Genomic DNA, 72,089 nt, shown 5'->3' on the forward strand with positions numbered 1-72,089 from the left:
GCAGGAAAGGCTGAAACCTGAAACAGTGCTGAAACCTGAGCACGCTTTTAGTTTTACTGAAAACAGACATTTCAAATTTTTTTTAAAATGCGCGTGCAATAAGATGCATTTAAATCTAGCAAAAATTCACTTTAGCTGACGTGTTTGCCTTTAAAAAACGCTACAAATTCCTTTTGCTACCAAAGGCACAATTATTTTTGAGGCCCTTCATATTCCTAGTGAATGTGAATTTTAACTTATCTATTTTAAGCATTTAACAGTTTGCACATATGCATTTTTGCTTAGTCTGTAAATTAAATAGCAACACATAGCGATTTTAGCATGTGACATAGTAAATTGCTGGAGTGTTATTTAATTTCTACTTAATATTAATTAATCTGACATTTTACTTAACAGACTGAAGACATCAAGAAACCCACAAACACACATTGAGAGCTCATTGCAGACATAAAGAGAAAGTATTCAAACACTCAGGACACACAATACAGCGCTGTAGCTATTACTGAAGTTACACTAATGAGAAAAACCACATAGACATTGAAACACACATTGAACCCACAAATCGACACTCAGGACGAAAACAAAGCCATTTGTAAATACTAGCTGTAAGTCATATTTACAAGAAGCACGTCGCAATAGGGTTCCAAAAGACTGCAAAAAACATAGCCCAACAGACTGCTGTATGTGCACGAAGCCACAATACGCTTGATTCACTAGCTTTGGCTGGCAGAACACCAAAAATCGTTCTGCATATCTCCATTCATAAAATTGCGCAGAACAAAGGATCCTTGTTTTGTATTATGTCATATTTAAATTCCCTGGGGATACAAAATCACCAAGAAGGAAATATGTTTTTTAAATCTAAACCTATTTAGATATCCCCTTTAGGGGAAGCCGGCTAATCCAAACGTATACAAAGTTGGCCAACACAAATCTCCAAATTCGCTAAGATCAGGCATCTTATAGCTCACTAATATAGCTTCAAACTTCAAGGGGGCTATCTCTATCGATACACTCGTAAATATACAAGACCCTCGGTTTTTGAAAATTGCAATATTCAAATAAAACTAAGGACCAATCAAAATCAAAGAATCAAAGAACAAAGGACTGGGAGCGACCCACTTATACTTAACACTTACTTTTACTAATCAAAATATTATCTAGATTCTAACTGTCAAGTTCTACATGACCTAATGGTCTTTTTAAGAATACTCACGCCAAAAAAAGGTTATCAGTCAGGAGTGACATCATGTGGAGGATCAAAAATCAGGAAGATCAGAAATATACTGGGCTGCAGAATCAAAGAATCTCCAGAATCCCCGTGCACAGAGTACCTTCTTAGTAGAATCTTGCTCTGTCCTCCTCAGTTCATTTCAGTCTCCTGGCACAATCACTCCCACAGAAAGTCACTTCTCTGATGAGCCCCACGTTGGGCGCCAACTGAGGAATAGAGACATTTTCGTTCTCAGAGAATAATTACTAATATGACAAAGAACTTCGCACAGAAGCTGTAATATGAAAAGACATCTTTATTAAATTTAACATAGTGAGGCCACGTCACCCAGAAGCCGTAGCTCCTGAATGAGGTAGTCTGAGGAATGAAGAGGACAGAGGCCTTTTATATGTTTTTAGCGTTACATGACTCAGTATAAAAAAGAAAGGGGCAGTTCTAGCTTTTGCAAACATGCAAAAAACCAACATTCCTTCTTACACAAGCTGCAGAAACCCATAATAAAAACCCGGCACATCCCCATCGTAAACAGGCCATAAAGAAGGGAGCAGAGACAGGTGTGAGTAAGATAAGACAGGGTGTGTGTGCGATGAAAAGGTTTATGGCATGTTGTGCCTTGATGCTATCTCACTCGGCCACTGGGAAAGGAACTGGCCGGGCAGGTTCGGCCTGGGGCAATGGTTTCAGCTTGCCCAGGTCACAGAGAAGTCAATTAAGGTGTACGTGTCCTTTGGAATCAAATTTGGCTGTAGTTATAAGCCTATGTAGGGGCAACTCACAAAATGGCTGCTGTACACAAAATGGAAGCCAAGGGTTCAGGACGAAAATGACGATTTCGAGGTGAAATCGTTACTGGAGTATGACGAAAATGCTTGTACATAGTGTACTAGCCATTCTCGGTCTTTTGATATAAAAATCGTCATGCTACGACAAAGTTTATTACACGAGTCCAGAATTTTCAGTACCACAGTGGATCTTGATGAAACATGTGAGAAAGTCGGGTCTGGAACCTAGGTGGCATGGCTCTTACCAGGTAATACTGGTGATGACGACAGCACTGAAGTGTGGTGTCTTGCCGAATTGGATTCATGCAAGTCATACAAGAAGAGTCCTAAGTCCACTTTAAAGACAAGATGAAGAACAGCAACTGGTGGGTGGAGAGACGTGAAGAGCAAGAAGCTGTGGAACGTGAAGGCACAGAGTCTGAAGGTACAGATTCTGGTGGTGTTGAACACGTGATTGAACAGGAAAATAAATCAAATAAAGTCGCCGCCAGCTACTGGGTCTCATAAGACTGATGTTGAAGGAGACAATGGAGAAGTGTTGAGTGAAAATCAAGAGCAAATGCAACAGAGAAAAGGACTGAATAAGAGAACTTGTGAACTTGACACTGATGCAGAATAAACAGTTCAAGTAAGGAAAGCAAGAAAAGGTGATTTGTGGCCAAAGGGAGTGAAAAGACTGAAATACATTCTGAAACAAAAATTACCATACACAATAATTGAAGTTCCAGATCAGACTGAGCAAATGTAGACTGGACATATATAGCGTTGGAAGAAGTTGAAAACACAGATCACAGCAAAGAAAACGCCGGCACAGAGCAGAGTAAAGGACACGGTTTGGAACCACTTTATAGAACTGTGTAAACAAAGGTGCAAGAAATTTGAGAATTAATGACAAGAATTGCAGAAAATCAGAGCAGGGATCTGAAAAAGAAGAAGATATAAAAAAAAGAGGGGTAAAGAAGAAAGGCATAATGTGTGAGGATACACTACTTTAGAGAGATTTTTATAGATTTCTTTTAGATGTTTTTAGTTTTTTCTTAATTTTGTATGTATTTTGTTGAATTTTTGAATTTTTGCTCTAGAAAAAGGCAAATACAGTAGATACAGGACATCAAAATCGTAGTTTTAACCGTAGATGTATTAATGCTTGCTTATTTAGTATCTTACTATTAATGTTGGTGTGGTTAACACTAATTGTTGTTGTACCTGTCTTAATGGTAACTAATCACAAAAATAATACTAGGGGTGTAATGAGTGAAAAAGTAGATACTAAAACTTTTAAAGAAGACTCACATACTAATTTAGAGAAGTTGAAAGATGACATCATCTTTCATCATGATAAGTCGATTAATGACTTTTCGTTAAATGTCTTCACAAAGTTATTGTATGAATATGTTGATACAATGGATGCGAGAGATTGTTACGTGTGCATGCAATTACCATTGTCTGTCTCAGAGGGGGTGACTTACCATCACCTACCTTTAACGTATGGTGTGTCTTGCAGTGTACTAACCAGACTGTTTTACCAGAAGGGAAGAATGCAATACTTTTATTCTAACTTGGATTTAGTATTTTCAGGAATTCCTATTAGTAAGAAAATGAATAGAATATATAGTGCTAGAAATGCAGAATATATGGGAGAGTTTTTTCATACTACACAGACAATAGATACAGTATATGCACATAGAGACAACCTCACTTGTGGTTTAGGGTTCGAAGAAATAGAATTCATCAACATGGTGGAAGAAAGAAGACAAGATTTTCAGAGACAAGCTGCTGAGCAATAGTTTCATGAAGCTCCATGGGCTTTTAGAGAAGGAGATTATAGGAAAGGCAAGATTTACGCTGCCATGGCTCTATACTAGTATCATAGAGGGAAGCGTTGTCTTTTTAGACAAAAGACTATATATAGCAATTATTTAATTGGTTCTAGTGAGTGTGATCATACCTTTCTAATAACAGGAGGATGGGGACTAAAAGGAGGAACTGATCCTCTTTTTCCATGAATATATTATGTGTGTGGTAGGAATGCCTATTTCTTTTATTTTTTATTTGCAGTGTAGAAAAGAAAGATACAGAGATATGACATTTCAACCTCCCACCCCACCCCCCACCCACCATGTTGTAGAATTACGAAGTAAGTAAGTAAGTAAATGGCACATAAAGAGGAGTAAACATAAGTAACTGGCACTGTAGTATCAAGATTTAAAGAGAGAATAATAATGAGGGAAAAGAAGAACAGGAATATGACAAAGGAAATAGAAAGCAAGGAAAAACAAGCGAGGGAGAAAAAAAACAGGCCGGATTATCCCTGCTGCTCCAACCAAGGTGTTAGCATTTCCCACATCTCAAGGACCTTCTTCTGACTTTTGCGGCCTTTCCTGGCATAAACAGCTTTCTCTAGATGGTAAATTGTGATTAGCCTGTCCAGCCACTGGGAGAATGATGGAGGATCAGCGTCCAACCAAGCGGAGACAACACAGATCCTACACACTGCCATTGCAATGAAGATTAAACCCCCACTTATAATCCTAATAGTTCCAGACTGGGTCCCCAGCATGATGACTGTGGCGTTTAGTGCAATAAACTGAGTGGTGACTTCCCCTTCCTGAAAATATACTGTGTTGGGATTCAAGTTTGGTATGCCATTTGCCCGCTATTGTCTGTAGATCGTCCGGGTTTGTCTATTTAGTATGTTATACAAAAGGCCTATCCGAGGGGCCGTGGTGTTGCGCAGTGTATCAAGAAGTTCCACTTCCGAGAACCCTGCGGTACCCCCAACCTTTCTGGAGAGAAAATCACATATGGAGAGATACTTAAAATCCTCTTGGCTTTTCAAGCCGCATTTGGAGTGTATGCTTGCGAATGATTTGACTCCCTCGCTAGTGATAAGATCCCCTAGCTTCATGATGCCTGCCTTGTGCCAGTCTGAGAAGTAGGATTTTCCAAGGATGGCGGGAAGATTGCAATTGGTAGTAATAGGGGAGTAGTAGTTAAATCTTCCCAGCCCAAAGATTCGGCGGATATTACGAAAGAAGAAGAAATATAGAAAGAGGGGGTCTGAGGGAATTTTTACCGACCTAATGCTGCTATCGTCCCTTAAAACTATGAATACCAACAATAAGGATAGCAATAGGTCAAAAATAAACTATCTAAAAAATGGAATGTGTGTGCTCGGAATACCTCCGCCGGATCCACTGAAGGCACAACCTGGTGAAATAATATTCGCATCAGTTTACCAACCTGTACCGCCCTCCATCATTTGGGATCCTTCGCCATGAAGGGACGTGGTTTTACCCACAGTGGACTAGGCAGATTGTAGCCCAATCCTATATAGTGTATCAAAACGGTACATAGATGGCATCAAGAGGTAAACTGAGTAACAGTGCAAAGTGTAAAAACTGTGTGAAAATGTTAAAATCGGGTAATAGGAATGGAAAGACAATTTTATTAGTTCCTACCCACTCCCGGAGATTAAAAGACAGTACATAGTAGTGTTAACAAATAACTACTAGAGTTGGTGTATGGTCGACATGTTTCTGCATTTAGTGTGGAGCCAGTAGGTCTCCTAATGCTTCATCAGGACCGTGATTGTTGCTACTGTACAAAGTGAATGTGATGAAAATAATATGGTAAACAATATCACCTGAAATTCGCCTGTTGTGATGATTCAGTATCACCCAATGTCGATGGACGAATAAACAAGAGAAAACACATATAAATTATTCAGATAGTGCACATACATCTGTCACATATGTATCTTTTAACTTATGCCAACAGTTTCTTGGTCAGAGAATTCTCGCAGAGTAATTCTATGTATGCCATATTTTCTTATTATGGCGCAAACTAATAATTTGTAGTCACCACTCACCTAATTGTCAGGTAATGTACTCTCCACCTCACCTGGCTACAGCTCAGGTATAAATGGGACACCGCTCTAATGAAAGGAAAAATAGGGGAGTAAAATTGAGGAAGGACTAGACGCTGCCAGGTATTTTTAAGAAAACAAACTTTTTTATAACTAGAAGAATTTCGTGTTCTCTAAATGTTCTATCGGTACATTTCATTTCATAGACTGCTCAAATACCGCATCAATACGATTAGGTTAAACTACGGGCAGCCTTTTGTACCGATTCGTTGTTAGACACTCAGTTTGAATGCCAGATAATCCGGCATGACAGTAAGACGCTGCGGTATGGTCGTCAGTCAGCCCACTAATTACGCGCCTCACACGTAAGTTAGACCTCCAGCGAGGAGTAGGCGTCAATCAGCCCCTCAGATTACACGCCTCACTAGTGAAGTTATGCCTCTAGCGTGGCCGTTTCAGTATTACGCACTCGAGCCTCTATTTGTTGACAAAAGGGGATCTTGTTCGCACGCCTCGACTTGTGGACACATTTTGAATCCTATTCAGATTACAATCTCACTATTAAGTGCAGAGGTGCAGCGGCAAAGCCTACCTGTCCGTCGGTACCCCGGACATCCGTCTAGGCTGTCTGTGGGAGGTACCTGACTGGACAGGAAGCTGCCATTAATGTGCAATTGCACGTGCGTCATCTTGCACGTGATCTTGCGTACCTGCACGGGGGATACCTAGGAATTGTAGTGTGCTCAAACTACACCGTGCCGATTACGCGTGCGTTCACTAGCAAATGATCTTGCGTATAAACATGGGGTATGCCTGGGAATTGTAGTGTGGTTAAACTTACACCATGCCAAAACAGTTATTAGTTGCATTCTTTTTATATCCGGTCTTTACCCTCCGTTCTTCACTCCAGCACAGGAGTAATAAAGGATGGTGACAATTAATAATTCTATTTGAAGGAGGAATTTGGAGAAGATCTTCAAAATGATGATACACATTACAAATTGCGCTGCGGAAAGACAGTCATTCCTTCTTTTATTCATGGTGGAAGTTGGCAAAAGAAAATGGTGTTCTCTTGGAGTAAACACGCTTAGGATGGTCCTCCATTTCAGCAGGACGATTCTTTTCTTGTGAGAAGACATACATTATCCCATATCTCATTCATAAGGACTGCTATTCATCTACAGTAACATATGTCTCTGTCCCATGTTGGTCAAAAACAGAGCATTCATGCCTATCAGATTGAGCGACTCAACAGAGCCTAGGGGAAGTCCAAAACAAGATCATTGCAACTATGATGGCCAAAACAAGATCATTATCTCTATGATGGCATATTTACAATATGACTAGAGACGGACGTCACAACAACATCACAGCGACATCCACGGGATGTCTTCGTTGAGTCCCGTTTTATCTGTCTGTAATTTGTGGACCCATCTCTGTTCACGTGTAAAGAGAAATCTACTGATATCTTGGATGTGAGGTGAGATCAATGGCTGTTCAAGCACCGTCCAGTGTAAGTCAGTTGGTAGGTGACGTGCTTGGATGAAGTGGTTGGTAAGTCTAGTTGCTTGCCTACAGCAACGTATCGAGCTCTTATGTTCTGATATCCGTACCTTGATTTTGCGAGTGATCATCCCCACATACTTTTTATTGCACGGACACTGAATCATGTAGATCAAATTCATGCTATTGCAGTTTGTAAATCTGCGTTGTTGCCATGGCCGGTCGGTACCGATGTCAATGGTCACAGACTTAGATGTTTGGGGGCAAGCAGCACAATAGCCACAGGGATGATGTCCAGTTACCGCGGGCATGTCCCACAAGGTGCCTACTGCCCGGGGTATGTCATTCTTCGGTCTGGTGTGTACTAATTTGTCCTTTAGATTCTGTCCCCTTTTAAACGCAAAGAGTGGTGGTTGTAACATGTCTTCCCCGGTGTTTAAAATACTCCAGTGTTTATTTACAATTTTTTTGATTTGGTTGGACTGTACACTGAAGGTACTGACACAGGTAATACGATTTGTTTTAGCTTTCGGAGGCAAAACTTCCAAAAGACTTTCTCTGTTGTTATTAAAAGCTCTCTTTTTTGAAAGGTGGATAAGCCTCTTTGGGTATTCCTTAGCAATTAGGTCAAGTCAAGTCAAATGATCTTTATTCGGAATTAAAACATCCATAAAAGTACACATAGGTTAAAATACGTTAAAAACTAATAAAAACATGCATTTAAAAAACTATTATAATAAAAACAATCTTTCCCAAAATAGTTAAAGCAGCATGTATATCAAAAAGTGCAAAATCCTAATATACAAATATATTAATTACAAATTACAGTTTATATTTTCCGTAATAGTAATCATTGCATCCAGCCATACATGTAGAAAAGACTATGTGCAAATGATATCATAATAGCAAAGTGCAGATGTGCATCAAGTAACAGAGTACTAAAGTTCGTCAGGCATATTCCATACTCGCCCTGGATCTCACACTGGCTCTAAGAAAACAGCTCACAATACATATCGCCTCATCTGTAGGCAACATTTGCAAAGTTCTCATTGCCTGAATAAAGTCCCGTTGATCATATTTGCGGAAGTACGGCATTAAGTATTGGCGAGTATATAATTTATAATAGCCACAAAAGAAAAAATAATGTAGCAAACTTTGTTTCCCACCCTCAGAACAGGGGCAGTCCAACTGTTCTATATTTTTATTATAGCCGAGGGAGAAGCTTAGTAAATTTACAATGCTTCCATCTCGGAATCGGAACAAAAGGCTCCGATTCCATCTTCCTATTGTTAGTGACAAATATCTACGAGGTGTATTTAGATTATCATTGCCAGATTCAGCATAGGACAAGTATTTAGTAACTGCAGATTTAGGGAATTCAGATCTTATCCGTTCCTCCTTATATAAGTCAAGCAATGCCCGTTTGACAATGTTCTTGTGAGCATGAACAACAGTGTTAGGGGAGCTAAACAAAGAACCCTGGCCCACGCTCAACAGACTATTCTCAACGGCTTTTAACCAGGGTACAAGGTGAGATCTTTCACTTTGTAAGCAGTCAGATATTATGCTGCGGGTTAAAGATGCCGCTGGGTTTAGCCATATTTTTAACCAAAAGAGAGCGGGCCTAGATCGAATAAAATCCTCAATATACAGTAGCTTAAGCTCATTATGACAGATAAATGTTGGGGCGCAGGGGGCACCCCCCAAAACCTTCCTACAGAATCTGTTTTCCTCTAATTGAACAGGCGTACTATTAGAGTAGCCCCACACTTCTGCTCCATAAGTCCCCGTTGGTTGGCATTGAGTACGATAGATGTTTAGCAGAGGGGTAGTGACATCAGCCTGTTTAGGTTGCCGGAGAGATACGATTGAGTTGATGGATTTACCAATCTTATTTCTCGCATAGGCCACATGTGGCTGCCACGAACCTGTATTAGAAAATAACAGCCCTAAGTAGGGAAAAGTGCTAGTGCATTTTAAGATGTTTTCATTTGACTTAATTGAGGTGATGTTATTTTTTTGGGTCCGCAGTTCATAATGAATGATTTTTTAAAGTTAGTGTTTAGAACCAGATCAGACATAAAAACAACAAACCCAGAAATTAAAATTCGCAAAGCGTTAGGTGTACGCCCCATTAATACTGCGTCATCCGCATAAAGCAGGGCAGTAATGGGGGAGCCATTTATAATTGGTACATCCTTAGTGATCTTACTCAGGCTGCTGCTCAACCCATTAATATATAAGATAAAAAGCAGTGGGGCGAGTACGCAGCCCTGTCTAACTCCCCTGCTAATTAAAATATCATTTGAGACTTCGCCCTCATTATTAATACGTACTCTGGCCTTTAGATCCCTGTGTAAATAGGAAAGAAAATACACCAAAGAATCATCCAAACCATAATCAAGCAAAAGTGACCACAAACTAGAACGATTAACAAAATCAAACGCAGAACTTAAATCCATGAATCCTAGGTACAGCGGTGATTTTTTTATAGTAATGTACTTGGCCATGATCAGATTCAAATTAAGACATTGTTCAATGGTGCCCACATGACTTCTAAAACCTAGTTGACTGCAGTGTAAAACATTATTATCCTCTGCCCAGTTCCTGATCCTATTAAAAATTACCCTTCCAAGGACCTTGAGTGTTTTGTCAATCAGTGAAATCGGGCGATAACAGGCAGGGTCCATCTTATCGCCTTTTTTAAATATAGGTACGATAACACTATTTGACCATGATTCGGGAAGTGAACTATCAGATAAATTGTTAAATAAGTTGCATAGTAAAGGGGCCCAACAATTAATTTCGGATTTAATTTGATCTATCGAGAGACAATCCGGGCCGGGTGCTTTATTACTAGCGCTTTCAACTATGGCATCCTCGACCTCGGATAGTAAGATGTTCAGTGGTCCGGCAGTCTTGGATAGGGGGACAATATCTGGAAGAGGCCCAGATGTAGCATAGATTTTAGAGAAATGCTCCACCCACGCCTCTCCAGTTATATTACAGTTAATTGGTTTGATGTTTGAACCAAAAGATCTAAGAGACTTGACCTCTCTCCAAAAACCCGTTGTATCTTTTAATGTGGCGGTACGAGCAATAGATTCCCAATGATCTATCACTAGAGCCTCAGATCGAATACGTAACGTAGTTTTATACTTTGATCTTAGGTCTCTTACAAGTAGGGGATCCCTTGGATTAGTTTTTAGAGCCTCCCTCAGTTCTCTGTTAGCCCTAGAGCATGAAGAATCAAACCAGCGGGGGCCATGATCTTTATTAGGCCGTGCTGGTTTCGAAGATTCTCTTTTGATAGCCAAACAGAGATTACTAAAGGAAACAACCACGTCATGGCCTGATCTATCGTGGGACAGACAAATCTCTGTTAGCATTGGATGTTTATTGATGACTCTTGCTAAAATATCTTTATTGTCAACCCCTTTCCATATCAGTCTTAGTCTATCAGTAGATATTGCCAGATTTTGTACCACAGTTACTAATCTCGACGTATCCTTAATGTTCTGCAAATTGTTTAAGTATATTCTAATTGGATGGTGATCACTATATGCAGAACAGATGACCTCTGCTTTTAAAATTATGTCACTTAGTGAGGGAGAGATGAACATATAGTCTATTGTAGAAGCACAACCCTGGCCAATATATGTGGGTGTCAGCATATCATTTTCTCATGTGCTCGCTATTTCCATGGCATTCATTAAATCATGGGAGGCTAAGTAGTCTCTCAATTCCTCACCATTTCTACATGGTGGGTTGTTGCGGTACATATGGGCATTAAAATCTCCTCCAATACAAATGCCATCAAAGGTCCCATGCTTCTGCCCCTCTATAATTTCATCAATAAAATTTAATAAAATCAAAAAATTATTATTAGGACGGGTGACAAAATCATTATTATAAAAATTAATTAAACATAGTTTCATCCTATTAGTGTATTTTATGGCCATAAAACATTTACCCTGAGTAGGGATCAGTTTAGTTTGTACCCCCGTTTTTATTTTCGCCCAAATAGATAGGCCGCCACTAGGGCGACCCATAGATGAAGAGGATGCCTTTAAATTGTAGCAACTAAAGCCCTCCAATGTGGGCATGGTCGTGCACCAAGTCTCTTGTAACATCAGTATATCACAATTTACAGTGACCCAATCTGTCCACTCTATGGTTTTCAATTTTGAGTTGAGACCCGCTATGTTCCAGCTTACAAGAGATAGTTCAGAGTCCTGGACAATAGTTCTTAGGTTTGAAGATTTTTGGCTGACAACAGTTTGTGGGGAAAGTGGTGCAACATCAGATAGATCAAGATTGGGTACCAAAGAGGGTTCGTCTAGGTTGATTACTGATGGTCAGTCTAGCATGTCCAAATCCGATAAGGGTGCAAATCTGTTAAACATCTTGAATGGAAAGGGAGCTGGCTGAAGTTGCATTGGAGGTGGTCTGTAGAAAAAACTTAGGGGTAGCAAAGTTACAACGGTGGAAATACCGGAGCAGTTCTTATTTCTGTTAAGTAGGAATCTTACAGTACCCGGATTTTTAAAGTTAAGAACTATACAATCACCTTCTTTATCTTTGAATAATGGCCCAACCCAGGACACCCTGCGAGCCGATAAGATCTCTCCAGAGATATCATGTCCGACCCCTTTGTGCTTGGTTAGCCAATCGATACATTTATTGCGTAGTTGGACCCACGATTCCCCCTGTTCCTCCCTCAATGATGGTACTCCTGCAAGGACCAGGACATAGGGGCAGGCATCAGGTGGCAAATGCAGGGCAGGCCCTTGATGTTTAAATGGCCTGCCATTCCCAGATTGCCCCGTGCCTTTGTTATCAATAGAGGTAAGCCTCTCTGCTGTGGTTGGCTGGATAGAACCTTTGTTCTGATTGATGATTTTTGAGTTAACAGTGGCAGGAGGAGCTGCTTTTGCGGGTACGGGCGGGGATACGGATTTGGAAGGTAGAGTGGATTTCGCCAAATTCTTCCCGCCATCTGTGTCTCTGGGTTGGGAGGTGGATGGTACAATAAGTGGTAGTGATCCAGGATTACTAGGGCCCCCACCCACTAAGGGGGAGGCTTCCGGCTTTCCAAGCAATAGAGTGTTACTGATAGACTCGAGTTCTTTTAACAGGCGATCTGCCCTAATTTGATCCAGAGTAACAGTCCCCTTTCTTTTTACCTCTTCATTTTTTACCAGGTTTTCTAATCTATCAAGTCTTTTAAAAACATTATTAAACTGTTTGATCATTTGCTTCTCTAACCGATTAAAAATAGTTTCAACTATAGTTTCCATAAGATTACCATTTTGTTTAGATATGGTATAATTATCTCCCATTAGTGTGGTTTGTGTCCATATCGTATTAGAGTTCCCCCTTGAATTACTAGTAGTTGCGGTGGGAATTTCATCCGCATTCGCTACATCTTTATCGTCGATATAAATAGTTTGTGCCCTAGAGGTTTTTTGTTTGTTCCACAGGCTCTGTGGCGTGGGCTGACTCTTGTTATTTGACGGTTGTTTTCTTTTGTTAGCACTTGGCTTGGCAGTACCTCTTTTATGCTTTTCCCCTCCCGGTTTGTTATTTGCTTCCAAAGTTCCAGTAACATTTACATCTTCCTGAGAAGCAATTGTTATGGTGGAGGCTGCCTCTGCCAATAGAGGCTGGGGGGATGAGGGTGGCAATACCGGTTTTTTAATTACAACAGCTGGTGATAAAGGAAATCTTGGACTAGTTGGCAAAGATATTGGCTGTGTAATGATGTTGGTACAGCTCAGGGACATTCTTTTTTCTGTATCGGCGATTTCGTTAGTGACCAGATTAAGGGCATTTTCAAGTAGGGACTCAAATGTAGGCGGGGGATATGGAAAATCATCCTGGGCAACAACTGTATTTACGGAATCCATGATGCCGGGTATTGAACTCACCACAGTCGCGATGTTGTTGTTAAGGGGTGGCCCGCCCGACCACTATAGACCACTGACGGCCACAGACGGCCCGCCCTCTGCCCGGGCTCAGCCCGGCGCTGCCCGCGCGCGTCCCGCGGGGCGGGAGGAGCTCTGCGTTGTTATAGCGCCAGCCGGCGCTGCAGGAGCGTCACAGGAGCGCCGTGGGTCCGGGGCTGCTGGGGGATGTGGTCCCTGGCCTCCGGCGGTGATGTTAAGCTGGCCGTTTTCCTCACAGCGGAATGCCTCGACACGCTGGCCATTTCCCTCACGGCTGACAGGCAGAGTGAGCAGTTGTGAACCCCACCGCCCTGCTGGAGCTCCGCGTTGTTATAGCGCCAGCCGGCGCTGCAGGAGCGTCACAGGAGCGCCGTGGGTCCAGGGCTGCTGGGGGATGTGGTCCCTGGCCTCCGGCGGTGATGTTAAGCTGGCCGTTTCCCTCACGGCGGAATGCCTCGACACGCTGGCCGTTTCCCTCACGGCTGACAGGCAGAGTGAGCAGTTGTGATGCAATTAGGTCATGTGCAAGATTATTCGCATGGATATCAAAGGCTGATCTTGTCGAGCAGTTTCTTTGTATCCGCAAAAATTGTCCGTAGGGTAAATTGTCACGCAGTGACTTGGGGTGACAACTATTGTAGTTAAGCAGGGAGTTGCGTGCCATGGGTTTCCGGTATAGTTCGGAGGCTAAGCCAGTGGGTGTACTAGTGATTAACAAGTCCAGAAAGGGCAGGCTATGGACATCATATTCCATCGTGAATTTCAGGAATTGATTCCTCTGGTTGAGCCAAACGTGAAAATCTTTCAGCTGGTTCTCTGTGCCCCGCCACACGACTAGGATGCCGTCTATGTAGCGTTTCCATGTCCGCAGACACCTTGGATGACGCACGTGCAATTGCAAATTAATGGCATCTTCCTGTCCAGTCAGGTACCTCCCACAGACAGCCTAGATGGATGTCCGGGGTACCGACGGACAGGTAAGCTTTGCCGCTGCACCTCTGCACTTAATAGTGAGATTGTAATCTGACTAGGATTCAAAATGTGTCCACAAGTCGAGGCGTGCGAGCAAGATCCCCTTTTGTCAACAAATAGAGGCTCGAGTGCGCAATACTGAAACGGCCACGCTAGAGGCATAACTTCACTAGTGAGGCGTGTAATCTGTGGGCTGATTGACGCCTACTCCTCGCTGGAGGTCTAACTTACGTGTGAGGCACGTAATTAGTGGGCTGACTGACGACCATACCGCAGCGTCTTACTGTCATGCCGGATTATCTGGCATTCAAACTGAGTATCTAACAACGAATCGGTACAAAAGGCTGCCCGTAGTTTAACCTAATCGTATTGATGCGGTATTTGAGCAGTCTATGAAATGAAATGTACCGATAGAACATTTAGAGAACACGAAATTCTTCTAGTTATAAAAAAGTTTGTTTTCTTAAAAATACCTGGCAGCGTCTAGTCCTTCCTTAATTTTACTCCCCTATTTTTCCTTTCATTAGAGCGGTGCCCCATTTATACCTGAGCTGTAGCCAGGTGAGGTGGAGAGTACATTACCTGACAATTAGGTGAGTGGTGACTACAAATTATTAGTTTGCGCCATAATAAGAAAATATGGCATACATAGAATTACTCTGCGAGAATTCTCTGACCAAGAAACTGTTGGCATAAGTTAAAAGATACATATGTGACAGATGTATGTGCACTATCTGAATAATTTATATGTGTTTTCTCTTGTTTATTCGTCCATCGACATTGGGTGATACTGAATCATCACAACAGGCGAATTTCAGGTGATATTGTTTACCATATTATTTTCATCACATTCACTTTGTACAGTAGCAACAATCACGGTCCTGATGAAGCATTAGGAGACCTACTGGCTCCACACTAAATGCAGAAACATGTCGACCATAAACCAACTCTAGTAGTTATTTGTTAACACTACTATGTACTGTCTTTTAATCTCGGGGAGTGGGTAGGAACTAATAAAATTGTCTTTCCATTCCTATTACCCGATTTTAACATTTTCACACAGTTTTTACACTTTGCACTGTTACTCAGTTTACCTCTTGATGCCATCTATGTACCGTTTTGATACACTATATAGGATTGGGCTACAATCTGCCTAGTCCACTGTGGGTAAAACCACGTCCCTTCATGGCGAAGGATCCCAAATGATGGAGGGCGGTACAGGTTGGTAAACTGATGGGAATATTATTTCACCAGGTTGTGCCTTCAGTGGATCCGGCGGAGGTATTCCGAGCACACACATTCCATTTTTTAGATAGTTTATTTTTGACCTATTGCTATCCTTATTGTTGATATTACGAAAGACCTTGTATGAGTTCATTAAGGTCTTAAATCTCACACGTTTGTAGTATCCGAATGAGGTCTCTCGGAGAAGGCAGCCCCGGTACTGTTCACCCAGTAGGAGTTGAAAAGGCGAGGCAAGCCCAGATACAGAGGAGAGCTCAGAGCTGTATTGCATAACTGAGGCCGAGTAGTATAGCATAATGTTGGGGAAGGACCACCCGCCCGCTCTCTTGGAAGAGATAGTTGCCTTAATGCCTGCCTTGGTTGTGAGTAGGCCCAGATGAACTGCGTGAATATTTGCTGGAATTTCTGCAGATTGGTTTTGCTAAATTCCAGGGGTATAGTGCGAAAAAAGTAAAGGAGTTTAGGAAAGTAAGTCATTTAAATTACGTTGCATCTTCCAACAAGGGTCAGGTGTAGGTTATCAATTTGTTTAAGGGCATTCTTGGTATCAGCAGCGAGGGGAACTAGGTTATCTGTAACAATGTCGTCAATGTTAGCTGATATGAGAACCACCAGATATTTAGCCTTAGGCACTACCCTGACATCAGTCCAGGTGATTTCTTTGTTTATGATTATTTGTGTTTTACTTTTATTCAGGGCCAGTATGGTATTCACGGGATCAGGGGAAGTAATGGCCAGATCGTCCGCGTAAGCCATGATTTTAGTGTTGATACCCTGGAAGCTAATTGCTAAGATGGCGGGATTCCTTTCAATTTGTTTGATGAAAGGGTCTAGGTAGAGGGCGAAAAGCAGAGGGGTGCAGGGGCAGCCCTGCCTGGTGCCCCGAGAGATGTTGAATTGTTCAGTAAGATGCCCATTGATGGATACACAGGCCATTGGTTTGAGATATAGAGCCTGTACCGCCTGTGTGAGTCTTGGCCGAAAGCCCATCCTGCCCATGACTGCCCACAAGAACCGCCAGGGGACCCGGTCAAATGCTTTTTCAGCATCTAGCAGTGTTAGTGACATCTGGTCTCCAGCCGCTTGCGCTGCATCAAACAGGGTGATGGCCCGCCTGACATGTTCCGTGGTGCCTTTTTGTTGGAATGAAGCCATGCTGCCATTCGGATACTAAGGATTCAACTACAGAGAATATTCTAGATGCCAGTATTTTGGAGAAGACTTTGGAGTCGCAGTTAATGAGAGTAATGGGCCTGTATGAGCTCATCTCCAATGGAGATTTACCCTTTTTGGGAAATATAGATATTCCCACATTAAACCAGGACGCAGGGGGGGGAAGCCCCATTGAAGATAGAGGTTACCACGTCTGTGAAGATACATTTAATTTGTGGGGCAAAGGTCTTATAAAATTCCACAGGAATGCCATCCATTCCTGCAGCTTTCCCGTCTGGCAAGCTTGATAGAGATGCCATAATTTCGTCCCAAGTTGGTGTAAGTTCTAGCAGTTCCGAGTACGAAAAATATCTTGTGCGCAGAAAAGCTTTGCCATTTTCTATCTTTTACTCTAATTTCTAGCAGTTCACTATTGTCGGAGTTACGCTGTCCAAGGTCAATCTCATTTAGGTAGCTAGCTATCTCACTCTTGAGTGTACCAGTCGCACTGCAGTTCTCCTCCGTATATAACTCGGTATAGAATTCCTGAAATCCCTTCTGCATAGCATTAGAATCATTGGTCTCATTCCCTGTAGCTAAGTTTATTGCGTGTATTTCAGTACTTGTGTACTGTTGTCTGGTCTTGACGGCCAGATGGTGCCCAATGCAATCCCTGCACTCATAGTTTTTTACTCGTAAAGTTGCCCACTTAGCTGCGTTTTTTTCTGCGAAGATTGCTCCTATTTCTGCTTTAGCAAGAACTACTTCTTTTTGGACAGTTTTAATATCTTGTCCCGCTTTGATCATTTGGACCAGGTTTGTTTCAGCTCTCCTTAGTTTCCCCTGCAGATCGCTGATTAGCAGCTTCTCCTTCCTGTTTTTCCTAACAGAGAACCTCAGTGTTCGCCCCTGACCCCCGCCTTTAGTGTATCCCAGACAGTCATTGTTGAGGCTGTACCGATGTTTATTTCCAGGAATTCCTGGATCCAACCTTGCATATGTGCCTGATAGCCTGCGTCCTGTAAGAGGGCTTTCTCAAAACTCCATCTTGGTACCACCTTCCAATTCCCTAATCCCTTAATGTTTAAAATGAGAGGATTGTGATCTGACATAAAGCGGGGTGCCGTGTCAATGATGCAGTTGCTGAGAAGTGAGGGTGAAACAAAGAAGTAATCTAATCTAACTAAAGTGTGATGCTGGGCAGAAAAGAAGGTGTAGCAGGGCTGCGAAGGATTTAAACTGGCCCAAATGTCACTAAGACCGTGGACCTGAGCGAGGTTAACTAAAGCTTGAAACACTTGGGGCTTTCTGCCTTTGTACTTCCATTTGTTATCAACTTTCCAGTTACTGGGTAGATGTATATTGAGGCCGCTACACAAGATGATAGGAGTGGTCCAATGAGCTAATTCCCCTGAGACCAAGTTGATGATCCCTGGATCGTCGAGGTTACTACCATACAGTGAGCAGAGGGTAAAAGGAGGGTTAGATGGAAGGTGGCACTTGGTTATTACCCATATGCCCAGTGGGTCTGATTTAACCCGGGGATTGTTGAGAGAGAGTCTTCTGTCTACCATGATTCCTACCCCTTTTGTTTTGGCACCCTGTGTGGTAGCCCCCAAGACTTTAAACCCAGGTGTGTCTAGTAGATGTTTCTGTGAGCCCTCTATGTGGGTCACCTGGAGGCAGATGATGTTACCCCCTTGGGACCGTAGGCCTTGGGCCACATTTTGCCTTTTTGAGGAGTCATTCAATCTGCAAATGTTAGCAGAGACAATCCTAAGTGAGACAGGAGTGCGAGCATGAAGAAAATAACGAGGGCAGAGGGCAAAGGATGAACATTTCATCTAATACTCTTCCTGGATTTTAGCTCATCCAAGTATTCGCCAGCTTTTATTTCGGACAGGAAGATCTTGGTGCCCCTATTGAAAATAACTTTGAGTCTGACAGAGTTCATTAGATATACTTCAGCCCCTAGCTGCTGGAATGGGGAGATCAGTTGTCTCAGGCGCCATTTCCTTTCTACTGTCTGATGGCAGAAGTCGGGTTTGGCAAAGAATGTTATACCATTGGCCCCTTTCTTGGAGTTAGGGAAAGCCTGATCATAAATTAACTGCCTGTGAAGAAAGTTTCCAAAGTACACAAGGAATACCCTTGGCTGTCCCCCAGTAGCATTTCCGCCATTGTGCTGCCGTCTCTGGTTGAAGGGGAAGCGGTGCCCCCTCTGTACCTCACGCTCCCAGTCCCAACCACGTTGATCGGAAATTTCCAAATGAGGTCGCACACTGCTTGTCCCATCAGCGTGTGACTTTCTTTTATATTCAAACTCTCTTGAGCTGGTGGGGCTGACGAGCCCAGGTTACGCACCTGCGTGCCACGAGCGGTACCGGACCTGTGAATATTTTTTGGCAGCATACGCAGCACCCCTACAGATATGCCTATTCCCTGCTGACGAGAGGTAACAACCTCGAAACACGTGTCCAGGGATGGCCAACGCGACAGTGATTTTTGCTCAAAACTCTGGCAGAGGCGCACCCGCTGATGCCAACTTCATGGACCACAATGCTTTGGGGCAACACGCTGGTAGGACAAGCAGTGTGCGAGCAATTGGACTTTCTTTTATATTCAAGCTCTCTTGAGCTGATGGGGCTGACGAGCCCAGGTTACGCACCTGCGTGCCACGAGCGGTACCGGACCTGTGAATATTTTTTGGCAGCCTACGCAGCACCCCTACAGATATGCCTATTCCCTGCTGACGAGAAGTAACAACCTCGAAACACGTGTCCAGGGATGGCCAACGCAACAGTGATTTTTGCTCAAGACTCTGGCAGAGGTGCACCCGCTGATGCTTACTTCATGGACCACAATGCGTTGGGGCAACACGCTGGTAGGACAAGCAGTGTGCGACCAATTGGACTTTCTTTCATATTCAAGCTCTCTTGAGCTGGTGGGGCTGACGAGCCCAGGTTACGCACCTGCGTGCCACGAGCGGTACCGGACCTGTGAATAGTTTTTGGCAGCCTACGCAGCACCCCTACAGATATGCCTATTCCCTGCTGACGAGAGGTAACAACCTCGAAACACGTGTCCAGGGATGGCCAACGCGACAGTGATTTCTGCTCAAGACTCTGGCAGAGGTGCACCCGCTGATGCTTACTTCATTGACCACACTGCTTTGGGGCAACACGCTGGTAGGAAAAGCAGTGTGCGACCAATTGGACTTTCTTTTATATTCAAGCTCTCTTGAGCTGGTGGGGCTGACGAGCCCAGGTTACGCACCTGCGTGCCACGAGTGGTACCGGACCTGTGAATATTTTTTGGCAGCCTACGCAGCACCCCTACAGATATGCCTATTCCCTGCTGACGAGAGGTAACAACCATCGAAACACGTGTCCAGGGATGGCCAACGCGACAGTGATTTTTGCTCAAGACTCTGACAGAGGCGCACCCGCTGATGCTTACTTCATGGACCACAATGCTTTGGGGCAACACGCTGGTAGGACAAGCAGTGTGCGACCAATTGGACTTTCTTTTATATTCAAGCTCTCTTGAGCTGGTGGGGCTGACGAGGCCAGGTTACGCACCTGCGTGCCACGAGCGGTACCGGACCTGTGAATATTTTTTGGCAGCCTACGCAGCACCCCTATAGATATGCCTATTCCCTGCTGACGAGAGGTAACAACCTCGAAACACGTGTCCAGGGATGGCCAACGCGACAGTGATTTTTGCTCAAGACTCTGGCAGAGGCGCACCAGCTGATGCTTACTTCATGGACCACAATGCTTTGGGGCAACACGCTGGTAGGACAAGCAGTGTGCGACCAATTGGACTCACGTTGATCGGGAAAGGAATCCTGCAAAAGTTTAACGATGAAGCATCTAGGATCATCCCCTTCCTTCCCCAACGGAATGCCAAGCAGGCGGAGGTTGTTCCTGCGTTGACGGTTCTCCTGATCCTCCATCTTGGACATTAGGTCTACCAAGCAGGCAGTGTTAGACTCACTCTGCTGCTTAGTTGCCACGGATTTGGTTTCCAGGTGCTCGGTTCATACTTCCACCATGGAGACACGGTCGCTTATGTGGGTGCAGGTTTTATTCAGCCGTCTTAGACCTCCCTGAAGTCTCTTCGCAGCGCTTTTAGCTGCGCGATTATCTCCCCTAACCTCCTCCTGAAACTCTTTGATGGAAGCTAAGATAGAGGCTAGGGATGGCTCAGCTGTGTCTGCATGCAGATTTTGTGTCGAATTCCCCCACTGAGTTATGCTAGAGTCATCTTCGTCCAGAGGATAAGATTTTTGAGAGTCTGAGTAGTCCCATTTCAACTGGCTGTGCCGCTTGCTCTTGCTTCTGGGTTTCTTTGGTCGTTGGACTGTGCCAGTGTCCTTATTGGACAGGGTAGAAACAACAAGGGAACACTTAGGGTAATCAAGGACCTGGGGTGATACTATATATAAGCAACAGTGGTCCTTAATTTATAAAAATAAAGGTGAAAAATGCAAATTATTGTCAACAATCTGTACTATAAGCAAGGTATCCAGCCGGACACTAGTTTAATCAATGTAGATGTATATAAAATGATGGGGAGGACATTAATACAGTGGGATACAATCCTGAATCCGATACATATAACATAAACAAAGAAACAAGGTTACATGAATACAGGCAATTTTAGCAAGGGGAGGCGCTAGTAGAGTTTGGTGGTCATCTAGCTAACCTCATGTAGTATACAGAGTGGTTTATTTGTTTGATAATTACAGTGTTACTACACAACTGTCGACGGCATTTCAATCCTACATATAATAGGGGATCATCATCAGGACTAAAATTAATTGTCAAAACAAACATAGCCTGTAGAGAGGGGAGGCAAGGGAACAGAGGACAAGTTAAGTCCTCAGGTCTACAAGGTATCACATTTCAGTTAACCCATGCCGTACTTTAACGTGAAAACCTTTCACTCGTGAGTGAAGTGCTCAGGTGTCCACCGGCATAGCTAGGGGGGGGCGAGGGGGGCGGTCCGCCCCAGGCGGCACCATTTTTGAGGCGGCAGGCGGCCGCAACGAGCCTCCAGTGCCGTGGCCGTAGTTTAAAAGTAAGTGCAAAGCCGCCAGCGCTGCAGCCTGCACTCCTTTTGACCTGCGTGTAAACTGCTGCAGAGTGCACACACAAACGCGGGCCTTAGTTTTTGACAATATAATTGAAAGCACTGTTGGTGCTTTCAATTATATTGCCAAAAACGAAGTCCCGCGTTTGTGTGTGCACTCTGCAGCAGTTTACCAACGCAGGTCAAAAGGAGTGCAGGCTGCAGCGCGGTTTAACTAAATCCTGCGTTTGTTCCTCTCGGCCAGGGGCATAACCACAGGCCCCCGCAGCCCCCACGTTGCGGGGGGGGGGGGGGGGGCTCGCCCTCCAGAGGCTCCCTCCGCAGTCAGAAAGCAAAACAAATCAGTTTTGCTTGGATGTGACAGGTTACGTAACTTACGTGGTTACGCTCTCCGTCGTTGCACCTCACAGCGGCCTCTTTGAATAAAATTATGAGTGGCGCGCAGTTGTCTCCACGTCTGTGCCAGCTCAGCTCTTCATCCTGAAGGTGGGCTGGTGTCGTGCACATCGCGCCGTGGTACTAGGGGAGCTCTGGCCAAAGCTAAATAATCCAGCCAGGGAGAGCAGCAGGGTAAGTGGGGCAGTCTATCGGATTGAAAATGATAACTTAATTTTCATTAAGGAGTTTTGCCCCTCCGCAGTCAGAAAGCAAGTTAGATTTATGTAAAACAATTCAAAGGCAACATATTTATTTTGTAGAATATTGTTTAAACAAACAGACAGTTCAGGTGGATTTCGTACATCACTTGTACAGTCTATACGACCTCTGTTCCTAAAACGCCCATGCTTGGGAACGGAAGCCAGGCCTTTGCGTTTTTGTGGAGGAGTCTGCCCGGGCAGGCTGGTTATTATGTAGTGGTGTTTAGTGCCAGTTATGTGCCGTGAAAATGTAATTCCAGTTATTATTATAGGAAAAGTGTCAACACTTTGGTAATTTCAATAGAAGCATTCACTTCATGTCAATAACCATGGCCAGACCGCCCTCTCCAGATTGTATTACTACCTCAGATGTAAATGCAGTGTTGTGTGCTTTTCAGATGCCTACGTTTCATACATTGTAACTTTGAAGGTGCAGGGATTTTAATGTAATGCTTTTTTTTGTGAGGGTAGAATCATGAAAAGATAGAATCTTCACAAAGACCCAAACAAATGTGTATGTTGGGGAGACAGAGCTTTACTAAATGAAAGTAGAGCTGAGGCGATCTTCATTAATATGGAATGTATTTCTATATCCGAAGTGCATGGATCGATCTACACAGGCTGTTTTTTCCCCTCCACTCCTTTACTTTCAGTATGATGGTGCCCTAGGTGCGGATGCGCCGAGAGTTACCAGAGACGGAGCGCTTGTTATCGAGATATGCATGGGTGCTGGCTATGATGCAGCTGGTTTTGAAGATAGTGCTGACCTAAAAGTGGAGCCAGTGGGTTTCTATCAGAATGTAGGTCACTCTTTGTTACCCATGGCCAGTGTCATGTAGGATCTAAAATGACACCACAAGTATAAAGGAATGCCCAACGGTAATCCAAGAAACAAGAGAGCCAAATGTTCATTTTAAAATCACCCTTGATTGATCTAGCCAGATATTGTTGATGGTCCACAGCATTTGTGCCCACTATGAAGGTAATATACATGGGAGAAAGTTGGCTAGCCCGCAGTCCAGAACTGGTTATTGCCCCACATTTTCACATTACTACAGCTGTCAGACAAAAATTGCATAATACTCTACCATCTATCCACTGACCACCCAACCCACCAGTCTTCACCCCGCAGTGTCAGAGTTCAAGGAAGAGCAAACTTTCATTACACTTCAGATGGATTCAACACTGCATCCGTATTATGGCGCACCTTACAGTTTAACTTGGGCCTCTAGGTAGGATGAATGTGGTGGTGCCCTGATGGCTGTTATTGATTATTTAGCCTGCAAAACATGTAAAGGAAAGAGGATAGACGATGTACTGCAGGAGAGTGGGTTGTGTGACTGAAGTTTACAACACTATTACTGACATTTTAGATATGTTTACTTTAAACTTATAAGGTTTCTTTAAGTCAGGGTACAAGTTACATTAAAAAGTTGCTGCTTTAGTACTACAGGAACATTTAACACCGTGTGACCAAATAGCCCAAAATACTAAAAAGGGCCTTTCACTTGCATGTGATGAGGATAGGAGTACACATCATTTTACAATTCACAAAACAGGCCAATCTTTGTCCCCCATTGCTTGTTGAGTCTTAAGCATCTGCCGACAGGACAGCTAGGAGGGCGTGGTATCCAGTGTGCTCACCGTCCTTTTTCCCCAGCCCCCCCCCCCCCAAGGGGCGGCAATCTGAGGGATAGCCCCGGGCGCCACAAGCTCTAGCTACGCCGTTGCAGGTGTCACTTAATCTTGTAGTGACTTGTAATTTGTGACAATACTCTCGCCGTGCAGTGTTGGCTGGTGAGGGGATTGGTACGTGAACCGTGGGCGGGGGACAACGGGCTTACCTAGGGTGGGCTGAGGATGGATTTCCCTGGGAAGTGGCGACCATCAGTATGGTGCATGGAGGCTTCTAGACGGCAGGCGTACTGAAGCAGGGGCTGTTGGGGAATAAGGTTGCTAAGATTATAAAGACCAGCCAAGGGGTAGGACCAGAGCAAAGTTACTAGCATCGAGTACAAGTTACCTGAGTAAACTGAAGGTATAACCAGGGAAGGGCACCAAACAGGATTGAGGGTATTTATAAAACCGATGCTTCACGCCGGTGTTGCAGGAAGCTGTGGGGATGGATTGAATTAGAATCAATTGGCCATGGGCGGAGGGGTGAAGACCCAGGGAGGGGGGTAAGGATTACCTTAATGATGGTGGTAGGCTGAGCGGCGTAGGTAGTGATCCTTGATGGGGAACAACTAATTGGAGGAATTCCTGGAGTGTGATCTGTGGGGAAATGGATTGTGATTAGCAGCGTCTGATGGACGGGGTGCCAACGGGGAACAAGGAACACAGTACGTAACATACCGATTAATTGTCAAGGATTGGTGGGGCCGGAGGCCAGTAGTTATGTAGTTGAAGCACTGAAGGTCGGTGGACAAGCAGGACCTCGATTACGAGACCTAAGGGTATTAAAAGGTGGTTAGCTTGCGAGCCCTGGGGTAGCGTTGAGTTAATTATCCTCGGTGAATATCGCGCTTACCTCAATGTCCAAAATCGGACATCCTCAGTGTCCTCCTCGGCTCGGTGGCTCGATGGAAGGAACGGGACCAGCACTTGCTTATGCATTAAATAACGCGTGCCTCCATATTGAGTGTGGCGGCACTAAGCAGGACGGCGTGCCTGACCAACTTTGCAGCCATATTGGGTGGGGAAGTCGGGCTGTCGGGGCTAAGGCATGGGTACACGGTGGATTAAGGAATTGAGGAATTACCTAGCACAGTAGTTTTCCGAATTATGAGACCTAAAGTATAGGTCGACAGTAATTATGGTGTGGACTGATACCGATGATGATTGCAATCAGTGGTCCTTTTGGTGGCCATGATGGGTCAGGATCATGGACACTGGTGAACTATGGAGGGGGTGGATTCTCTAAGTTATTCGTCCGATGCCAAGTGAGCACAGGGGGGCGGGGGAGGTTTTTATTTTAATAAAACAGTCAAGGTGAACCCATTAAAACCACATAATGTGACTATATACAGTGAAATAGAAAATACATGGGAAGAGATTCAATACAGAGAAGTATCATGCAGGTGGTTTCAGAATTAGTACAAGACAGCTCAATTTTAGAGAAGGGAAGTCCAGTCTTCCGTCCGGTTTAGACCATTCCTAATACTGTCCATGAGAATAATCATTCTAAGTTCTTCTTTATTAAGCAAAAGAGACATGTCTCCTCCCTGAGGTGGTAGTTTCAATGCTTTCAAGACAGTCCATTTAATTTCATTTTCGGAATGGCCTTCTTTCATGTAATGATCTACCAAGGGGGCGTTCTGGGTTTTACAGTGTATCATGCTGCGATGTTGTCCAATCCTTGTCTTGATTTTCTGTTTAGTTTGGCCGATGTATATACATGGGCAAGGACATTGAATCAAATAAATAACATCACTAGTGTTACAATTGCTGAAAGATTGACATTTGACTTGTACATTGTTAAAAATGAAGGATTTGCCTTCCATGGTGTAATCACATACATTGCATCTGCCACACTTTACATGCCCTACCAAAGGCGTAAGGTTCCAATGTGACTCTAGTGTTTGGCGTTGGGAGGGGTTTGGGAGGGCTGCCCTCACTAAATGGTCCTTCAAGTTAGAACTTTTGCGGAATGCAAAAACTGGGCGATCAATCTTAAGTGTTCCAGCATTCAATACTGATGGTCGCCACTTCCCAGGGAAATCCATCCTCAGCCTACCCTAGGTAAGCCCGTTGTCCCCCACCCACCGTTCACGTACCAATCCCCTCACCAGCCATCACTGCACGGCGAGAGTATTGTCTCAAATTACATGTCACTACAAGATTAAGTGACACCTGAGGACTTCACTCACGTGTGAAACGTTTTCACGTTAAAGTACGGCAAGGGTTAACTGAAATGTGATACCTTGTAGACCCGAGGACTTAAATTGTCCCCTGTTCCCTTGCCTCTCCTCTCTACAGGCTGTGTTTGTTTTGGCAATTAATTTTAGTCCTGATGATGATCCCCTATTATATGTAGGATCGAAACGCCGTCGACAGTTGTGTAGTAACACTGTAATTATCAAAGGAATAAACCACTCTGTATACTACATGAGGTTAGCTAGATGACCACCAATTTCTACTAGCGCCTCCCCTTGCTAAAATTGCCTGTATTCATGTAACCTTGTTTCTTTGTTTATGTTATATGTGTCGGATACAGGATTTTATCCCACTGTATTAATGTCCTCCCCATCATTTTATATACATCTACATTGATTAAACTAGTGTCCGGCTGGACACCTTGCTTATAGTACAGATTGTTGTCTATAATTTGCATTTTTCACCTTTATTTTTATAAATTAAGGCCCAGTGTCCTTATTGGAGACCTCGCCTATTATAGGTTGCCTGCACATTGGTATGGATGTTGTTATTTGGGCATAGTATTTCCGAATTTCAATCATTCAGATAAGAATAATAGAATCAATGAAGTAAAGAATGACTAATACGTAATAACGGATTTTCAGAAATAATGGGAGATATTTTTGGAGCATTTATACCTTCAGTTGGAGTAATTCTGAATTCGCATAAAATTAAAAAATTATCCTTAGTGGTTGCTCGTTCATCAAGAGACACTGCTGGTTGGTTTTAAATGTTTGATACTGAGATGGTTGCGATTAGGTCTATGGTTTTACAAAATCGACTTCCCCTTGATGTATTATTGACTAATGAGGGTGGAGTCTGCAATATGTTAAAAATACAACAATGTTACACTTATATCCCTGGCAAGAATAAAAGTCTTGATGGGTATATTATAAATATTACAAATCTTCATCAAGATTTGGCTGAATTGAAAGTTGACGGTGCTTGGGAGAAACTTGGTAAGAGCTTTTCCTCTGTGGCTAATTGGTTTTCTACCTTTGGAAATAGTATATTAGGGAGAATATTAGTATCTATCATTGCAGTAGTCACAGTGGTACTAATGATCCATCTAATCTATGAGTGTTGTAAATGCAAGAGAGATTCATCTTAAAATAAAAGAAGTGCAAGAAAGAGAAAGAGGGATGAGATAGAATTAGAGGATATGAAAGGAAACTACTATGAAGTTAGGAAAGATTTAGATGGAATAATGGTGATACGAGACATAACAACAGCATTTTGATTGATGATTTGTATTGGTGGGTATTTTGGTGATGGCTCAAAAACACCATCAAAGGGGGGATTGAGGGGGGCATGTTTTGTTTAAAATAAAACATGCTTGGATTAAACCCTCAGTAACATTCACTAACAGTGTGCAGTGAAAATGTATACAGAAAAGCATCTAACATGATGGAGAAAGCTACTACGCAAGCGCGTACTAAAGTAGTGAACAAGGCCACAAAACCGCTTTGGACAAAATAAAAGTAAAAAATTAATGCTGCTTTAGTGCATGTTATTAACATTTGCTAGGAAAATAATTTTAGCACGGGTTGCGCATGGATAGATAAAGCAATTGGGTTTCTGCATTGTGAATAAGCATTACAAGCGAATAATAATGCCTGTGTTTGTTTTCCATAGAAGCATGTTTTTCTACTCTGCATGAAGTTATAGGGTTAAAGGTGTGAAGAAATGAAATTAAAAGCTTAAAAACAGAAAGGAAGGTGGACAAAGATTTGACCTTCAAGAGGTGCTGAGTGCCTGCCAAGAACTCTGCATGAAAAACAAGATTTGGGGCTAGTTGTAGGTAATCCAGATTTACTGATTCTAAAATACAGAATTTTACCGATTCGGTATTTTAGAATCGGTAAATGGGATGTAGGTATTAATTCGGTATTTTTTACCGAATCGGTAAGATTCAGTAAATACCGAATCAGTGTTTACCGACTCAGTATTTCCCATTCATCCGTATGGGCCTCCGGGCCATAGGAATGAATGGGAATTACCGAATCGGTAAATACCGATTCTGTAAAATGGGGAACACATTCAATGGTGGCAGGGTATCACTTTGACACCCTGTTGCACCCCTGAATAGTGCATGGGTGCACATGTGGCACACATACGTGCCCTAAGGGCATGTATGTCTGCCACATGGCACAGTTAAAAAAGCACAAAATTGCTTTTTTAAAGTTTTTCATTATTTACTACCAACTTGTAGTTGGTGGTAAATAACGAATCCTTACAAGTGAAAATCACTCACTTGATTGCTTCCTACATTAAGGATTCAGTAATTTACCGAATCGGTATTTAAGAATTCGGTAATTTACCGATTCCTTAAATTACCGATTTGGTAAATTACCAAATCGTTAAATTAGGCCCTTACATCTTAAATGCCTAATACCGGTCGGTAACGGCCGAAATTTGGTAAGTTTGGACGTTACCGACCGATATTAGGCTTCCTACATCTGGCCCTTGATTATTTGAGTGGAGGAAACGCTTCCTCTGAAGAGGCACGGGCAGTCCAAAGTTTGCTATATGATTCAATCAATCAATCAATCATACCACTTGTATAGCGCACTACTCACCCGGAGGGTCTCAAGGCGCTTGGGGGAAAGGGTCCGCTACTACTCGAACAGCCAGGTCTTGAGTTGTCTCCTGAAGGCAAGATGTTCCTGGGTCAGCCGAAGGTGGATGGGGAGGGAGTTCCATGTCTTGGCCGCCAGGTAGGAGGATTGAATGAAGGAAGAGAACATTTGATAATGGATTGAATCATATTTCCTGGGGTCGAAGTCTTTGTAATAATAAATAAAACATTCGGGTGATGGACATGCTGAGAGTGGTGTGACAATACACCCCCTTCCTTAACTAATCAAATGTAGAATAACCCTTCTTCAGATACAAGTGTGGGTTGGACATTTGGGTTCTTGGGTATAATTGAAGTGCCTGATGGTAGGGGTTAGATTGCACATTCTGATGATTGAGGTGATCAGACTTTCTGGGAGATTGTCAATGTCGTTGGTTTGTTGTTCAGTTGCTGTCTACTGATTCCTGACTTAGGGAGCCATTATGATGCCAGACGGAAAAGGCATCTGTCCAACGTGCCCGCAGCACAAATCCACCCACATGACCCTCGGCATCTCCGCCAGTCAAATCATGATGCAATGCATGTAAAATCCTACCGTGGAGGATGGAACCCACAAATGACTCTCCGCCACGCTCGGAAAAGATTCAAATCCGACCGTGCTGGACAAAGGAAGCAGTTCAAGGGACTAAAAATGCCGCTCCTGCGGCGGAATGACCGCATGGCCAAATACGATGAAACTTCAGTGCTGGAGGACGGAGCATTGCGTACCGATTTCCTTGCTCGTGCAAAGAGCCAAATGAATGGCGGTAGTAACAAACTGAAGAGCGATGCACAAAGTGTGCCTGCACTCGACGCTGCCCACAATCACATCACACACGCCACAATGATACACCCCAAATGTCCATTGGCAATGTATGCCATGCTCAGCATGGAAGAAACACCTGGAGGACATCACTCATTTGGACACCACCACATACAACTGCATAAAACCAACCCCTTCCTGGACCAGCATCCTTTGCGTACCAGAAGCTGACACAGAAAGACAGGACACCATTTACGCACACAGTACAACCTCACATACACCCATCTCCACACAACACCACCCCTACCCCCACACCTGACACACTTCACAGACCTCCACTACCCCCTGCACCCTGCACCTTTCTCACCTTTGCTCCATGGCCAAAAGGGAAATGTCCAAATTCACTGACACTGATTTGAAAGTAATGGTACACGAGATCATAAAGGTTGAACCACATTTGCATGTAAGCCTGGTCCCATTCACCCCAGTTGTGGGCAAAACCCAGATGTGGACAATGACCTACAACAGAGTCAATGCTGTAGAGACCACCCTACGCACACTGCGTGATATCCAAAGGCTTTAGGTCGACCACAAGGCCAGGGTCAAGCATTGTGCCCACAGGAACCATGAGGCGGACCATAGAACTGGTGGCGGCCCTCACATACCACCAGTAACCTTCATTGAATGGGAGGATAAGGTGGTTGCTAATCTGCATCCCGAGAGTCACATAGGAATCGAGGGGAGAGTGGAGGCTGATAAGTACCAACAAAATTATCACATCCTACTGAAATGTACTGTTGTGCACAACAAGTGAGCCTCAATTGCCCAACAAAATCAAACTTGTACAATACACGCTGTCAACATGAATGTTCTATGAGGCTAGCATGTCCTTCCTCTACTACACTGAACAGGTAGGCAGCCATCTTACTCTGTAGTGGTTTGTAGGGACCTGACAGCAAGACGACAACACCCACAAGGCCCTCTGTCTCCCCTCCCAAACAGCTATCTGACCAGCACAACCTGAATATCTGAGCCAGCTCTGTCAAGCTGCACAAGTTGCAGCCAGTACGCACACAGCAAATACCTTTGAGAGAGGAATCACAGTGTCTTTTATTGAAGTCACATGTCACTGCAAAGCAAAACCTCCGGCCCTCACTGTCCCCACCACCACCATGAGTCCTACAATGGCTGCATCAACAACTCTGAACCCTGCAGCACCGACCTCTGTGGCAGCCACCTCCAGCATCACCACAGCTGTCTCCAACACTGTCCCTGTGCCAGTTGCAGTCAACACCGCCAGGCAGCCTCGGGATGCTGGGGACAGGGTGCGGCGGCAGTGCTAGGTCCCGCCACAGGTCGGTGGCAGCAGGGCAGGTGGCAGAACAACTGGGGGAGAGTCACAGGAGGACAATGAGACAGAGGCCCAATCCACCATGCAAACTGTTCTTGGTGCATACCAGCAGAACCAGGGACAGATGGGCCAGGTCTGCAGAGGTCCACGGACACTCGTTTGGGACAAACTGCCATATACATGGGCCGGCTTGTGGGTGTCCGGAAGGATATGCATGCAGCCCAAACAGCTGGCCACACCCGTGGCCAGCCGGATAATAGTCACTACACCTCAGCAGTGGCAGCAGGGAGGGGTGAGTCACATCACAGCAAATACTCAGACACCTCTGCTTATGCAGCAGGTTCCCCCCAGTCCAAACGGCATAGGAGGCATCCGAAAAAGTCCCAAGGAGGATCACGTGGCAAAGCACTGTGCCGTACCAGTCTCGGAGCCAACATTGATATCACCAGTGCCACACCAAAAATTGTCTGTGTGTTGCGTGATCCTCCTACATCAGTAGGAGTTAGATACATTGTGATCAGTGTCTGCTGAGGGAGCGGCCACAATCCACTCGGATTTCTGTACCTCTCACTGCCCAACTCAGGTGAAACACTGCAGTCCAATGACAAGTAAGCATTATGACTGAACTGCATTTACCCTAATGCTAAGGGATTAATTGTGCTGGGAGGTGAAGCAGTGTGCTCCCATCCCCTTAACAACATAAATATGGACATGATGGCAGCTGTTACAGATTGCATAGCACAGACCAATGAAATCCTGAGCAGTGTGACCACAAGAGCCAGCATTACAACACATCCTGTCATGTGAACGATAGTGACATTGTCGCATTCACACACTCAAGTACTGTTGCACAGGGATTTCATTGTGACATGTGGGATTCATGTGTGTTAAACCACATGAACATCAGTCCATGACAACATACCGACGCTAAATCTGTGTACCAATCAAAGTTACCTTACCGTGAATGAGCACAACTGCTGCGATCACAGGACAGGCAGCACGTAGACAGGAACTGTTGCATGCAGTGTTCCTTGCTGTAGCAATGTTCACCTCACTCCCCTATATTTGTGATTGTGATTATTCATTTGTGGCCTCACATTCCCACAGCGAAAGCATACTTCAATCAGTGTGCAGGCACAGTGGGCTTCAGTCTGGACAGGTAGTTGCTCCCACATCAGCCAGGGGAAATTCGAATTCCAACTGTCTTGACCGCCCAACGCGTTTCAGTCACTTCTAAACACGGCACTCCTACTTTTTTCTTGGGGAACAGACACACAAAATAATGATAGTGTCAGACACTGTAGGCCATTGCACATTTTTTTTTTACTTGTGAGCTCAGGCCTTGTCCCTTCGTTTAATGCAATTGCTCGAGTCCTACGAGGTGTAATTCCTCCAATTTTCATACTGCATTAAGCGGTTTCAGATCATTACTTTGGCTGTACAGCTGAGCGCTGGATCTGAGATTGATCTCACGGCATGCCTGACCATCCTGTGGTCCAGGCCGACCCGGTCAGTTGCAACTGTACCATGAGCACATGCAGCTTTTCTTTGGATGTGTCCCATTAGCTGTGCTTCACATCATATTTAGGCTAACCTTCCGCTATGCCTATTTCACCTGCGTGCAACCTGTCTTCGCCTGTCTCAAATGCCCCCATCAGTGGTCAATGGATGTCTGCCTTTCCAACACATCCCTTGCTGCCATGGATCATGAGCTGTGGGTGAGTCCTTTGTTGGTCCACGTCCAGGACTGGTTCGGTGATACATGTTTATGGATGCATTTCAATGTGAAATGAAATTAAATGAAATTAGGTATGTATAATGCGCACGAATACTCACAAAGAGTGTCCCGGCGCTAATCTCCAAAACCGCGACTGAAGAGCCCTGCTCCACCAACCATAGTGTTATTGTCGGAACAACCATGTTTTGAGTTGTTTCCTAAAAAACAAGTCTCGAGTCAGTCTGGGGTGAAGGGCCAATTCGTTCCACAGACAAGTCGCTTGAACCTGAAACGAGCGTCCTCCTTTCTGAGAATGCGTGATCTTGGGAATCACCATAAGGGATTGTCTAGAAGACCTTAGGACCTGTGTGCTACGATATGTCAGACAGGCTGACAGCTGTGCCTGTGCGTTTGCGCAATGGCTCCTGTGCCGTGCCTACATCGAACCTCACCCAGGTTGCCATGGGATGCTCGATTCATCCTCGTGGTGGGAGGAGCACATCTTTTCCTTCATACTGCTGGATTGGATGGGGGTCCTTTTTGCTGAAGATAATTTTGACCGTCTTTTGGAACTGATTGGCTTTGAAGCTCCCTGTGCCTTCTTGGATTCGTAACTACTTAACAGCAACATGAATTGTTGGTGACTAAGTCAATATCCTTTTGCCTTTTTAATGCCTACTGACAGGAATTGTCATTCAGCTCTCTGACTTTTGCCATATCTGCATTAGCTTTGACTCTGTTGACCACTGTTGTCTGTTTTGCTAGGTACCACAGAACTGAGCAAGGGGAGGCGGCCATCTAACTGTCATGGACACTGTCGACTGACATGATCCCAGCTTACATTATGCAGCTGTAGCGCAGGAATATTACATGGCGTAGTTGTGTTACACGTACCATAGTATATGTCTGTTCCATGAGAAGTGTCCTCAGAGCTTGTACTATGCGCGGTCCAAGAGTACTGGCTGAACAATCTGTCCGTGGTCGGAGAACCTTGTCCCTTGTCATTCTGTTCTGTTCTGGCCCTAGCACCCCGACTCAACAAAGTGTCACAGCTGCTAGGGGACACGGGTGCCTTTTAGATGTCATGGGAAGGCAGGGTAGTTGCCCCACACTTGGAGAGTGATCCATCCAGTGATGAGAGCGACCATGTATAGGCTGAGGAATGATGTCTGCTGACAAAACCCAGAGACCAGTGACATCCCATTGAACTCCTTCCTGCAAGGTGTGGGGGAACATGCTTGTAGGTCACCATCCAGAGGGATTATTGATGTGACATCTAGCTTCATGTGAAATGGATGTGTCACTATGGTAACTGTTATTGTACTCATGCATTCTCAGCTTGTTGTAGCACGTATGTAGCATTTTTTGACACTGTAATAAAAAATGCACATTTCGAAGCGTTTCTTATCTTCAACTTATCTACTTGTGTACAGGCGCCTGAATAACTCTGTGTGAATAGGAGAGCTAGTGGGGCACTATAGCAATTGGTTCCTGTGGTTCTAGACGCTTCTGGGTACTCAGTCCCTGCCAGGCCAAATTCTCTGATCCTGCGCATAGTCCTGTATGTGTACAAAATGCCAGCACAAATATCAAATCTGTGAGACAACAGCAAGACATGCAGACAGTCATAGTCGCTCATTTTTACCTTACACTCAACGGAAGTAGTTGGCGATGAGCTGTTGACACTGATGAAGGCCTTCTTCCTCACCACTGTCATTGTCACTGGGCATGTGTGGGTTGGGAGAGGGGGCTGCTGGTGTTCATCATCATCCAGGTACAGGGGGATTCTGCTGAACAAGGTCAGGTTGTGTAGCATGCAGCTGTCGATTACCCTCTGGTATGCTTTATGTGGTGAGTACATGAGTGCGCCACCAGTCTTGTCCAGGCACTTAAATCTTGACTTCAGCAGTCCAAAAGTGCGCTCCACCACACGCCGTGTTCTCCCATGTGCATCATTGTATTGGACTACCCCCGGCGTTGTTGGATTCCTCAGTGGGGATAGCAACCACAGACTTTTGGGATGCCCAGAGTCACCTAGCTGTGAGACATACAGTCAAACAGTGTGATCTGAATATGTGAGGAGAGCAGCATGTCACACATACATCACTGTCATTGACACAGCCCACTCACCAACAAGCCGAGCTGCAGACTGGCCATCAATTGGGGTATGGTGCTGTTCCGCAAGATGGTGGACTCATGTGCCAACCCAGGATACTTAGCATAGACTTGTGGGATGATCTGATCCGCCTGCCATGCCACTTGCAGGTTGATGGAGTGGTAGTGTTTGCGGTTCCTATAGATGTGTTCACTTGCCTGTAATGGAACGAGGGCAGTGTGGGTGCCATCAATGGCTCGCACAACATTTGGAATGCCTCCCAGGTCATAGTACTCCCCTTTCACAGCTGCCAAACCATCCCTCCTTGGGAATTGGACATGTCTGTCCTTGTAAGGCATAAAGGCTGACAGGACGTCACGCAACACCAGGCTGAACATGGGCTGTGACATCCCGCTGGCACTGGCCACAGTGTACAGGTAAGACTCAGTAGCGAAGGAATGCAGTGCAGCCATAACCTTCACTGTAGCAGACAATGCAGCTGGATATATTATTTTGGGCTTCAAATGGGGATCCAAATGGGCACATGGGTTCCATAGCGTGCGGTGATCCAAACTGAATTTCATGATGATTTCAATGCCCTTTATCTTCGTCAGGTCGGTAAAGTGCGAAAGATGGGTGATCTCCTATGTATGTCAGGGTACAGACGCATGGGCTGAGTTATAGATGAGATATGTGTGAACAGCTTACCTAGAGACTCACACAACCACAACTTTGACAGGACTCATGGTCAAGTAAAATGCACAAGTGACCTCCATTCAAACATTGTTTTTCGTCAGTCACTTGACATACTGACACTTCGACATCCAAAGAGGTCAATATGTATGGCATATACTACACTGCTACCTCAAGGATGACTTGCTTTGTGGTTAGATGTCACTCCACTTGTGTTTCTCAGCATAAGTGCAGAGTTGCATGTAGCTGCTGTCACTGCATGAGCGCAAGCCTCAGTCCCACAATACACAACAACATTACGGGATGAGGGCAGTGAGTGTCATATGGACAATGTAACATGGATATACAGTAGGGTGGACAGAGAAATGTTGACATTATGGGGTCAGTCCTGCATGACGGTGTGTGGAATTTGCATGACAGACATTACAATGTTCACCTGCATGAGGCACAAATGCACATGAATTGTGTACAATTGCCCACATGGCTGACAAGGACCGATGATGTCGGTCAGAGCAATGTTTGTTTGCTCCACATGTGCACTCCTGTGACCTGTGTGGGTGTAGTTACAGGCAATGGCAGCTAGGCACACTGCACTCCACACCATTACATGTGTTGTGAGTGCTAGGGATTATGAGTATGTCAGATGTGCAGAAAATGGACACCTCTGATTGTCTGCCCACGTCACTGGCCCTTCACAAGTCGATCCCTGGCCAAGAGATGTCATTCAGATGTCAAGGGATATTCAAGAGATGTTCACAGGTTGGATGTTTCATTACACTACATTGGTACAGTGCGAGTGACCTTTGTCCATTTTGACTACTTCCCTCATTCCAGTACATGCTGGCCAACAGTTGTTATTGCACTCTCCTTTTCTTGGACATACCATGTGTGTGAAGACTTGACACAAAGGTCACACTCTGTCATACCTTCACAGTGTAGTGACCAGCCGGTCACTAATCTAGTTGTGCTGATGTACTAGCAACTCCCAGAGGGCTGGCTTACCCCCACCACACAGCTACCCAGGACAGGCGTCAATGGACATGTGACCCTGCCAACAAAAGGGGACGGACGCACTGTGCCCTGGGCCAGTTCTACCATGCTAGTACGGTGTCTCTGTGGTTGCTTCATATGCATGGGTGCCTCGTGCCCCACAACATTACACATGGGGTGCAACAATCACTTTAGGCGAATGAGATGTGATGTGTGGCGACAATGCTAATGCAGAATGTGTTTGCAAAAGCATTAGCTCACTTCCGCAGCAATGACACGCATTGGACCCAAATGAATGTTGCATGATTGCAGTTGCAACTTCCATGCCGCCACATTGTGGCACACACTATGCGAATGAGCCATCAGCCAATGGGAACCTTCACCGACGTACATTTTTTGATATTGCGGTGTGCGCACTCGGCGACTGCGGGGCTCTGCATTGGCCCCATTTGCCTTCAGGGGCACCAGGGTCATGGGGATTGGTTGGGCCTCGCACTTTGCATTTGGCAGGTTGTCACATTCATTGTGGTCACACCACGCTTGCTGGGAGTTGTAGTTGTTCAGGGGTTGCATACGTGGAGATAATTGGTACATACCTCTGCTGTTGAACACAGCAGAATCTTGTCTCGTGGAGGTGCATCAGGTAGAGCTGCGGGAAGGCCAGTAGCATAGGGACCATGGTGGCTCCGCTTTTTCTGATGGGTACTGTATCGGCTTTTCCTCTCCGTTCTTGTTTTTCCACCTTCCATGATGTGGTGGTTTTATACACGGCGGTGGGAAGGGCTGTTTGCAACATCGGAATCTGGTTGGCAGATGGAACGTGTTTCCACACACCGTTCTTGCCCTGTTGGCTCCCTCCGCCACCCTTGCGTACGCAAAAAAGCATGCGGAGCCTGACAGACCACGGCGGATGGAAAATGGCCTCTTTTGGACCATTGTAATTTGGTGGTCGCAATGACCGCAACTGGAGCGGAAAAAATATTGTTTTCCGCCACCGCCACCATCACGGATGGGCTTCCATCCATCATCGTAATGGGCCCCTAAGTCTTTACCTCTTCAAATCTTCTTGAGGGGCCTTGCTGCTCTCATGGCCAGACTGTAGATTTCGTATTCCAATTTGTGTTAGTATAGACTGAAATCTGAATTTGCATTATCATTTGTGTTGGACCTGTCAGCCTTAGGGTGGTCTTCCCCTACCTTTTTGCCCTTGCACCTCCCATTTTCACTGTGCCTTTTGTTGGACCTAAGACTCCTGGGCACCTCACCACTACTAAACATATCTGCCACCAGCACCTGCTACTGCAGTAAGGCTAAACTCTCCATAGGCTAGCATTGGGAACCCCCCCTTATGGGATCATTTCTGACAGGAACCTAATAAGTCTGTCATGTTTGGTATTGTTGGACTTCGGGGTGGGGAACCCTTTCCAATGATGTACAGGGTTTGGGCACTACTACGATAGGGATCCCACTTTTAGAAAGTGGACCTTTTCCTGCCTACACTTAGATTGGGCACTGTAGACTCCCCCCTCCCCTCTGCATACTGATAGCTGCCTGGGTTGGGAGGTGGGAGTGGTGATTCACACCTCCTTCCCTTGGATGGGCTGTGAGGGCTACCCACTGTAGCCATAACGGCCCTGTCTCTCGTCAATGTGACGGCCAGGTCAGGGAAGGCAGGGAACATACCAGAACTCCCTGCACTCTTCCAGAAGCCCCTGCCCCCAGACCCTTCCAGAGACTTCTACCACTTTCTAGCCCCTAGACTGTGGGATATATAAGGGAGGGTCCTGGCCTCACTTCTTGGTTACACTGTTGGACTACGGGGAACCTCTGCGGGAGTGAGGACTGCTGCACCAAGAAGGATTGCCATTTGGAAGGAGGCTGACTGCTCCAAAGAACTTCTGCCCCCATCTATTGAGCTGCCCTAGTGCCTGTTGACCCTGCCCTGCAAGAGGAGACAGAAGCAACATCTCCAGAGTGCCTCCACAACCTCCATAAGGCCTAATCCCCTGGGCACTGAAATCCCCAGGACAGTAAATACACCAAGGACTATCCCTGCAGCTTGTGAAACTGCTCAACAGCAGGACGGAACTACAAGGACAATAGCGCGAGCTGTAATCTTTCCCAAGTCTCGCCCTGCAACGCTGTGCCTGCTCTCGGCCTCGCTGGCCCTGGGACCTTTGAAAGACTGACTCTGCCGCCCGGGGTGGGTAGAATTATTTTATTAGCACCCGCAAAGTCACCGCCGCTGACCAGAGTGTAGCGGGCTATGCAAATCACCCAGCTGAGCACATGAGCTAAATCGCTCCAAGGATCACCGCTGCGGGGTCCGTGCTCAACCCCAACAAAATTGCCCCCGAGATCACCGCCGCATGCCCGGGCCGAGCCGCTGATTGAGACTGCCAACAAAGGATCCATACTGCAGCTGGTCATCATCTGTCAGCCGGGACAGGAATGCGCTGAGAAGCGCTGGGCAAGAACAGAGAAGCGATGTGGTCAGGAAGTGATGCGTGCTGTAAACACCACCGATGGCCCGGGCCATGATGAGCGCTGTGAAGAGAAGGCGTTGGGGGCCGAGATTACCACGCTGGGACTCGTGTGGAAAGCGCATCAAGATATCCCCTCTAGCATCAGGTGGCTCGTACTTAGATTACCACCGGAACTCACCGCTGCTGGACCCGAGTAAACATTGGGATCCATATCAGAGGAAGCCGTTCTGCGACCCAGCGTTGCCTAGCAACTTGGACTCCATGGGACGCGTCACTACTGACGAAGGAGAAGGGCTGCGTTTGCACCCACTAGGGCTGGCCCACCCCTCCGGGAAATGGCATCAGGAAGCCAGGATCTCTGAATACTGGAGGAAGCTTGAGCTGGCACTGGCCTTGTCCGTCCCCACAGGTAAAAGTTCAGCATTGCGCACTGAACTCTTGTGTTGGGCGTACCTTGAGCGAGCTGCGGGACAGAGGTGGTGCGCATGCCTATCGTCAGTGTGACCACCGGAGGCTTTGCAGGGCCGCACCTCTAGAGCCGGGGATGTTTGCTCAGAAGTGCCTGTTGCTTTTGGGGCAAGGTTAAAAGAATATTCCCGGCATATAGCCCAAGCAGAAGGCATCTTACTTGAAATCTAACCACCCCCCAGCACTCCACTGTAAGCGTCACCCTGCCATCACCGGGGACAGCACTAAGTGAATAGCGGGCGTGCCGGGGACTACCCTGCATATACTAATGGGCCACCAGGGACTGCCATTACCTCTTGGCAAACCACTGGACGCCGGAGAGATTCACCCGACCACTGGCCCCCGTTTACAGGCATGACCATATTGTCCCTAGGGGGAGCCCAGGCAGATTTCCACCCTGAATACAAAGAACAATTCCCCCAGGGTGCCCTATATTGATCCATATTGCAAATCGTGTCTAATCCACTACCGCCTCAGGAACTGTTTACCCTAAGGGAGCAGAGACTGGCTAATTCTGCCCATAGTGACTGAGGAACTGCTTTGCCCTAATGTGGCTCATTAAAAGACATTTCCAACTCAGAACTGTGTATCAACCATATCAAAAGTTATTTGACTGATGCCTATTGATTATATATGGTGAATCCTCACTATTTCTGGATCCTGCATAATTTTTAGATAAAGATATTCTTATTTTTATATAAAACTGGTCTGGTGTTCCTTTTGTGAGTTTTTTTTTGGTGTGTGTTGTGCAAATACTTTACACATTGCCTCTGAAGTTAAGCCTTCGTGCTCTGCGCCAGGCTACCCTGTCGGAAGTGGTGGTCCCTACTTGGACTAGGGTGTGTGCCCCGGCCATCTAGAGACCCCAGTTCTAACAATTTGAAAATGTATTTTGTCTCTGAATCTTTTGTCCCTACACCTTTCCACTACTTTATGCATTGTAATTGATATGAATTTGTCATTGTCTCTTCTAATGTTGTTTTCTCTGTGACGATCTATGATTGGTGTAGTATGTTGGCACTGATGAGCATTTCTTTCACATTATTTATATAAACATTATAAATATACATTTTATTTGGTGGTGTATACATTTAGATTACAAGTATTATTTTGAACTAATTATTAGTTTACAAAACAACAATGGGAGAGGTAGGGAGAGTCAAGGAGGCTTCTCTCAGTCCCCGGTTCAATGCAAATAAACAAAAAGAGAGAGGCCAAATCAGTCTCAGAATTGCCACTAAGTTGGAGCGAGATAGATAAGGATCACACACTCACTTTGGGTGAATAGGAAAGCCCTCACACACCGACCTGGTCAGTGTCATGCTTCATCATCGGGCCCCACCAAAGAGGCCGAGTGCCTCTTTGGTGTGCTACGACGCCAGAAAGACTGCGGAGCTGGTTGTGTGAACAGGGGCGTGTTGTGAGGGTGAGTGAAATTAAAAGTGTCTAAGAGGGTATCAAGAAAAAAAATTAAATAGATGATCCCTAAGACACGTATTACAGGTATTATGTGTCTGAATTTAATTGCCAAGGTTTAGGAATGGTAAAATTCAGAGAAATTCAATAAATCAGTCAGTCAACATGTTTCTGCCATATGGGAGGTATACATTTACCAAGGCATTCATCAGGACTATACCCCAGCGGTATGGACTCTCTAATCTTCCACCCTAACCTGGGGGCGTGAAAGTGAAAATTATAAAAGGTGAAAAAAGTGCATGAAAAAAGGAGAGCGAATAGCTCAATCCCAAAAATCCTCCAAAATCAGGAGAGTATCAGCACCTGTGGAGTGAAAATACACACACAAACACAAACACAAACAGACAACAATTAATAAATGCCATTGCGTTTGGTCGTAGTGCTCCTTATAATGTGGCAAAATTCGTGTGCCCAAAGTAAACACTAGGTTTAACACCATCCACATAACCCTATGGGGATGATATCGGTAACTCTGGGAAGTGGGGTGATAAGGGTGTCTTAAAAACTCAATTGATTGGGAAGAAATGGTTAAAAACACACTCTATGTGCTCCTTCTGAAGGGATCAATGGACCAAAGGTCTGTGACCCCCTACGATGGTAATATCACACAAATATCTCACTTTAAAATTTGGCGCTACTTGCAGCATGGGTCTCGGGAGGGGGGTTGGAGCGTGCCTGGCACATCCTGAAAATGAAAGAGGTTTAGCCATTAGATACAGGGCGGGCGCGTTTCAAGCCTCTACCCGGTCTCAAGTCGCGTCACTCCAGCAATGGGCGGGCGCGTTCCAAGCCTCGTTTTGGCTGGACACGCCCACCCGGAAGAACGCGACGCGCAGCCCGTCTGCCTTAATACTCAGTTACCGGCCCCGCTCTCCATCGTCGGGGTCCGGTTCTGAGGCAGATCCTAGGTTCCAAGTGGGCTGAGAGCGTTGAGGGCGTGAGTGCACCCGGATCACAAACATCGCCGATCTTCTATGAAACGAAGCTAAGTACCGCCCGTATATCGGGGATCTAATGGCTAAACCTCTTGGTGCAAGTAGCGCCAAATTTTAAAGTGAGATATTTGTGTGATATTACCATCGTAGGGGGTCACAGACCTTTGGTCCATTAATCCCTTCAGAAGGAGCACATAGAGTGTGTTTTTAACCATTTCTTCCCAATCAATTGAGTTTTTAAGACACCCTTATCACCCCACTTCCCAGAGTTACCGATATCATCCCCATAGGGTTATGTGGATGGTGTTAAACCTAGTGTTTACTTTGGGCACATGAATTTTGCCACATTATAAGGAGCACTACGACCAAACGCAATGGCATTTATTAATTGTTGTCTGTTTGTGTTTGTGTTTGTGTGTGTATTTTCACTCCACAGGTGCTGATACTCTCCTGATTTTGGAGGATTTTTGGGATTGAGCTATTCGCTCTCCTTTTTTCATGCACTTTTTTCACCTTTTATAATTTTCACTTTCACGCCCCCAGGTTAGGGTGGACGATTAGAGAGTCCATACCGCCGGGGTATAGTCCTGATGAATGCCTTGGTAAATTTATACCTCCCATATGGCAGAAACATGTTGACTGACTGATTTATTGTATTTCTCTGAATTTTACCATTCCTAAACCTTGGCAATTAAATTCAGACACATAATACCTGTAATACGTGTCTTAGGGATCATCTATTAAAAAATTGTTCTTGATACCCTCTTAGACACTTTTAATTTCACTCACCCTCACAACACGCCCCTCTTCACACAACCAGCTCCGCAGTCTTTCTGGCGTCGTAGCACACCAAAGAGGCACTCGGCCTCTTTGGTGGGGCCCGATGATGAAGCATGACACTGACCAGGTCGGTGTGTGAGGGCTTTCCTATTCACCCAAAGTGAGTGTGTGATCCTTATCTATCTCGCTCCAACTTAGTGGCAATTCTGAGAATGATTTGGCCTCTCTCTTTTTGTTTATTTTCTAATTATTAGTTTGCCAAACCCTGTCAACTACAAAAGATTGCATCGCCATAATTGGTATACTGGAATGAAATACAAATTGGTGATTGGTGAGTTTGGTACATTTTTTGTAATACACTAACCCAGCGTGAAGGGACTTGGTGGGTAATGAAAAATGGGCCTTGTCTGTAAGAAATATATTAGTTCCAGATCGCTGGATCACATGTTTCAGTATGCCCTCTATCAGAGAATGAATATATCTTTGGAAATTGAATACTCATTCATTAAACATTCAGGTGGTATGCAATGCCTCTAATATGATTACTGATATAGTGGCCTGAAATCTCGAAGTACCCATGACTCTTACATATTTCGCCATAGTTGAATTTACACATGGTTTCTTGGTGGAGAATTTGGTGAAGGGTATTTACTAGGTAAATATTTAAAGATCTGTTTATTATATGGTATAGATGTATAACTAAATTGTTACTACATCATTTGTCAATTTGTCATTGCGCTCATTTATTTTAGCCCCATATTCGACTCTGCTTCTGCAAGTGAACACCACTACAATGCTGCACATAAAGGAAAGTTGATATAGAGGACTTTTGGGCTGCTGAAAAGTCACTTTAGATGTTTTCAAAAGAGCAGTGGAGTACTACTATAAGGTCCAGAAACCTGTCGCAACAGGTGCTTATCACCACAACATTGCCACATCTAGGGGCATACCCATTATCCTGGAAGATTCCGAGACCCATGAAGAGGTACAGCCAGTCCCATCAAGTCAACTTACAAATGGATCAAGGGCAGGAGAAGGCAGAGAACGACATGCAAAGATTGCAGGTAAGTAAGGAAAAATCTAGGATTGTATTAGTCCATGATCTTGTTTATTCTCTTACCTTTCAGGCAAAGTACTTTTTCAATGTCAAAACACAAAATGAAAAGCACATTCTGTGTAAAAGCAAAACTGTAAACTCAGACATTACAAATGTATTCATATTTTGAGAAATTTTGAGAAATTATACATGTAAACACACAAGTATGCTTCAACACATTTTTTTCCCTCGCACTCCACTTGGCCTTTCTGTGTGCTCAGCATTTTGCCTTGGTGAGCCCTCTGTAGATGCACTTTGTCTGCAGCTCCAACGCCAATTCCTAATCGTGGGGCCAGAAAATGCTAATGTATAATTCCTCATTTTCCCCTCCATCTAAGTCAGTGGTTGCTTATATGGATCCTGTTTGCATGTTTTCAATAGCATTGGTGACTTGCACTATACCTTATGTTACATCTGCATTGCAGTGTGCAATCTCAACTTGCATGGTGACTGTGCGGTGAGATAATGTTGCTGTAGCATTTGTCAGTTGATGGACAGATCTCATAAAACCATTCAATCTACATATGAGTTGATGTGTGTTACATTCTCTTGCTCCACTACTGTGCGTAACTGCTTAATAGCATTTGTCAGCTAACAATTTTCTGTAGCTGCGTTTTGGCCCTTCTGAACAGTTTGTTCAGCTGCCTTATGCCAACCTTTATGTCAGAAATGTTTTTATTCATTGACACCAACTGTGTCTTTAATGACTTTTTATTTTTACATTGCAGGCACTGATAACACCAATGCCTCCAACAACCAAATACATCAGGACTGTCTCCTTCCTCAGTAGCCCTTCTAATACCAATGCTACGCCTTCTGATAACATTGTGTCAGGGTCAAAGAAGGGACTGACGCCTTTATGTAGATCTCACGTCAAAAGGAATTGTAGGCATTTGTGTTATTACGCTCTCATTTTCATCCACAAAATCAGAGAGTGGAGAAACTGTTGTTCTATGTCTGGGTACTGCAGGTGTGGTGGGTGTTGGAGTTGGAATATTTTCAGGCTGTATATCTAGCTGAGTCTCCTGATTTTCCTTCTGTTCGGTTTCTTCTGCAACTGTTGGCTGCATTTCTGTCAGATATATGAAAGATAGTATAGTTCAACAAATGTTTTGTTATGTATAATTTTACTTTTTGAGTTTGTTTCAAATAAAATTCTACATCAATTATGAAGTTCTCTCATGTCATTTGGTGTCTCAGTTTAGATAAGATGATAAAATGTTTAATTTTAAAACTTTTTTTTCGTTGTTTGACATACAACTACAAATTCCGTAATGCTTTCATGATCTAATGATAATTTGTATGCTGGGGTGGATTTAGGTTTACAGGTAAGTATGAATTTTTAATAGCATTACTTTTTACCTAAAATTGTTGTATATGCAGCAAAATAAAAGTCTTAGCTTTGTTTGTACTGGGTGTGGCAGAGATATCAATGTCAGAGACAAGTCTGTTTGCCACCTTTTCTTTGGTTCCAACAACAGAGGTCTGGCGCCAACAGGCAACTTATCATATTTTTGTGTATAAAGGATTTATATGGGTCGGATATTCTTATATTTACCCAAAGCAAGCTGTTCGTCTGCACAGTCTGACCTAATCTTCTGTGCCTACTTAATTAATATTTTAAAACAGAAATGAAAAGAAGTGGTCAGTCAAGTCACTCAACATACAGCATACCCACTCTAATTAAGTGTATGTGTACTACAAAGAAAAATGTGTAGAGGAAAGAGAAAGTATCCAACGTGCGCACCACCAGAGGAGCTACTGATAGGTTCTCACCAGCTTTCCCACGGTTTTATCATCATAGATAACTTTCTCAAACAAAAAAGAAGGTTGTGCCCACTGCAGGAAAGGTGTGGAGAGAAAACATACAATAAAGACCTCATGAAAAAAATGAGACAAAAGAAGTCTCTAATAAAATTGAGCTAAACTCACACACACTTGAAACTTTTTAATCCGAAATATGAGTCTGCCAGTATTAAAAACACAGCATGTTGTAAACCACTTCAAGGGCCACCAACATGTTTAATTGCCTGTTGTATATTAGCAGCAAATTCGTCAGGGCAACCGAGGTCACGAATCACCTCCCTGGACATCTAACGTAAAATCAAGAGTGACTAGTGAGAGCCATGGGCCCACATCCCGGCTCCCACTTAGTCGTAAAGGTATGTATCTATTATATTTTTGATCCCTTCACATAGCACAGCACAATCATTGCTTACAAGTTCATCGCTTCATCAAGGATTTCCACACGGTAAATCAACCCGATTGCGCTATGTGAAGGGATCAAAAGTATAATTGATACACACCCTTACAACTAAGTGGGAGCCGGTATGTGGGTCCATGGCTCTCACTAGTCACTCTTGAACAGGACAGAGAACAAAATAAATCTATTCTTTTAGCTCTTCTACGATGGTTGGTATTTAAGGGCTGACTTTCAGTCTTGGTATAATATCCTGAATGGCTAGTGCGTATCTGTACCTTTCCTTCTTCCAATGTACGAATTAATTTGAATGTCTGCAATTATCAAATCCCTTTGACATTTTTTGATGATTTCATATTGCATTTGATGTGATTATTTTCAGATAGCTTTTCAAAATACTATTTACATATGTTTATACATTCTTCTATTAGTATTGTTACCATAACATTTTAAATATAATTTACTGTATTTTCCTGTTGTCACTGGTATTATTATTATTATTACTGTTGTTGTAGTTTTTTGTTATTATTAGTATTATTATTATTATTGTTTTATTAGTAGCAGTAGTATTATTGGTAGTAGTAGAAGTGTGAAGATTTTGTTGTTTGTTTATATTGCAGTAAAAGTAATTGCACTTATCTATGAACCGTTGCCATTTAATGACCTGATGACATTGGTGAAAAATATAAGAGGAGAAAAGTAATCTCCAACAAATAAACAACTATTTAAAGGGTAATTAAAATGTTGGAACGTGAGTGTTCATTCGTGAACATATAAATTAATTAGAGGCTTTTAAAAATTGGTTGCGTGGTAAGAAAATGTAATAAATATGTAGGGACCAGTTTGCATTTGAGGTTGCTCATGCCTGCTTTTGTACGTGGAGACAAAAATAATTACATCTTTCAAAAGTTCTACCATAGGGGCATTTGTAATGAATAGTGCAGAACAACAGACAAAGCAAATTGGTTTAAAGGATAGTTTTTCATTAACATTCTTTAATTCATTTAAAGGCTTTTTGGAATGGAAATTGATCACTTGTGGGTTTTGCCTGGGGTATTTCTCTAGGGATGAATTGTAAAGGCCTCAATGTCATCAGGTTAAACAAAGTAATTTGTTTGATGTTACAAAAAGGGATGTTTGAACATGCACTGCGCAAGTGAATGATGACTTTCACAATAACGAACGATTAACAAACACCCATCAGGAAAACATTTTCAAGAAACCCTGCTTTTGTTGGATGCCTTTTTGATGGAAAAACTACCTTGATTAGAGAGAAAACATTCTGAAAACTGTTTTACTTGTTCTGTCTTGAAACATGTTTTAGGATGCCAGTGCTGCCATGCTCATCTTCCTCACTGCAGTCTATGCTGATGGGTAGGAGCTCTAGTGGAGCTGGCATCCAAGTTACAAAGTTCTTGTTTGGCTTCATCTTTGGTGCTCCGTCTTAAGTGTCCCCCTTATAGTGTGATTTCACTGGTCTGAGATTGATGTTTGTCTCCTACCTGAAACTTTACTGTGGGTTACTTACTGAGCGCAACATGGTAGTCACAGGAACCTTGGTTGCATTACTGGCCAGTGTGAACCTTCGATTTCTGGAGTTTCAAGTAGACGTAGATTTGGTGGCAAGACTGGAGTATTTTGTCAGTTGTGTTCGAATCCTAAGTAATAAAGCCCATATTTGGGTTCATTCATACATGATCATGGCCAAGGATGCATATGCAGCTGACTTTGATCTATACCTTATGTGCTTTTGAAGTTCTCTGCAGTTACTGAGTAAGCAGATACATTGGCAAATACATGCACATGCAAGGTCAGTTCATCCAGAGGTTTCTCTCAAAGGCAAGCTGGTGTGGACACATAATTACTGGTGCTCCCAGTAACTGGGGGGTGCGATTTGTGTTTCCAGCCATTGTCATGTCCTGGGTGTGGGATATACTGTGTAAGTTGGAACAGGCTTGAAGCTGTATGTAGTAGTGCTCCATTATTCTAAGCCTAAAGGTAGGCCGAGTCAGGTGATGCATACAAAATAAAAAAAAAAATGCTTGAATCCACTGGTCTACAACAAAGGTTTCCCAAGATTAATTTCTATCTCGAGTTCCCTTCCACTTATAAATGTAACCTCATGCTGCATTTCTAAACCATTCTAACGACTCTACACTTTTGACACTCAGCTATAGCTAAACCTGACCTCCCCTAAAGACATAGAATTCCTGGTCCACATGATAGAAAATATCCGAACTTGGATAACATTTCACCATCTTCAGCTGAACCTGCTCAAAGCAGAGATCATCTTGAGATTCCTCCCCAACAGTTCCATCCTACTTCAAACATGTGCAAATGTTATCACAGTACTACCTGAAGCTGGAATATTGTGAAATACATTACATTTTTCTTCTTTCTTTTAAAAAAGAATATCAAGCTACAATCACACATTTTTGAAAAAAGGGGGATAATTTTAGCTCAAACAACTCAGTGGTCTCCCGCTGCTCAACCCATATCTGGATTTCAAACAATTAGATCAATTGCTCATACTCTTGAGACTAGACAATACTGCCCTACTCACATGTATTCCTAGTATGCTCATATGTTCCCTCAAAGCAGGCCAACAAGCAGTGGCAAAGCTCTGCACTGGTTCAAAAAGGTATGACCACATGTCACTTATTCTGAACTATCTACAGTGTATTTCTACAGAGTCTAGGACAATCTTTAAATTAGAATGCATCACTCTGTTATGGGCACCATTTGTCAACAGCTTTTGGCACTGTAAACCATAAGATCCTGCTGTCTCGCTAAATAGTCTTGTTGGCAATACAAATGCTTTGAAAGGGCTTGACAGTTTTCTTAAATTTAGAATTAATCACAACTTACTATTAATATTCCTCTACAAAATGACTATTATTTCAAAACTCCTTTATAATATGTACATGATTCCCTTGCCTATCTTTTACCCATTTTTAGCTTTAATTGTTTCATACTCACAGATGGTGTTCACAATCAGAGGCAATTTCTATTGGTTTGCTTCCAATTAACATTATAGCTTTACTATGGTAGGAAATGGGGTGTGTTTAATCAACTTAAGCTAAAGGGGGATGGATGAGAATGAAAACATATTGCCATTTAGATCCTCTACTTTTAGGGACCTTGCCTTCTGGTCGCAGGTGATTAACTGATATCTGTTCCTTGCATAAAAAACAGGGAGTCAAATTTGATAAGCAACTTCCAATTAATAATTATAACAATGCAGTTGTTTGCTTCTCTATTTTTAATTTTGCATTTTGAAATGGAACCCTTATTTTGTTCTCATTCTCACATCAAATAGTTTAAATGATTTAAGTTCTTCTACAATTGATTTACCTGCCTAGATGTCCAATATGTTCAGTGTAAACATTGCAGTTAGTGCAAACTTCTGCTGCTAGTCTTATTATGGGCCTCAGAAAGTACAATCATATTTCCCCAACCCGGGCTTCTTTACACTGGTTGCCATAGAGATAGCAGATTCTTTTCAAGTACTCTTTCTTGTAAATTGTGCTTTATATATCCAGTGGTATAACCCTTTGCCTCATTGCTGTTACTGGTTTACCGATTATCATTCTCTCAGCTCTGTTGCAAATGTCCACAGGTATGCATACCACAACTGGTGGAAGGTCCTCCATTGTGACTTCTGCTTTCAAATGGAATTCCATTTCTATCTGATCAAAAGCAGACCTTACATTTTAGGAAGGACTTAAAAACATAGCATTTTCCTCTTAAGCAAGTTTGTGGTTTCTTCTAAGCATGATATAGATATTCTTGGATAATGTGTTCTTACAGATCCAAGATACCTTTGCATGAATGCCATGCTTTACAAAAACAAACATATACCATCAAAAAAATCAGTCATAAAACACTCCATTCTGGTACTTCAAATTATCTCTCCCAGAACATGGTACTCTAAGGCGGTCAGCCTCACCTTCAGTTCGTCTCAACATTCCAACCATAAAGAAACCAACAACCTTAAAGCAGTCATTTTCTGGAAGTGCTTCTTAGGTGTGAAAATCTATACTACTGGCTATCAGGAGACAACAGGCCATTAGGAGAGCTGAAGAGTCTGTTGGTTCAGCATCACATCCATCTACTAATGGCCTATGATGGGGTCCAGCATTGACCTAAACCAAATTGCCCCATGATCTTCTCTGCTTGCTTTTCTATAAATATTCCCTGTCCTTTTTGGCCAATTTGCTCCTGTACATTTGTTAATACAGGATACTGTCTGCCGTTCTCAATGTTCAGCCATGTGTAACCTATATCACTTTATTTTATGATTCTCTATTTCTTTCCTAAACCCACCATTTTGCTGCCTTGAATAGCACATGCAACCATGTAATCTTGGCCTCTCTATACAGAAATGCTAATAAATAAATGCGTACAAATGGAAGTTACCTGATTTTAACTGCCACTTCAGAAGATAGGTGTGGGTGTTACTCATTGTTGGGTGATAATTATTTGTTTTACATGTAGGGATTGAGAGCCTCAGGCTCCTGGTTGGTCCACATTCCCAAACAAAGGCTGCTAGTAAAGGGTATGGGGCTCAGAGATTTGTTCAAGTAGATTCTATCTCGCACACCATCTTGTGTTCACAGTATTGGGCCTCAGAGGTAATACAATTCCACAGCATTGTCCTTAGGTTATACCATTTGCCATGGCAGACATTAGGAAAGGGATCAAACACTACCTGGCATCTCTAGTGTCTTCTCATGAGCTGATAACATCCACAAGCAAGTACTTCAGGAATCCCTTCATGGGTGGATTTGCCAACTTCTGCCACTCTTTTGGTTTCAGATTGAGGTTACACATTTATGACAAGGAAAGCTTGTCTTCAGAACAGTCCACATTCTAGCCATATCCAGCCTTCTCTTGTCAGCACATTAGAGAGGTTATCTCACAATGATTAGAAAGAATTAGGTAGGACAGTTCAGTGCCATTTTTGTGTCCAGAATATTTCTAACAGGGACACTAAGGATTCTCTTCTGGCATTTTACAGGTTTATGTCTTTCTTTCAAGTGTCACTGGTAAATCATTTTATACTAGCATGCCCAAGAATCAAGGATACCAAGGGTGATGCTGGTGATGTAGGGCAAGAGTTGGCAGCCACATAGGAGTTACAGGTTTCACTGATCTTGGCATGGAGGCCTCACCTTCTGCTTTTCTCTTCTCATGCTTTTATCTACATTTGTTGTACCCTGTTAATATTGTCACCTTTGCTGCCAGTCATACTTCTACGGTGCATGGTTGTTAACTGAAATTAGGTTTGATAACCAGCTACCACCCTAAAAAGGGGGCTCATTTGCAGCGTATCTGTTTGAGTTCAGTGTAAGCGTTTATTGAAAAAACCTTTGAAACAATAAGGGTGTTTGTTTGGCTCCAGGAATAGCTCTGGTGTACCATAGGACAGAGAACCAAAATATGAGGGAGAGGAGCTTAAGACCCCAAATATGCAGCTGCTACTAGTCTATTGCATGTGTTAGGCAATAATGGAGGATTTATAGAAGCTGGGCCCTGGTCAGGCACATCCTCGGAGCTTGACATTTTCCTAGCATAATTCCCTCCTGGGATAGAGTTGTAAACAATTAGTAGAGTTTTTCGCTATCCCTTCGATGAATTCTAGTCAGTATATATTTTTAATTCTTGGCAATAAAGAGGTCACCTCCGCCAGTTTTTGCATATCCAATCAAGGCTACAAATTATCAACCAAGTGACATTCACAGGGCACATAGTGTCCTGTTGGCTCAGTTACACCTCTTCACTCTAATAGCCACAGCATAGCTGGACATTATCCATGGGTCCCCACATGTTAAAAAAAGTAAGAGTCAAAATTCTTAGTAGGTAGTGATTAGCAAAGTGTGTGAAATAGTTTATTGGTAGAATATATTCCTATTTCAGGGTATTGTTATCTTTCTCAATGCCATCTAACGATTCTCTTGTGGTTTTTAAGTTCTCCCTGTACCTGTTGTTATTTTCCTTAAATTATGCTTAATGTATGACTGCCCATCTCCTTCTGCCTGGTTTCTATCTTTCATTTCCTCATCATGTGTGATATTGTCTACAAAACATTGCATCATTTGGCAACAGGGTAGTTTCCAAATTGTGACTGATAACTGACGGCCGCTCGCCAAGGAGGTTGTTAGCCTGAGTTGCTGCTGCCCGTTTGGAGCCCCGCTGGACCTTGGATTTTGCGAAGGGGAGAGCTGCTGGTAAAGGAGAACGGGACTGCGAGGTCCGGCAGGCTGTGCGTGACCCAGCGAGCACACCTGCCGCCTCTTCCCGTGTCTCCGCCCTTTGCCCTCTGTGCGCCTTAACTCCTCGCGGCCCCCGCTCCGCGGGAGCCGCTCGCCAAGGAGGTTGTTAGCCTGAGTTGCTGCTGCCCGTTTGGAGCCCCGCTGGACCTTGGATTTTGCGAAGGGGAGAGCTGCTGGTAAAGGAGAACGGGACTGCGAGGTCCGGCAGGCTGTGCGTGACCCAGCGAGCACACCTGCCGCCTCTTCCCGTGTCTCCGCCCTTTGCCCTCTGTGCGCCTTAACTCCTCGCGGCCCCCGCTCCGCGGGTGCCGCTCGCCAAGGAGGTTGTTAGCCTGAGTTGCTGCTGCCCGTTTGGAGCCCCGCTGGACCTTGGATTTTGCGAAGGGGAGAGCTGCTGGTAAAGGAGAACGGGACTGCGAGGTCCGGCAGGCTGTGCGTGACCCAGCGAGCACACCTGCCGCCTCTTCCCGTGTCTCCGCCCTTTGCCCTCTGTGCGCCTTAACTCCTCGCGGCCCCCGCTCCGCGGGTGCCGCTCGCCAAGGAGGTTGTTAGCCTGAGTTGCTGCTGCCCGTTTGGAGCCCCGCTGGACCTTGGATTTTGCGAAGGGGAGAGCTGCTGGTAAAGGAGAACGGGACTGCGAGGTCCGGCAGGCTGTGCGTGACCCAGCGAGCACACCTGCCGCCTCTTCCCGTGTCTCCGCCCTTTGCCCTCTGTGCGCCTCCGCCCTTTGCCCTCTGTGCGCCTTAACTCCTCGCGGCCCCCGCTCCGCGGGTGCCGCTCGCCAAGGAGGTTGTTAGCCTGAGTTGCTGCTGCCCGTTTGGAGCCCCGCTGGACCTTGGATTTTGCGAAGGGGAGAGCTGCTGGTAAAGGAGAACGGGACTGCGAGGTCCGGCAGGCTGTGCGTGACCCAGCGAGCACACCTGCCGCCTCTTCCCGTGTCTCCGCCCCCTTTTTCATAGAACGTTTAAGACTTGGTGCACCCACGCGTTAGCGGGACGCGTGTGCGGGACATATCCCGGGACAAAGCCCGGACTAAGGGCGGACCCTCTGAGACCCTCAGAGACACGAGGAGACCGGACCGGGCATATCTTCTTGTTTTCAGGTACTGATTGTTTTTTATTAAATTATTTTTCCCACCACCGTCATCTGCCTCACCAACCGACCCCTTTCAACTAGACATGGCAACTGTCAATGTTGAGCTGCACGCGCAGGATAAACAGGGTGTGCTACTTAATGGGACCTTGGATAGTTACTTCACCAAATCATCGCCTGATATTACCAGGGAGATTGTGCTAGCGGAGAGGCGGGCAGACCGCCGCCGTTCAGTGGAAAGCATGAAGAATGGATCAGCTTTACCATTATTATCTCCCGTGATTGGACCCTCTGTTAATGCTGCTGGGGTACTAACAAACGAATCGATTCCTCTTTTAGACAGTTTACTCCCGGAGGTAAATACGGTTGCTCTTTCACCCGAAACCGTATCTCGAGTTGATATGATTGATTTGTCCGCATCATCCATTGGAAGTGGCCTGTCGACTCTAAAGGGAGATGCCTTGTTACAACAGCATGCAGCCCGTGCTAAGGCAAAAAAATTACCAACTACGGGGAAAATTTATGGCCCCCCGCCGAACAAAAAGCGACGGAAAAGGAGGGATCCATTGCAACCTAAACTGAGCTGCTGTGACTTTGGCAAAAATTTGTCTATAGTTGTTAAGAATCCCTGTGTTATTCAATCTGATTCTGAGGGGTTGGACATTATTTCTGCATCCCCAGTTTTATCTAATACCCCTATAGACAAAGAGGTCAATAGGGAGCCAAGTGAGACAGTCAATGTTCATACTGAGAATAGGGGCCCCGTGTCCCTTCAGGATATTGAGAACCTGATTAGATCATATTCTGTATCTATCTTGGAGAGGTTAACGGAGGTGGAGTGTAGGCTGTCAAAAATTGAGACTGCACTGCCTAAAATAGATCTCGTAGGCCATATAGATGTTAATTATGCAGACAATCAAGCATTTAAGGGTGTATCTCAAGTTTTGTCATCTGTTGTGCAACCTCCTCCCCCTATTGCTGCTTATGTTGTTCCTACCCCTCCCTCAATTTTACCTGTACCAAAATCTTCGGGGAACCCAGTACCAGCTATTGCTCACCATCATGTTAATTCTAGATCATCCCAAGAGAAAACTGGTGATCAAATGCTGGGGTCTGTTGTTAGCAAGACCAGTGTTAATACATCTAAAAATTCTGGTAATATAACTAACCTAGCTTTAACAGACTTAACAAGGGAAGTGAGGGAAACCAGACGCACCTGGGGGAAACCTAAAAGGGTTCCGTTGCCTGAACTTCCACCAGAGGCAGTACCCTATGTGGTAGTCCTAACAGGTGTGCCGGCCCTTGAACAAAACAAGAGGGAGGGTTTCTTTCAACTAAAAAATAAGATAACGCACTGGTTGAGAGCACATAGGCCTATTGCAAATTATGTCAACGGGGACATAGTTCATGTTCGACGCCTCGAATGGTTGGGGGGCAGAACCAAAGATATCGAAGGAGATGTAGTGGTTGTTAATTTTAGGGACCCAAACGCTGTCCACTACATACTGAACTGGCAGACGGGGAGTTCTAATAGTACTATAATCCCAAGACCTCTAACGTATTTTTACCCAAGGTCAGTGGTTTTTCCATCTCATCTTCCCCTTTTACAGGGGTCAATTCAAACCCAGCCACTTAACTGTTCAATTGTACAGAATGTTGGGAACAGTCATTGCTCTCAGTACCCCCTGATTTATCAGGGTATGAGAAACATGCCTTGCGCCCCTTGCCCTGTAACGGTCCCAGACCCCCTGGGATGGTACTCTGTCCCAGCTAGTCACCATAACTTCCACAGCTTTCAGGACAGAAGGATGGACCATCTGAAACCCTTCACGCCACTTGAGACGTCCAATCGTTTCGATGTCTTCAGTGGCCTCGATGGTTGTGATTGAAGTTTGTTGGGTGGGGGGGTCGAGGGAGGGGACTCAAGGAACCATACTGAAATGAGGGTTGGAACAGAGTGTAATCTATTGCCAACTGTTGTATTTCGACCTTTGGGTAAAAATGTTACATGTTATGATAATATTCCTGAAGAACAGGTAGGACTAACTCCTACTATAAGACACTTACCTTCTGAGGGAATATCTCCGGGAATTCAACAAGTAACATATACTGGTGATGAGATGTCAAGGGTTAACACCGTTATGTCTTCTGCATTGGGGATTTCGGTTAAGCTTGTTAGCTGGAATGTAGCTGGGGTTGCCAGCAATCTGAGGGATCAAGACTGGGCTGCTTTTGTGGAATCCTTTGATTTTTGTCTACTCCAGGAGACCTGGGCAATCGATATTCCACACAGGGTGGGCTACAAGACTTTTGGTATTGGAGCAATCCCATCCAAGAGTGGTAGGCCGTCTGGGGGCCTCCTGATTTGGACAAGGATCAATCTAAGGGTTGATATAGAGGTGATAGACACAAATTCTGTAGATATCCTAGCATTAAAAATAACTACCTCCAATGGGAAGAAATTAGTCCTAATAAACATCTATAATAGGCCAACACCGTCAACAAAGGAATCCTTCACTGTTTCTAAATTGGATTGCTTTTTGAGGGGGTTGAATCCTGGGGAGGATCTTATCATCTTGGCTGGGGATCTAAATTGTGACTATGAACCAGTGTTGGGCATAAGTGAGATTTTTGAGGAGGAAGATCAGGCGAATAAAATCCCCCTCCTCGGGAGTAGCAAATCTGTGAAATGTTCCATTCTGGCTCTGCAACTGATCAAACTATGTACAGAGCATCACCTTAGGGCCTGTAATGGCCGGTTACCGTCCGACACCATAAAAAAACCAACCTTTAGGAGGAACACATATAGGAGCATCTTGGACTTTGTAATAGTTTCTATCCCTCTTTGGTCGTATCTCATAGATCTTGAAATAATGGAGAGGGCTGAAAGTGATCACTTTCCACTAAACTTGTCACTAAACGCTGCATTATTTAGCGACCCCTCCCCTCTTACCTCCTTTGAGGGGGGTGCTGGGGATGGCATTGATATTCATATCAGTAACAACAGGAGATCGCTAAAATGGCCATTTATTTTGGATCATGGTGATATTTTGAGTGAAATATACTCACTTTTTGCAGGTACCTTTGCTGTATATCTAAGCTTAACTCCTGAGGAGGAAGCAAGAACTTCCTTTCAGACCATACATTTGGAGTTTTTCAAAAAATTAAAATTATTGGTAACTAAAATGCCCAAAAAACCCCAGCAGAAGACTCAGAACTTGTCTCACAGCAAGCCCTGGTACGATAGACTGTGTAGAGAGTCTAAGAGGGAAATGTTAATCGCTATTAAATCCAAATCGCAACTGGATGTTAAGATAGCTAGAAGTAACTACAAAACTACCCAAAGGACTTCGAAAATTGCGTGGGAGGAAGCAAAGTGGGCGGAATTACTGTCAGCTGCAAGATCACGAGACACTGTATTATTTTGGAAGTTGATAGCTAATGGGAACAAGGTGGGAAGGGTGATTAGAGACACATTCCTAGACGAGCAAACCTGGGTAACCCATTTTACTAATTTGTATACGAAATATGATGATCCTCACACAGCATCTACTGTAGTAAGTCATGAACTTCCAGTGGATCCGCTGGTCTTTACCTTGGGGGAAACAGAGCTGGCCATCAGCCAAGTCAAAAATGGGAAAGCCCCAGGTTTGGATAAAATCCCCGGGGATCTTTACAAGCACGACTTGAAAATATGGGCACCATATATCAATTACCTATGCAACAAACTATCTCAAAGCTTGGAATTTCCTGAAAGTTGGAAAGGAGCTGAAATTGTTTTAATATTTAAAAAAGGAGACAGGAAGGACCCCTGTAATTATCGTCCAATAAGCTTAATGGACATCCTTCAGAAAATTTACTCACGCCATATTTTATTACGAGTGAGTAATTGGTTGGACGAAAAATCATTTTTAACTAAATTTCAAGCCGGGTTCAGAACCAAAGTCAGCACTATAGATCAGTGCTTTAGATTCTGCTGCCTCTACTGGAAGTACGTAATGATAAAGAAGGCCCACTTGTATGTTGCCTTTGTTGATTTAAGGGCAGCATTCGACTTGGTGCCACGTGATCTTCTGTGGAAGACGCTGAGTGCAGCGGGCATGCCAAACAATATAGTAGCTCAAATTATAAAATTACATGATGGGAACTTTGCGAGAATTAGATGGGGACAAAACGGCGAACTTTCACGGAAAATTCCAATCGAACGTGGAGTTCGCCAGGGATGCGTTCTGGCCCCCACGTTATTTTCTATTTTCGTGAATGATATTCCCTCTTATTTAGACAAATGTAAAAATGATGCACCTAAATTGAATGGCGAAAGGGTAGCATCTCTATTGTTTGCTGACGATACTATTCTGATATCCCAAACTAAAAATGGCTTGCAGATTTTATTGAATACCTTTAACGATTACTGTTGTCAAAAGGGGCTAGAGATCAACGTAAAAAAAACGAAATACATGGCCCTTAATCCAACCAAACCAGACAAGGGTTGTCTATCTTTGAAAGGGATAAAGTTGGAATCAGTGCCTCACTTTTCATATTTAGGGGTGACGCTTGATTGTAACTTTACCTGGAAAGCTCAAATGGAAAAAAGCAAATTGTTATTTGCCCAGAACGTTAAACCAATTCTCAGAGAGCAAAGCTTAAGCACCAGCAAAGCGGTACGTCCCGTCATGGAACTTTTTAAATTTAAGGTTCAATCTTCAGTGCTATATGGTGCCGAACTGTGGGGGCCAGGCTCCAAGGAGACTTTTAGCATCCACGATAACAACTTTATGCGTAGCTTGGTTAGGGCTCCGAGAGGAACCCCATTAGTACCCCTGCAACTGGACCTTGATTTTAAAAGAACTGACCATCATGTTCTTATTAGACCGCTTATGCTCTGGGTAAGATTGTGGCACGTTCCTGAGCTTCAGGTATATAGAGAAGGGCTGATAGAGATTATGGGGTTGGATAGTAACAAAAAAATCCTCTGGCTAACACATGTTAGGACTTGGCTTAACTTTATAGGCCTGAAACACTTTTGGGAGCATCCCGAGCAGCTTCCATCTAATCCCAAATTAGTCCTGAAAAAAGCTTTTTGGTCCTATGTAGCAAATATGGCTGTAAACCTCAGTACTAGTGGTTCATTAGTATCAACATTTTTAAGTTTTAAGGGCGAACCCTTTTATGAGTCCTTTATGGACGAGATAGAGCCTCCACTTGCCAAGACACTTTTTCTAAAGTTTAGATATGGAAATCTTCGATTGAAATCAACTTTGTCATGTTGGGCAAGGAACCGTGACCCATTGGCTGAGGAATTGGACAAAGTCTGTTCACTTTGCGAACATAACCAAATTGAGAATGTGCAGCACATTCTCTTTTTTTGTCCTATCTACGCCCATGAGAGGAAAAGATGGATTAAACCGATATGCCTTTTATTAGGTTTGAGGTCCTGCGACCAGGCTCTGAGAATTTTGACTACTAATACTTCACAACAGATCATATTTAGTGTCAGTAGATTTTTACTTGCCATTTGCTACCGTAGGAAAAAAATGGGCCTTCAGCTGTGAATTTAACCCCTAATCTCTATTTATATTGTCCTATCTATGGAATCGATTTGTTTATAGTAGCACTAACTGCATTAGACAATTGAATTTGCTTATAGAACTATTGAGGTGTCCTCCCGTCTCATATGTTTTTTATTGTTATGCTCCATGAATATTCAACTTTTGTTGCACAGTTAAATAGAATGTATTTTACACTTTATTTTTAAGTGATTGTTCTAATTTTATTGAAATGTAATTTTTAATGAAACGTAATGTTTAAATTGTTCTTTTATGGCGTAACGCCGAAATAAAGATTTGAAATGAAATGACTGATATCTCTTGACTCTAACTTAAGAACCCAGTTCTCTACACCCAAAATGCAATGCTATTAATGTCGTGTTTTGGCAGCTCCTGAGTTAGCGTTTAGCACAGCTACACGGTCTTTTCTGTTAACTTGACCAAAACGAACGGGGGCCATTTTGAATCCCTCTGACTTCCGTTTCCTATGAACACGCTGCCTCGTGGTCAGTGTGCCCTTTCGTCCTTTCTCGATACCCATGGTCACTATTCTGCTCGGCAACAGGCTATTTTTAGTACTGGTCAAGCGCACATGCGCACTATGCATCAACTGGTCACTCTTTAGGAATGTTCACACTAACTGACCAGTGCTGTTGAACTCCTCCCACGTGCTGGCTGTGTTCCAAAAATGACCTTATATGTACCTAAAATGTGTAACTTGTAACCGCCTATCTTTTTATTGCTATTAAACTGTATAAAAGAGGTCGCGCACCAATGTTCGGTGTGCTACTTCTTACATTGCCGAAGGGTGCTGTAGGAATGTATCACCACCCCATGGGGTCTTAATAAACTTGTCTTTTACCTTTTCCAGTGTCCGTGCCAACTTCTATACTAAGGCGTTCGAGAGTTTAGCAGAGTATGTAGGCCTGATTTGAACCCAACACCACAATTGGCGACCACGAAGGGACTCATCGGCGACTCGGATGCCCGAAGGAGAGGTCGTGACGAAGGTCAGGAAACTCGCCATGGACGCGTACGCTGCCACTGAGTGACCCGAGTCTTGGCACCCACGGTGTGTTTTCCCTTCCTTCCGATCTGACCTTCCAGGTGGCGCCGGTCCTCGACTGAGATTCTGATCTTGGATTGTCGTGATGTGCCGTTTTGGCTGATTTGACCACAGAACTTGGCAGTTGGACTTTGGACGTTTGAAAATATTTGGTAAGCTTTTGAGCGGTGAGGTAGTCTACTGACACTTACTGTGGCTCTTTGAAACTTTGAATTTGAATTTGAATTTGTTAGCTAACGTTTTGAATCTTTGAATTTGAATTTGAATATGTGAAGTGCACCTCACATAGGCAGGCATGTAGGGATATTTCTCTGATTTATTTGATTTGAACGGTACACCGCGTTAGGTGGCATTTTTGTAGTATCACATTTTCGTGGTACTTTTTGAAACATGCCTGTTTTTAGCACACTCCGTAGGATGTGCTGTTCTGAAAATGGTACCAATTATCGATTAAGTGAAAAGCAGCCGGCTCCCCCAGAGGGGACTCCAAATCGTGAAATGTATGTCAAATTCGGTATTCCACCTATAATGTATAGTACATTATGGCATAAGTATACTAAAACTGATCGTGAATTACAGTGGCCGCTATATGGGTCGTTTGACCTTCGAAAGGTACAGTATGTAGAGCAGTGTTTGTTTCAGCGAAGGTCTAGACAAGATATGTTTGATTGTGTGCGTATGTGGGAGAAAGAGGTGCGTGAACGAGCGAAGCGTGAGGAAGCCTTGGCGGAGAAAGTGCAGCGGAAGGCTGCACATGACAAAGCTTTACAGCTACAGGAGAAGGAATTACAGGAAAAGAAAGTGAGGGAGAGACGAGAACGCAATTTACAGGTTAATGGTCAATTCCCTATCAGGCGTCCTCTTTATCCAGTCCTTACTAATGAAACAGATGATTTTTCATTACTAGATCGTTGTCCGCCTCCGTACGTCGTACCTACGGCTCCGAACGAGGACTCAGACGAGGATAGTGATCGAACACAGCGTACCAGGTTACATGCGGAACGAGCTGCGGAATTACGTTCATTTGCACGAAAACTAAATATTAATACTGTTACTGTTTCTGACGTTACTGAACAAATGGAACAGTGGCCTGATAAGGAACGACTGTATTTTTTAGATCATTTTGGAGATGAAGTTGTTGAGCGGTATAGAAAATATTCTCTCGAGTTAGAACCAAAGGAGATATCCAAGGGTCGTGAGAATTTTCGTAAAGGTCTTTTTGTTCTTTCAGATGCGGACGACTTCTTCAAGCGTTTGATTGAACTGCGTAATGAGGCGACACGACTACGGGAGTTGGAAAAGTCGAAGAATTCGTCTACGTCCGGAGCGACGGGGATATCCAAAGAATGCCCTATCTTTGAAATAGATAAGATCGCTGCGATTAATGTTAGACCTATGCGAGAAGCTGCGCCTTTATATGTCCCTCATAAAGGGGATGGCACAGATGATGATAAAAGATCCAAAGACGCGAAAGGGTATTTTGTATATAATTGGGTTTATACGCCTTGGAATAGAGCAGATGTCATGGCGCTTAAGAATGCTTTACCTGATCCCCGTAAAAACCCTGTGGCTTTTTATGAAAATGTTGAAAGTGCAATTTCTTCATGTATCATGACGTTAGTTGATATTGATCTATTTTTCGGGTTGATATTGCCCCCTGATATGTGGAGAGCGATTCGTAGGTTTGATGACCTCACGACTCTCGGGGCCACTTGGAAAGATCTTGTTCAGGCTGATTTAGATAGAGAACCAGCATGTAAGCCGTGTCAATTAATATTAGACCTTCCAGGGGCCATACTAACAAAACTAAAGACTCTTGCTCCCGCTAAAAAGATTGATTGGACTATATTAGCCTCTTGTAAGCAGAAAGCGGATGAATCAGTTTCCGATTTTTTCTCTCGCTTCGAGGAAGCGTTCCATGATTACAGTGGTCAATTATTGACAGAAGATACTGGCAGGCATTTATTCGTTGATAAGTATGTGGCTAATCTCCTACCGGAGATTGCGAAACGATTGAAAACGAGTGAAAGTTCATGGACCACAGCAACCCCTGCTTCTTTATTGACTATGGCTCAATATTATGAAAGACAGGAATTAGAGGCAAAAGAAAGTAGTGAAAAGAAAGCAAAGGATTTGAAGACGAAGGTAATGTTAGCCCAGGTTCAGGCTACGAGAGGAAATAACAGAGGAGGGCGAGGATCATACAGTAATGCTCCTCCCCCTCGTTCTGACATTTCTGTGAATCAATGTGCATACTGCAAACAGTTTGGGCATTGGATTGCAGACTGTCCGGTGTTTCGAGAGCAGCGTAATTTGAGGGGACGAGGAAGTGGAAGGTCTAGGAATTATTATGGAGGGTCAAGAGGAGGTTATGGCACGAATGATCGAGGAGGCTATGGTACGAATGATCGTGGAGGATATGGAGCAAGGGGTCGTGGTCAGTCTGATTATAATACGTTTGATAACCGCAATCAATATCAGATAAATGAGGGTGGTCCTGCTGAACCACGGGATGAGCATTATGCATAGGATTGCGTAGGATGGGGTGTGGAATCGGTTGAGGTACCAGTTGATCAAAGGGGTCCATACATAGAAGCACATGTTCTGGGTTCCACTGATCAATTTCTGGTAGATACAGGAGCTACTCGTAGCGCTTTGTCCAAATACTTGGTTCCAAGGGCTCCCCTGTCTGGCGAGGTAATTACAGCAATAGGGTTCGATGGAACACCTACTTCTAGCCCATTGTCTCAACCAGTTGCATTTCATGTTGATAAATTTGCTGCCCCATGTCCCTTTTTGTTGTCTCCAAATACACCAGATAATATTATTGGACTCGATATGTTAAAACACTTTCGAGCTACTATTCGCTGTGCCCCAGAAGGAGTGCGAGTTGTGTTGAATGAGAATTACCCAGACTTTGAGCGAGTGTGTTTTCTCCATGAATCTGAAGTATTGGCCTCCTTACCAAACACGTTGTGGGCCACTTCTGACACGGATGTGGGGCAGATGTTAATCCCTCCAGTACGTATTACTGTAAAGGAGGGAGTATCTCTACCACGTGTCCCACAATATAAGATTTCCAGAGAAGGAGAACTTGCTTTGATGCACATTGTGAACGATTTGATTTTGGCAGGAGTAGTTGAGGAAGTCCCCTACAATGTTTGCAATAGCCCAATTTTACCGATCCTTAAAAAAGATACAGATGCTAAAGTTTACCGTTTCATTATTGATTTGAGGGAAATAAACAAGATAGTAGTGCCTCAGTACCCGGTGGTGTCTGACATCACCACGTTGCTTACGTTGGTTCTATCGACGGCAACTACTTTTACAGTCATCGATTTGAAGAATGCCTTCTTTTCGATCCCTGTACATCCTGACAGTCGATATCTATTCGGCTTTACATTAAATAATAAATCGTACAGATTCTGTCGAGTTCCTCAAGGCTATACTGAAAGTCCTAGCATTTATAGTCAGGCATTAAAAAGACAGCTTGATTCCTTTGACTTACAAGAGGGAGTGGTTCTCATTCAATATGTAGACGATATCTTACTTGCTGCAGAAACGCCAGAACAATGTGAGAAGAGTACCTTTTCCTTGCTTTCCTTCCTGGCCAAACATAATCATAAAGTTTCGAAGAAAAAGCTACAATATTGTAGACCAAAGGTGACCTACCTCGGTCATCTTTTGTCTAAGGAGGGCCGTGCATTGACACCAGATCGAATTGAAGCAATCCTAGATACTCCAGTCCCTCGCACTCAGAAGGATGTTCGCGCCTTTATAGGTTTGACGTCTTTTTGTAGGCAATGGATATTGGGTTTTTCACATATCGTTAAACCATTGTTAGCATTGTTGTCTAAAGATACACCGATTCCCATTGAATGGACGGATGAATGTCAGAACGCGTTTGAACAATTGAGACAAGCTCTTTGTTCTGCACCAGTGTTAGGTACACCTGATTACACGAAGATTTTTACATTATAAGTACACGAGAAGGATGGGTGTGCATTGTCAGTGTTAGTGCAGACACACGGAGACAAACAGAGGCCTTGTGCATACTTCTCGGCGGTACTCGACCCTGTGGCTCGAGGATTGCCTGGATGTTTTCGAGCAGTTGCAGCAACAGCAGTTGCGATACGACAAAGTGAGGGAATAGTTTTGTCACACAAATTGTTGGTGCTAGTTCCCCATGCGGTAGATGCGTTACTGAATCAAACAAAAACGCAGCATCTAACCAGTGCCCGTTTGACAGGATATGAGCTAACGTTGTTGGCGCCGCACATCACACTAAAGCGATGTGCGACACTGAATCCTGCTACTTTACTGCCGGATCCTGTTGCTGAGACCCAGAAGGAAGAACAACATGATTGTGTTTTTCTGACTGAGGAACAGACAAAGGGTTGTATCGATTTACAGGATATACCGTTTCCAGATGTAGATGGGGAACTGTGGGTTGATGGATCGTGCGTGAGGTTACCAGATGGTACGACTTCTGCAGCTTATGCGATCACGACACTTAAGACCGTGGTAGAAGCAGCACGAATACCCCAGAAATCGGCTCAAGCAGCTGAATTGATAGCCTTAACGAAAGCATGTGAGTTAAGTGCTGGGCTATGTGTGAACATTTACACGGATAGTCGTTACGCTTTTGGAGTAGTGCATGATTTTGGCCTACTTTGGAAGGAACGAGGATTCCTGACTTCACACGGAGTACACATCATGCATGGAGAATTGGTACGCGATCTCCTGAATGCACTGTTATGCCCAAAGAAAGTTGCAATAGTCAAGTGCAGTGCACACAAAAAGGTGACGGACAAAATAGGGCAAGGCAATGCCTTCGCAGACCGCATTGCGAGAGAGACCGCTATGCTGCAAAATAATTTCCCCATGTATGTGGTGAAGTCACAAGCTGAGCGGTGGCATGATGCTAGAGAAGAAATACTAGATATACAGAAGTCAGCATCTGAGGCAGAACGTATGAAATGGGCCACTGAAGGAGTATTGGATGATGAGGGTTGCTGGCGTAGTAAAGATATGGAGAGATGGAAACTACCCATGGCCTATTTACAAACAATGGTGCAAATGACACACGGGCTGGCACACATTGGAGCTCTCGCAATTACTAAATTGCTTACACGAGTTTGGGAAAATGCTGACATTGCTAGCACGGCTAAGAGAGTAGTGCAGACCTGTCTGATATGTTTGCAGCATAATCCTGGACAAGGGACTCATACTCCTAAAGGAGGGTTTGTTCCACCTACTGCACCATTCGAAGTACTACAAATGGATTACATCCAGCTGGAACGCTGTAATAATCTCAAGTATGTCCTAGTAGTGGTGTGTGCCTTCAGCAAATGGATTGAGGCTTACCCTACGAAAGACAATACAGCATTGACAACAGCTAAGGTGTTACTCAAGGAGTACTTCCCGCGCTACGGTGTTTGTAAACTTATGTGGAGTGATAATGGCCCTCATTTCATTGGAAAAGTAGTGGAATACGTCCTGAAAGGATTGGGAATCAAGCAACGATTCCATGCTGTTTTTCATCCTCAATCAGCAGGTTTAGTAGAACGATACAATGCAACTCTGAAGCTGAAGCTAGCAAAGATAGTGGCATCTACATCTCTGAAATGGCCGGACGCTTTGCCTCTGGCATTGCTGTCCATTCGGTCAGTGCCACATTCTCGATCTGGCCTCACACCCTACGAAGTGGTGTTTGGAAGGCCTATGAATATTTGGGGAGTTCCAAAACCTCGTTTGATACATGATATGCCTTGTATAATGATGAACGATTATCTGGCACGATTAACAAATGATTTGCTTTCTATTCATCAACAGGTTCGAGAGGCGCTCCCTGATAACTTCACTGGTGAGGCTCACGATCTCCGCCCTGGGGACCACGTGATGGTCAAAGTATTTGAACGATCCAGCAGTTTGGAACCGAGATGGCATGGCCCTGAGCAAGTGCTGCTGGCTACGCGAACTGCTGTGAGAGTCACTAACAAGAAGCGGTGGATACATTCAACGCACTGCCGACGTGTCTCTCCGGATCTGGTGAGCCCTGTGGTACTATCCGACTACAGAAAGATTTTGGATACAGAAAAGAGCCCAGCTGTCACGCCTGATGAATTGGAGGGAGCCTTCCCGGACCACGTTGTTTCTGATAAAGTGAAGTACAATCTACGCCCCAGGAAATAAGATTCCTTTTGTGTTTTTGAAACTGGTTGGTAACCGCTCTGAGGTTTGTGAAACGGAAGCCGGGAATATCAAGGGGGGGGATCAGTTCTGCCCAGTGTAGCGACACCCGTCTTGAATCCCGGAGAACAAATCAACGGCAGCCTCGGTTCAGAACCATCGTTTTTATTTTTCCCGCTTAGTGTTGTTTTTTTGAAGAGTATTGTTTTGTGAACTATGGCATCTCCTTCGACACGAAGAGGGAGAATTCTTGGTGCTGTTTTGTTTGTCTTGACCGTAGTGGTGATCGCAGTATTAGCTTGGACTATAGAACTGTTGTTTCCTGTACGAGAGCATTTGCTGCCCACCACTCCAAGTCCATCTGAACATTTTCATTTCACTCTGCCTTTTCACGAAGAAAGACATAGGCAGACTTATTTGAATAACAGCTTTATTAAGATTCTGCATCATACTCATAACATGACCAACACGTCCAATTGTTGGGTATGTGGAATGTTGCCCGGACATCAAAAGAAGGGAGGAACACCACTCATTCCTCTCCCGTTTTCTCATAATGGTTCTTGTCATGCTTGGTACACTCTTCTTTTTACTCTGCGATGGCCAACGAAAGGTGGACTACTTTTTCGGTTGAATAAAATATGTTATAACGACAAAGATGGCTATCCACACGCTGAAGGAACTAAGTTTGAATGGGAAGAGTACCGTCCGGACAATGTTTCTACACCTCGTGTATATACGAACCAAAGACTTATAAATGTGACAAGCCTATACATGATAACAGTTATCGATACAAAAGCAGATTTGTGTATTAGAAATAAAGGTACAATCCCTGTAGGCCGCAGTGAATGTAATATTACACTTACCTTTGATATACCAATTGGAATTGCATTTGTAGCTTCACGTAACACATATTTCATTTGTGGAAATAAGGGATACCATCGTCTACCATTGGGATGGTTGGGAACGTGTTATATAGCTTTTGTATTACCACCTGTATTTATTGCTCCTCCCATGTACCACAATGATTACGTTCTGTACCATGATTTCATACTGAACAGAGTCAAACGAACAGTAGATCTTGATGAAATAGACCAGACTGATACCACTTTACAACAATATGTAGATTTCAATTTGGGGTTATTCTCATTCGTAGGAGCTGCACTGAATAGCAGGAAGATAAGGCGGCTTACGCGTGTGGTGGAAGCAGTCGCTAACGAAACTGCCTCCGCTTTAGGGAATATTACTGAGGAATTGCAAATTACCAGAATTGTGGCGCTCCAGAATCGAATGGTTCTAGATGTGATACTAGCTGATAGAGGTGGAGCATGCCGTGTCATCGGAAGTAGTTGTTGCGTGTACGTACCAGATAACTCACCTTCTGTATATGATTCGATTACAAAATTACATAAGATAGCTGCTGAGATCCACCCAGAAAATGGAACATGGACCTTTTCTGGTTGGTTCTGGACCCTGCTTAGTACTTGGGGTTGGAAATTATTAACGATTCTCTGTGTTTTTATTGGAGTACTATTTTTCCTTTGTCTATGTATTCAATGTGGCCCTACATTATGTTCTGTATGTATCACAGCCTGTATTCCGTCCAAACGAGCTATTGTTAAGCAAGAGAAACTGATCAATGATGAAGTATTGAAAATAATGGCTATTAACATTGAGGATGAACATTCTGACTACGTCCACTATGAGGTAGCTTTTGCTAAACGCTAAAAGGGCCGTCTGTCGTGTTTTGGCAGCTCCTGAGTTAGCGTTTAGCACAGCTACACGGTCTTTTCTGTTAACTTGACCAAAACGAACGGGGGCCATTTTGAATCCCTCTGACTTCCGTTTCCTATGAACACGCTGCCTCGTGGTCAGTGTGCCCTTTCGTCCTTTCTCGATACCCATGGTCACTATTCTGCTCGGCAACAGGCTATTTTTAGTACTGGTCAAGCGCACATGCGCACTATGCATCAACTGGTCACTCTTTAGGAATGTTCACACTAACTGACCAGTGCTGTTGAACTCCTCCCACGTGCTGGCTGTGTTCCAAAAATGACCTTATATGTACCTAAAATGTGTAACTTGTAACCGCCTATCTTTTTATTGCTATTAAACTGTATAAAAGAGGTCGCGCACCAATGTTCGGTGTGCTACTTCTTACATTGCCGAAGGGTGCTGTAGGAATGTATCACCACCCCATGGGGTCTTAATAAACTTGTCTTTTACCTTTTCCAGTGTCCGTGCCAACTTCTATACTAAGGCGTTCGAGAGTTTAGCAGAGTATGTAGGCCTGATTTGAACCCAACACCACATTAATCCTTTGGAACATGTTTCTCTTTCAACCATTCTCTGTAAATTTCTACATTAAATTAAAAGATAATCCTGGTGAAATTACCTTCATTCTAATCACACATTGGATATGCAGTATAAATAGTAATGGAATTTTTTTATTCTAAGGTTGCGCTTCCTTCTAGCTGAGGGAAATAATTCTGGGGCTGATCTACAAGAAAGTGCAGCAGCGTGGCACCACAAGCCTTTTGGCTGCGCCACACTGCGGCACTTTCAGAGCACAGGAATGTGACATATTTACATTGATATGTCGCATTCCTGTGCTCTCCCCTGCACTGGCGCACAAACAGATGCCATGCGCGGATGCAGGCACCCTTCCTGCACAAATACAATCACTAGAGGCATTTTCCTCTTTCAATACGTGTTGTAGAATGCAGCACACATTGTAAGAGGAAAAAAACAAGGAGAAATGAAAACATTTCCCCTCGGTATTCCTCGCTGTGCCACCCCTAGGGTGGCGTAGCATACTTACGCATTTCCAGGTTTACGAAAACTCGCAAATCTGGAAATGTGTCTCGCTCCATGGGTGTTGCGTGAGACCACCTACAGCAACACCCATGGAACGCCCCTTTCAGGCAAAGTGCTGCGTATAAAGGGGCCATATTTACAAGGCCATTAAAGCCACGCAGGGTGGCTTTTCCTGTCCTTGTAAATATGGGGCAGGGAAATGCGCTGTCAGTGCGTCACAATAAGAGATGTACTGGCAGCACAAGGGGCTTGTAAATCTGCCCCTCTGTCTTTTGTAAGCTTCCTTGTAGCTGAGGGAATTAATGTTGTCTTTTGTGAGGATCTGAATTCTAAACATACAGGAATAGGGTAAATACATAGAACTATGCTGCCTAATACTCAAGTTGAGATTCTCTCCATATGTTGCATCTGTTGAGCATCCAAGTGACCACTACTTCCTTCACTTTGCACAGCAACCATCTGTCACCTCAATTTTTTAACAACACTTCTCTCCCACTTTGCAGCCCTCACATTTGACTCAAGTTCAGATTGCTTCCCTATGCTTCAATCCATTAAACATCCAAGTTGAACATCCAGGTGGCCTTGACAGCAACCTTCTGTCAAATCAGTTTTGACAAATTTCTTCTACTTTTTCGTCCACACTTTTGCCGGTGATCATATCGCTGCCTGTGGCAAAGAAAACAACCTGAACTTCCACCACAAATAGTCCCATATGCAGTATGTCTTGAAATCCCCTGCTGAAATATGCACCTAAACCTCTGTAATCTCCAATTTAGCTTTGACTCCTTTTGGACCATATTATTTCATTGTATGTTAAAATTGTATTTATTTAAGTTTAAAATGTACATTTTGCTTGTTTGTTACTTCCCTTTGGCTGAATGGTATGTTCACACTGAATGTGTATGCTCATTGAAATACATTGGAGAGAAAACGACTTTTCACTGTCAGCAAGTGTCTTGAGCATTCACTGTACCCATACGAACCAACGTAGAGAAGACATGACCACCCTAAGATGACGCATCCTGCTCTCAACAGTGTCTCGATACCATCACGAGAGAAAAAAAGCACTTTAAAAGTCTACTGATTGGTTGATTGATGTGTATGTCTACTTCACTGGAGGATGTTCACTCAAAGCAGCCCCCTGAATGCATATGAATGTAAAAGACTGATTTATGTTCTAGGTCCGAGAAATAGCAACCTGAGTAGATCAGTCATGCAATCAATGGTGCAAAGGAAGGATAACTTAGTAGTATTTAGTACATCCTGATCCAAATGGACATGATCAAGATATTGTATGGCATGCCTGCGGTATATTTAAAAAACAAGAATAAGTGCAGCATGTATAATGTATGTGACCATCATGAAGGTACTGCATCAATAAATAACCCTTCTCACATGAAAAGCATTGATGATTTTCTGGGATAAAACATATGCTGATACAGAAGAAAAATGGGTCCTTATCCTAAGAAGGGCTTATTGATATTGCATTACCGTATCCAGCATTTTTTTTGCACAGTAATGATTGCTTTTTGTTATTAGCCAGCATGTATGTCTTCTGGTGGGTGTACCAGACGCTAATAGTTAAATAGTAATATGCTATGGTGAGGGTAATTATTTATTGAATATAGGCTAATCCCTTTTTTCCATTGCACAGCATTGAACAGAATGGATTTATAGAGGAATGTGATCAAAAGGAGGATTCGCCAATTCTGTTGAGAGTCCAAGAGTATTCACACCGATAAGGTCTGGCCCAGTACAAATATCATAATTATAATGGAACATGGAAATTCTATGTTTAAGAATAACCAGCTATAAAGTAAGCGGTTGCTTTTGGCACTAAATAGAGGTTTTCTGGTTAATTGAAACTAGTCATCAAAAGATGTGATACTCCCAATTAGTTGAGCGATTGACAGTAGTTAGACTTATTGCACGCATCTTCCCAATGCCTGTAGGTGTGCTTGATGTACCATACTAAGTGGCCATGGGTATGTCCAGGTGTGTGTCCCTTGCTCATTGTGCCACTGAAGCCAAGCTACACCCATCTGAAGAGCCAAAATCAGGGTGAAATCGATCTTGGGTTGCTTGCGTTCTGGTTCAGAAAAGACCTGGCTTGGCTGTTCAGGCTAGACTGTTCAAATTGGAGGAGGTTCAAGACTGTTTTCCATATGGCTGGATCTAATCACAGGTAGCATGATACGTAAAAGAGCGATGGGTTGGAATGCTACCCCAAGTGATTGTTAGTGGTTACAGTTATTGCAAGCATCCTTCCATCATTTTTTTGTGTGTTTGATGTACTGCCCTGAATGGGCAATGGTATGCCCAGACGTGAGTCCCTTGCTCACTGTGCCACTTAAGCCAAGCTACTCCCAACTGAAAACCCCCCATCAGGGTGAAACAAGACTTCGGTTGCTGGCATTCCAGTTCAAAAAGGACCTGGCTTGGCAGTTTGGGGTGTGCTGTTCCTATTGGACCAGAGTCAAGACTGATTTGCATATGATTGGTTCTAATCTGAGGTGGCATGGTGGGCAAAAGAACTGTTGCAGGGATTATATTTAAAAAAAAACTATGCCTGGGATCACATGGTATCAGAATTTAGGGGCTGAGTCATCATACACACATCAATACCTATGTGCTCAAATCTGATTAGCTCATAGTGCCTTACCTGCCCTCTGAACCTTCCCAGAGTAACAGGTAAATTGGCAACCCAGAAGACAACTCTTTAGACCCCAGGGGAACCGTGGAAACAGACCATCACTTATCCTTTTCTCATTAATGCGTGTCCCTAATAAACAAAAGAAAGACACAAGGAAAGTTCACAATATTTATTAAAACTATTGTGCTCTATCATGAAGCAACTGTGCTGCAATTAGAAAACATGTACAACTGAGCAACATAATCTCCATTACAAGCAAACTGCATACAATGAAAAGCCCTACCCTGGCAAATGATATATCTGCCCAGCCTATCCTCTCTGCATGAGAACAGTAATATATCAGTTATCTCTGGGATTAGAACTGGACCCCATACCTGGCATTTGTAATTAGTTGGTCTGTATCTCAGATTGCGCCAGGCTGGTGCGCCTG

At 43.9% G+C, this 72,089-nt stretch overlaps 1 long non-coding RNA gene across 1 annotated transcript; it reads left to right on the plus strand.

Moving 5' to 3' along the window:
• Window positions 1-22,281: 22,281 nt before the first annotated feature.
• LOC144785476 (uncharacterized) lies at window positions 22,282-44,853 on the plus strand. The gene is made up of 3 exons (XR_013601915.1): window positions 22,282-22,371; window positions 43,478-43,789; window positions 44,550-44,853. It is a non-coding gene; the product is annotated as an uncharacterized LOC144785476 (long non-coding RNA).
• Window positions 44,854-72,089: the final 27,236 nt, after the last annotated feature.

The sequence above is a fragment of the Lissotriton helveticus genome, chromosome 10 (genome assembly GCF_964261635.1).
Source record: "Lissotriton helveticus chromosome 10, aLisHel1.1, whole genome shotgun sequence".
Classification (NCBI taxonomy): domain Eukaryota; kingdom Metazoa; phylum Chordata; class Amphibia; order Caudata; family Salamandridae; genus Lissotriton; species Lissotriton helveticus.